Source organism: Triticum urartu, chromosome 2A, assembly GCF_056163025.1.
Source record: "Triticum urartu cultivar PI428250 chromosome 2A, HENAU_Tu73, whole genome shotgun sequence".
In the NCBI taxonomy this organism is placed as follows: domain Eukaryota; kingdom Viridiplantae; phylum Streptophyta; class Magnoliopsida; order Poales; family Poaceae; genus Triticum; species Triticum urartu.
In genome coordinates this window covers 6,502,149-6,574,237 of record NC_141874.1, presented here as the reverse complement: position 1 = coordinate 6,574,237, position 72,089 = coordinate 6,502,149, and the positions used below count along the sequence as shown (strand labels likewise).

The 72,089-nt window shown below is 42.7% G+C and overlaps 1 protein-coding gene and 3 pseudogenes across 1 annotated transcript; 1 reads left to right on the top strand and 3 right to left on the bottom strand.

Moving 5' to 3' along the window:
- Positions 1-5,951: 5,951 nt before the first annotated feature.
- Positions 5,952-8,301, bottom strand: LOC125540571 (cytochrome P450 87A3-like). Its single transcript, XM_087542676.1, has 8 exons — positions 8,095-8,301; positions 7,805-7,951; positions 7,445-7,693; positions 7,033-7,122; positions 6,853-6,931; positions 6,544-6,650; positions 6,297-6,427; positions 5,952-6,129 (listed from the first exon to the last, which is right to left on the bottom strand). Exons 1-8 carry the CDS (start codon positions 8,299-8,301, stop codon positions 5,952-5,954), a joined length of 1,188 nt encoding a protein of 395 aa, XP_087398802.1.
- Positions 8,302-18,700: 10,399 nt separating this feature from the next.
- Positions 18,701-20,551, bottom strand: LOC147982760 (uncharacterized; annotated as a pseudogene).
- Positions 20,552-35,432: 14,881 nt separating this feature from the next.
- On the bottom strand, positions 35,433-68,811 carry LOC125534692 (bidirectional sugar transporter SWEET4-like; annotated as a pseudogene).
- Positions 68,812-71,439: 2,628 nt separating this feature from the next.
- Positions 71,440-72,089, top strand: part of LOC147982759 (uncharacterized) — an 8,745-nt pseudogene continuing 8,095 nt past the window's right edge.

Sequence of the window (72,089 nt, the reverse complement as noted above, 5' to 3'; positions counted from 1 at the left end):
AAACGTTCGGAGTTGTCATATGCTCGTACTTGATGTCTGGCACTTATCAGGCTGCTTTTGAAAACACATGATTATTTCTTTAAAATGTCACATACAATTTTTTAATGGAAGTAAGCATTCTTTTTTACATTGGGCAAACATTCTCTTTTACAACTTGCCATGTGTTGACGTCTGGCAGTGAAGTCATATATTAAGCTTTTCGATAAAGAGTGAATTTTATTTACTCAAAATGAAGTCACAAATTAAGTGAGGGGATATATTCACAACTCGGAGAAACAGACCAGGCTTCGTATTAAGGGCTTGGGTGCATGCTGCCTCGATGATACTATCTCTGTACTAGTTTCCCCAACTATAAGTATTTCGGTACAGAGAAAGTATATAGCACGAACCAGATTCAACATGACTTCACTGTGCGCCGGCAGTACCGACAGCTCCATCGTGACGACGGCGAGCTTGTCGTGTTTGAGGCGGCGATTGAGGAGAGCACCACCGGCACCAGGTATGAAGTCCAAGGCCGAAACAGGGGAGGTTGCCATTCGTACGTACGTGTTTGTGCTACGGTCTGGGATGCAGACACCGCGGCTGCGCCTTCAGGACAAGTGTCTGACGACCACGGGACATCAGTTTCTGAAGATGGGGTTTAGTCAACTGAAGAAGAAGCTGTCAAGTTCACTGACCTTACTGGACACCGCGACCTCATAAGGCCGAGACACCTGTAAAATCTCCCCATCAGCGGTGCGAAGCTTCCGAGAGCGGCTGGACTTTGACCACGGAAGTTGGAGAATGAACTAATTATTTCTCCTTTTTTCCCCAAAAAGGAAGACACCCCGGCCTCTTCATCCATTGGGACAATGGATATAACCATATATATTATGAACAAAGCAAAATCTAGCAGCCGAACAATATCGACCCAAAATAAAGCGAAAAGAAAACCCGATGCCGCATGCCCATCAGATAACCACTAACCCTATGTTACAAACCGACATCAAAACATAAAAAACATAAACCCTAGGCTACGCCGTCAAGAAGGAATCACTGTACGTGCGCCGATGATGGCGAGTCCAACACAAGGTAGAACTCTGGATTCTCATCACCGAAGCTAAACTTCAATCCAGCACTGTCAGCAAGGTCGCGACACTGGCACGCGTCGATCAGAGATCTTGTGTTTCCACCGGAGTGCATAGACTTGTTGTTGAAGCCGTCTGTACCATCATCCTTTATCCGGCTACCAACGTCTAGATAACCGGATACCTCTGAAGAAGACACCGGAAGACAAAGAGGTCACATACCGCCTTCCTCCTGTCACAGTCAAACCACCTTCGACGCAGCAACAACAGATTAAACATGACACCTCCACCAGAGCCACCGTGCATACCAGTAACAGGCATGACTTGACGCCTCCACATGAGACGTCGTGCGTAGCATCTGCCGGCGGTACATTCGCCCGCGGCTTCACCTGCCGGCGACATGCATTGCTCGACGTATCCACAAGAGACACATATGTCACCTGCGGAACTGCATCAAACCTGGTCTGTTGATGGAGGGGACGCCCCATACTGCCCCCAGCATCAGAAAGACTGTCACCACCTAAAAATCCATTAGTCGAGTGGCCCGTACGACCATAGAGTCCGGCACCGTCAAAGAAGAGGGGCCGCCGCCCGATTTCAGACGCTATAGGGAACACCCACCGCCGTGCCAGCCACTGACATCACCCACAGGCACGGCAACCGCCGCTGCGACTGTTAGATCTGGGCACTAGGGTCCAAATCCCTCGCGTGCTGCCCTAGTGAGCTGCCTCGACCTCCCCTCGCGTTGACAAGCCGGCCACCACCAGATCCGCCACCCGCAACCGTCGTCCCGGCATAAGCTGCCGCATCGCCAGCAGGCCACGCCGGCCAGGGGGAGTAACTACCGTTGCCCACACCGCACGCCGTCGTCCGCATCAAATCCGAGTGGATCTGTGGCTGGCCGCGAAGCACGTCACCACCCCTGCCAAGGCCCGATCTGGACGAAGCTCTGCCCAAGCCTGGCCAGACCTGCCACCGCGTTGTTCCCACCACGTCCCAAGGCCGTAGTACGCTGCCACCCGACGAGGCCTGACTCGCTCAGCATCAGATTCAGCCAGCAACAGCCGCCCACCCCGCTACTGCTGCCAAACAAAGAAGGCCTGCACCGCCCCTACCTGCCATGCGGGCTTCGCACCCCAACGTCCTCCGGTGGCGACGCAGGGAGATCAGGAGGAGGGAGGGCTCTCGCTGGCGGAGGCTAGGTTAGCCGCCTAGCAGAGCGACGCAGGGGCGTTTCCGTTTTTCCCGCATCGACCAGATGCAAAAGCAATGTTATTTATCCCATGGAGGCTGGACTTCCGAATCTCATGCTTACTTAAACAGTGCTACAATCATTTTATGTATATTTCAAACATTAAAAAACATATAGCTAGGTAGGTTTATTGGATAATTTGAACACTCTAGTAATTATAGGGCGCTATAGTCATGCATATAGTTCAAACATAAAACACATATAGCTATGTTCATTAGATAGTTTAAACACACTAGTAATTAAACGATGCTACAATCATGCATAATATAGTTCAAACATAAAACATTCCTATAAAGTTAGACAGTACTTACGAAAAACTAAAGATAACAACTAATTAATTAAACTAGCTACAAAAACCAACGCTCTCCACCTAGCAAGTGGCAATGACACTCTTGCAGTCCGCCTAGTCAGAGTCGTCACTCCCCACACTGGAGGGCCGGTCCCATGGTTGTCCCTGGTAGACCTACCCCCACGTGCCTGATGAGTGGCTGGCTCTATGGGATTCTCCTTTGTCTTCTTCCTTGCATCGTACATCATAGACACCATCTTGTTCTGCTTCACGACTTGAGGATCTGTAGTCAGACGCCTCACGTCGGTCGAAGAACTACATATCAACCCGGAGGTGCTCCTTATACTAAGACTTGGAGCATATCCTCATTTTCTTCGGCATGAGAAACTGCGCGTACTCTCGTTCCTCATGGAAGTTAAGACATGCCTTAGCCTTAAAGAGCTCCACCGCCTTGGCATTGTAGGCGTGCGCCGCGAGCTCCGGGGTATTCCAATAGCCAAGGTGGTGCGTCACACAATCCTTGGTAATATCCGCATACCATTTATTGCCTTCCTATCTCAAAACATGATACTTCGGCGCCATCTGTGATGCTGACAATACCTAACAAGGTAATAAATAATTGCATTCTAAAATTGCCGAAAAAATTCGCCATGACCTTGCCTACAAATTGGACATACTGAGCGCTAAAAATTTGACGAAATGTGTATTAATCAACATCACACCAAAAACATGGCACTCATTTTGAATACCTGCAAAATTTAATTAGAATATCGAAACACACTATTGACCAAAACTAACTACACTAACTAAACTTTCTAAAGTACATAAGCAAGTTACAATATCCAAACGAATTATCTAAATTCTAAGGCGAAAATCTTTTTCTGAGCCCGGGCTCATCTGCACCCGTGTTGAATAAAAAATTCAAAACAAATACTAGAAAACTTCAAAAGATTCCACATTTTTCCCCATGGTAGACAATTTTGGTGCATGAGGTTTGACCCAATTTTCATATGATTTGGACAACTGAGCAACATTGGCAAAAAAGACAAATTCGGGGTCTATAAAACAGTTTACTGTTCACGTACTGTTTTTACCAGATTTGTCTTTTTTGCTGAGTGTTACTCAGATGTCCAAATGAGCTAATATTTGGAGCGAACCTCGCGCAATAAATTTTTTACCATAGGAAAAAAATTGGAATTTTCTGAATTTTTTTATTTTTTTATTTTTTTTCTAATCGGGTGCAGATGAGGCTGGGCACCGAATCGCTGCACTCATTCTAAGGTACCTACACTATCTAAATAATCTACACTATAATGTACCTAAACTATTTAAAATACCTAAATTACCTAAGCTAGCTAAATAATCTATACTATAATGCACCTGAAATATCTAAATAGTCTACACTATAATTTACAAAACAAAAACGATAGCAGCAACCGGGGCTCATTGTGGGCAGGCGGCGCTGCAGCGATGGAGATGGGGGAGGTGGCAACAGCGACGACGTGAAAGTGCAACGGCACTGGGCGCATGGAGAAGGAAGAGGTGGGCAGAGAGTGAGAGAAAGGGAGAGTTAGGATGGGGTGGGGTTAGAGCCGCCCGATGCTGGTGGCGTGGGCTATTCCAACCCACGTCACTGGTATGCTTTCTAGGTTTATTTGGTTTATTTTACCTATTTTATTTTTAATTTGGTTAATTTTTTGTCTTGGTTAATGTTTAATTTATCTTTTAATATAGAATTTTCTTATTTATTTTTTATATGAGTTAATTTCATATATACATTTTATTAGGTTATTTTAAATTTCAGTTTTATTTTGGTTATTTTTATTTAGGTTTTATTAAGATTAATGATTAATTACATTTAAATCATTTGGAATTAGAAATAACTTTGTATATGAAAACATAGTGCATTTTCATCAGCTTTCCAACGCCATATCATTTGCATCAGTCGGATGAAGCTTTTTTTAAAAATATAAAATACGATCTCCGTTGTTTGGTTTCAAAATTCATCATTTTTAAAGTTCTCTGAATTGTACGGAAATTGAGAAACATTTCTATATAAAAATGAGCACATCTGCAACAGCTTTCCAACGATCATATCATCTGTCTTGTTTTGTTGAACCATTTAAAAATGAGCTCAAAAATACTATTCATGTTTTGGTGTAATAAACATGGTTTTCAAAATGCTTTTAAACCATGGACATTCGAAAAATTTTCAACGTAGATTATGGTCGCCATGTCCATAAATTTCCCATGATATATCACAAGCCCCATTTGAACAATTTTGCAAAAGTTCAAACTATTCATATAATGCAGTTCAACTACTGCTTCCATGGAGGAGGGGAGGGCCGCCACCTTCCTTGCATGTCTAATTACACCGATGGATTAGTACCAAATGGCAATTGTCCAACCCTATAACTAGAAATACCTCTAGCCTAGACTTGTCTACACTATTATCTAAGGCCTAGCTATTTTCTTACTATGCATAAATATCTAACTCTAGAGCTTTCCATAATTCTAGAAGTCTTCCTAAATATTTTGACAATAATTATCCATGAAGTTTAAGAACCTTCTTCTCAAATATCTTTGTTGCTCATGAAATACTCCTCCCATACTCTAGAAGCTTCTCACTTTAGCATGAAGCACTTTCTTCAGTATATTCCACGACAAAATATCTTGGTCTTCAGGAGATCTCAAGAACCTTCTCGAATGAAAAATGAACCTTGTTGTTTTAGTGATCTTCAATAATGGAAAAATGTTGTTAAACACATCATCTCAAGGTTCTATGGAAAGTCGTGACATGGTTGCAAGATGGCATAGGGTCACACTTTGAGGGAGGGTATGCAACAAAAAACTGATGATGATGGTGAGATATAGCGGGATTGATGGGGTGATACACCCTTTGAAAGAATTTCGAGGTAGATTAGCTTGATAAGTTTAGGCTCTCAGGAAGAGCACCATCGTAGCAAACCAGATCACTCTAATGTACTCTGGTCCAAGAGCACAAGTTGAGTGTGATTCCAAGCTTTGTTCCAATAAATACCTTTGGACTTTGGCTACAATTTATTTCAACATTTGAATGATACATCGAAGCTAATGCGGTGATAAATAGACTTGAACGATTATTTTTGTTGAATATGGGAGATTTTTATTTTCTTGTTGTCGTATCAAAGGTAGTTCAACAGAGTACAAATGCACACCATGGAAAAAAATAACCAGGCAAACTCACTTAAATACCAGATTCATAGTCATAGGATATATGATGGCACTTTTATTCAATGGTAAACAGAATGACGATTGGTAACACCGTCCAAATAGATGTGAAAATAATAATGCAAAATCCAGTTCACATGAAAGCCCCAAGTAACAGGGGTATAATGCTTAGTAGTCCATAGAAACATTCGGGTTCATAACCATGACATTTAGATACTGTGGTAGAATTGAGAAGTCTCATAGGCTTAGTTTCCTGTTGGTATATGTATGCATCAGTTATCGTCTTGGGGTTGAAGTCGAATGTGGTAGCCCTGCGGGAACATAACATCTCCACTTCTGAATACATTTGTTTGTTTCATTTCTTCCCATCTGTGTAGGAACTAGGAAGTTAAAATTGCATATTGCATATCCCATCCATGCATGAACAATCTAACGAAAGCAAGCAACATATATGCTTTGGGGAGTGAAAGGCACTCACCTATACTCGGTCACCAAGACATGGAGGGTAAGTGTTACGAGCAGCTTGACAAACTCTGCGGCAGGACAAACCCTGATGCCTGCTCCGAATGGCATGAAATTCTTCAACATTGTGCTGCGCTTTGACTCATCCTATGTTTTTCGATTTGTCCAATTTATTTACACCCAGCGTTGGTCCCAACCAAATTTCTTAATTAAATTGGGTAGAAAACAAGGAGTAGAATCGAAAGAATTAATTCTGCACTAACCATCCACCTCCATGGGTCAAATTTGAGTGGATCTTCAAACAATTCTCCGTTCAGATGAATTGCCATGGGGTTGACTATGACCAGCCATCCAGCAGGAATTGTATAACCTGCAGGAAGAGGGAATCAACACATACATTAAGCAACAACCACCTTGGAGGTTATTGGTATATAGAACTCTACTGGTTTGTTTGCTAGTGCAACAAATTGCTACTCCCTCCGTTGTATAATTCTCGTCGTGGTTTTAGTGAACTAATACCATGAATTATGTAACGGAGGGAGTAGTATATTGTAATGTTTCTGAGTGTTTACCATTGACTTGTGCATCTATAAGAGCTTTTCTAAATACTACAAGTGCAGCATTGCTTATTCGAATAATCTCATTGGTCACCTTCATTAAAAGTCAAACGGAAACTTTTGTCAAATTTACAAAGCTACAACGAAAAATATGAATATACCCAGTTGTAATCAATGTTTTTAAAAAGCATGTACCTGATTAGTGAATGTCAACGACTTGTACTCCTCCCATGTGAGCCCGGAGCACCCACCCTTTCGACCATTGAGCATAGCTCGGTTTTCCTTCTGTGTAAAGTGCAGGTTTAATTTTTAGGATGCTATTAATTGTTTTGCATGCAGCTGTCAGGATCTTTCTACTCCCTTCATTTTATTACATATGCCATCAGTATACCATGAATATGACTGGAACAGTATTACTGCCTATATATAGTATTTCCTCCATCTGTGTTTATTAATCCCTTATGTATTTTACATCAAATATTTTGATCATAAATTTCACTAATAAAATATATTTCGTATGCTAAAAAATTACACTACTGAAAATACAGACGGGTTAATACATACTGTACTAGCTAGCAGAGAAAGATCATCCATCCTACCAACCAACCTGGAGCTCCTGGACAACGTCCGGGTTGTCATGGAGTGACTTGAATGCTACAGCGATGGTTCCTGACAGCGTGAAGACGCTGGCGAACAACAAGGTGGAGAGCATATCAATAGCAAAATCCTCACTTATTGATGGCTCTTCACCCTGCAGCTCCTCGACGATTACGTCCAGGAGGTCGCCATGTTTCTTCCCTGCAGGTGCACTTAACCTCTCTGCCAACGTATCCCGCAGTGTCTTGTGAATATTTTTCTTGCCTGCACGCGCACCGGCCGTAAGGAGATTATGTAGCCAGCTTTTGATTGAAGGAAAACCAAAAAGAAAGTTCATTATTACTGTACTTAGCTAGTATAGTTTATATACCTGCATGCATCGGTAAAATGGTGTCCCAGGGAAATATATCGGGAAGGAGAAGAGCCCTGAGAAAAGCGTGTCGAACTTGATCCTCAGCTCCCTGGACTTTGTCCAATCGAAACCCAGGCATTTCCTGGTCACCAGCTCGAACATAATCTGAAACGTCGACGACAGTAGCTATAGCTAGCACTTGCACGTATACTACTATACATACACTAAAAGTCTGAAATGAATGAATATTGCAGGAACGGGATGGAGCAACAAGGCAAGGCACTTACATCGGGCGCACCGCCACGTACGTCGACGCTGGGCATGGCGGCCCACGCGGCGAGGCGCTCCCTCACGGCGGCCTCCATCTCAGGGAGGAGCGTCGCCTTGAGGGTCTGGAGGCCGAACAACATGTAGGCGCATCTACGGATGAACTTGTGGATGGTGCCATGGAAGGCCTCGATGCTCTTCTCGCCGAATATCTTGGTGAGTGCCCGAGGGTACCCAAGAATGAACATGGTGCCTTCCTGCTGAAGGATAAACCGGTTGGCCTCCGCGTCGGTGGAGATCACCGCTGGCTGCCCCAGCAAGCTCGTCTTGAAAACCGGACCATACCTGCCCAAACATGCATGTGATAATCAGTACGTGTGATTACTTGCAATTAATGGAGAGTGACACTACACCTACTAACATTGTATATACCTCTTCATCCTTAGTTTGAAGTAGTCTGGGATGTCCAAGGAAGGGCTTGCCTTGAGGAAGGCCAAGGTCTCACCAATAATGGGGAGCCCCATGGAGCCGGGAGGAAGAACCCCGTTGCAGAAAGGGTTAATCCATCTATATACCCAGTGTACGAGCCATCCACTCACAAGGGTAACCCCACAGAGAGCTACGCATCGAGCGACAGAGATGTCCATCTCCAAGTGCAACTAGTAAGGGAATGAAATGAGGGGTTTGGTTTAGTTGTGTGCGGATTGTTGATATAGGTCTTTAGATGCTTATATAGGAAAGTGCTTCCAGAATAAGACATACTTATATATAGACAAGTGTTAAGATGATTCCTAGGTGACGTGTGACTTCTATTACTTTAGGCTAGGTGTCTGGCTGGTATCGATACATAATTTGGTTTGTCAGGGCAGGTAATGGAAATGGAATATTGTGAGTTTTTGCAAAAAGACTGAAGATGCCAGTACGTGAGTTTGCTGCCTAGCTTCTCCATCGGTGTTTGTCTTGTTTTGGTTGCGTGGTCTGGTGCACTATGGGCAGTCTTTCTTTCTCTTTTGTTCTTGTATTTGTTTTACTTCTTTTTATTTAATTACAATAGTCATCTATCTTATCTTGTATTTACTAATTGGAAGCACCTTTCGAAGCCTAAAACTAATCCATTGGGTATATACCTTAGCCTTTGTTTCGATGGCACATTCAAAGACTCTGAATTGCATTTGCTCCAATATCAAATCTCTCCAGGACAATGATACTGACATTCAACCCAAATTCTGATGTTTGGATGTTCATGAGGCTAAAAGTAATCTGTCTGCTATATCTTAGGATCTGTTTGCATGGCATATTCAAAGACCCTAAATTGCATTGGCTCCAATATCACATATCAAATTGCTCCACGACACTGATACGGACATTCATCCCGGATTATGGTGTTTGGATGTTCATGCATCTGGCACATGGAATTCAAGGGGAGAGAGACCAACAACTCCTGTTTGGATGGTCAAGAGGTTGAATTGCACATTGATACCCGGGGCGTGAAGATGAAGTACTTCGTTCATTGTACCAGCACCATACAGACATTGTACCGGCATTAATTGTAGCAGCCTGGCTCCGCCCCTGCAAATACCCGAGGTGAGATTAAATGGCATCTCAGTGAATCAACATCTTGTTCACTATGCCAGTTTCCTCATTACCGGTTTTGTCTCGTTCCCGCGTTCTGGCATCCCCGTGATCAAATCGCGTTGTGTCTGACCAGCCGATGATGGATACCGTAACACCAAGAGGGCCTAAAGAATATCTCTCCATCGCCGGAGGAGAAAATCTCAATCTTCAGCTATCTAGTCCCTTGTCAGACTTTTCCGTTAACCCAAAAGCCGCCGTAATAGCCGTCCTGTTACGGATGACGTTTAACTAACCCCAAAGTTCATGAAGCAAGTACGAAGGAACTCGATACACTCATGGTCTAAGGAATTATGCAAACACTAACTTTCGTTATGTTATTAATCATTAACTTGTGATGAATATATCTATAGCACAACATCAATTTGGGTCGATTCAACACAAGTGTTCTTCTAATATTGTGTCCTCACAATTGTTGGCATAGTCATGCCCATGATCATGAAAACGTGACCATCATGCAACACTTGAGCTAGTCTTAGATGCATGACTGGAAATACATTCTACCGCTTATAATTCCACACGTGCATATGAGTTTCCCTCTTAGACTTTATTGATATACAAACTCAAGGGCCATTGCAGTTATAACAACTTAGTCACGAACTTCAAGCTAAACAATAGCTGTTATTATTGCCTCTAGGGCATATCTCCTACACCTCGCAGGGGCATTCCGAGGACTATATTGCCACACACAATTTTAGGGGTCCATACTCTTCGATTAAACCAAATCATCAGTGATATTTACTTGTTTATACATACAAAAATGTTAGCTCTTAACATTTTTTTAATCATCCAAAATAGTAGGGGGACACTATAAGCACTTACAAAAGTAATTACTTAAAAATACACCACAAACTTAGCCTTTCCATAATTTGATTAGCCAACAAAAAACATCTGTTAAAATTCAGTTGGCGAGGATCATCTTCGTCGAGCACCTTTCTAAGTGGTGGATTGGCCATCTTCGATTCGAGAAGACTCTCTTGCGGATGGACAAGGAGAATATATAGTATGAACAAGGACGAGGCCAACTTCGAGGATCAGGCTGGAAGGAGGAGAAATAGGTTTTGGGGAGATGTCGGTTGGAAAATGGGGAGGATCTAAGGTGCCCAGCGGCAACAGCTCGGACGGCACGACGTGAGATGGGAGCTTTTTTTTGAGACAATTCAGATGGGAGATTTGTCTCGCTTATTGCGAGATGTAGCTTTTCCCCGCCAGTCCCGCTGAGTGTGCCCTCGCCTTAGTGGGCCAGCCCATCAAAGCGGTTTTGAGAAGGTTCTGTAGACATGTATGGACCGGTTCTAGAACATTCCATGCAGGTTTTTTTCCTTTTTTGTTTTTCTATGTTTCGTTATCGGGTTTTTATTTTAGTTTTTCCTTTCGTGTTTTTCTCCGTCTCCTTTTTTCCCATTTTTATTTTTCATTTTTAATCTTTACAAATACATGCCTACTTATTTTATACAAGTTTTATATTTTTTTATACACGGGGAACATTTCTTTGATACACGTTGAAGATTTTTTTTGATACATCACAAATAATTTTTTCAAATACATGTTTGAACATTTTTTATAATACGCATTGTACATTTTATTGAATGTTACAAAACACGTTTTTCCAAAATTACCCGAACTACTATTATATATATATATATATATATATATTTGAAAAATTCAGTAACATATTTTTGAAACGTGGGAATGTTTTTTAAATGTCACCTGCAATTTTGAAATAGTATTAAACATTATTTTCACATTACATGGGCATTTTTTACATTATATTTTTTAAATGTCACAGACATTTTTTTTGAAAAGCATGAATATCTATAAATGTTATGAACATTTTTTTGATTGGTATGATTTTTTAATGGTAAAAGGATCTTTTATTGGTCAATGATTTAAAAAAGTATAAGAAAGTAATTTTGAAATATCTATGTTCAAAATTTTCGGAAAATATATTAAAAAAAGAGAAGATAGAAAAACCGAAACCACGACTCCTCTGCGAGGAAGAAGATGCAAGACACATAAGAATTAGGTTGTCCTCATAAATCAAAATGCAGGGCGAATAAACATACAATAGAAAGAGGAACCACCATTCTAGGGGACCGGACCATGTACATGTTTTTACTGTGAAACCATATTACACATATTTATAGGCGAAATGCTATGAATCGCTAATAGGGGCGTGGCTATGTGCCGCCAGCGGCGACGCCTATGAACGGCTAGCTACATGGAGCGGGAACTTATTTCAATGTTGGTTCTGAAACTGGAATTTGATCTCATTCGATGGTTTGTTTAATGAAATCGGAGGGAAACTCCCGCTTTTGTTCAAAAAAAAACAGGGAGCGGGAACTGAGCCGACCCAGTAACCAGCTGCCGCACCGTGTTGATGTCATGACGAAGTCATGCACGTTTTTTTCTTTTTACTTCACATTTTTTACTTTTTTGTTTTTTAACATTTATTTACATTTCGTATTATTTTAAATATATATAATCCGAAGAGCACTTTACATAAATATATACATAAGGTAATCATGCATTGTAAAATGTTAAACGTGTAAAAAATGTAAATGATTGATACATTAAAAATGTCACGTGTTTAAAACATCTATGTTCCGTTGAAAAAACTGTCTATACAATATACATAAAAATATTTGCATAATTAAAAATAACTTCATACATTCAAAATTAATGTACATTTGAAAAAAAGTTTCACGAGTTTCCAAAAAGTTTTTTTCTCATTGTCACACAAACTGTATGCAATGTAAAAAAAGTTTCATACTGTATAAAAAATGTTCCGTACCTTCGCCAATAATTATATGAATTTCTCAAGAAAAATTGTAGCGATTAAAAAAATCCTTGTCACATTAAAACAAGCTTATATAATGGAACAAATCTGTTCCAGTAGGTTAAAAATAATTATTTCCGTTAAAAATGTTCAACTTGTGTTTGGAAAAAATTGCTACTATATTTTTAAAAAGGTGCTCAACACATTTATTTCTAAAAAATTACATTATGCATCTGAAAAATCTCCTAAGTCTACTATAAAAATGTTTTACGTTTGCTCTAAAACTGTACATTGGGTAAAACAAGACATGTGTGAAGAAAAATACAATAAAAACCTACAAAGAAATGAAAAAAGAAAAACCCAACGAAAAGAAAGAAAAACAAGAAAGAAAGAAAGAAACAAACGAACAAACAAAAGGAAAGTATAACAAAGAAAAATAACCAATGAGAAACAAATGCAAATTAAAAAAGGGAAACCAATGAAAATAGGTGGAGAAAAAATATAAACGAAAGAAAAAGTAAACTAAAAAAGATTTAATGAAAACTGTAGAAAATCGGATCCTCATACCCACAGCCCGTAGCGTTGGAACCTCATTACCTGGCCCGCCTGCTAAATGTCGCTCGTAGCCGAGCCCCAGGCCACAGCGTCATACTTTTTTCTATTAATTTTTCGTGTTTTCTGTCTCTATTTATTTTCTTATTTTCTTAAATTCACTAATTTCAAACATTAATTTATTTTTAGAAAACATTCAGGTTTTCAAAAAATGTTTGTGTTTTCCTGAAATAGACCAGAATTTCAAAATTTGATCACAATTTCCAATAATGTGCACAAAGTGAAAAAACAATTCTCATTTTTCCAAATTTGCTTGTGTTAATGGTCGCATTGGGCAGGGGCGCCGGCGAGCGGCGCTCCACCTTGACGATCGAGGGCGGCGGCAAGATCCGCTCCTCCTTCACGCGGCGCTCGATTTGGATGCCGCGGTTGCGCGGCAGAGTGCACGGAGGGGACGCGGGCTCTGGCTTCAACGGGAGGAGCATCCTCGGTGGTGGCACTGGGCCATTCAGGTGGAGGACGGAGCGATGGAGCATCATTTGCATCTGCTACTCATACTTCTCGTCCATGGTGGCTTAAAGCGCGCCCTGGGTCGCCGGCGCGGACTGCTGTTATGACAGCTAGTCCTCGTCGTCAGAGGAGGAGGAGATAACGATCTCCTCCTTCGTCGAGAAGCCACCCACCAATGACGACGAAGGCCCCAGAGTTCGAGGGTGGCGGCGCCATGATCCTCCGAAGCCCATCCAGGAGTCGTCGCCTTCCCACGCCGGCCCACGACTTGCCCACCATCGGAATTGTGGAGGAAGAGGGGAGAGGAGGAGGATGAGCGGAGCAATGCAGAGAGTGCACGGCGCCGGGGCACGGCTTATAATGCCTTGGCCAGGCCATACGAAAGGGCGGTCAGCCAATTCAGGCACAGTGGCCGAAGTTGGTCAGGATGTTGCGTCCGCGTTGAAGACGCGGCTCCCTAGAGGTCGTATCGGTCTGCGTTGCCCTCCCGTCCGGTCACATCAGGTGGCATCAATGCAGGCTGCTATGTGCTCTGGGCCAGCATTGATGTTGTGCAGGAAGCGGTGCGTGCAACCAGTTAGAGATATGGTACGTCCGATCTTCTGTTCGATGGAGGATATATTCTCGCGGTTGGGAGGTCCTAAAATCCTAACTACGGGAATCTGCATAGACGATTTTCGCCAACTCTTCTTCCGCTGCTGCTATGAGTTGGTAATGATCAGATCAAACCGTGCATGCATCTTCTTCGGCATGTACACAGTATGGATTTTTTTTGTTTTCTACTACGTTTCTCTATAATTTCAAAAACAATGTACGTGACAATTAAAAAATGTTCATACAATGTAGGAGAATAAATTGTGAAACTGAAACAGAATGTTACTTACTTTCAAAATGGCGTATGTCACATTAAAAAAAATCTTACCAAGATTCAAAAATGTGGTAATGAGATTTTCAAAAAATGTTTATACAATGTATAAAAATATTTACATTGTTTGAAAAAATGATTTTCTAATTTTAAAAAACATTGAACATGTATTCAAAAAAATGTTTCACATATATATTAAAAATAGATTCATAACATGTTTTTGAAAAACAATGTTAAATATGCATTTGAAAAAATGACAAATATACATAAAAGTATTTTACAGGTATACAAAAAATGTACGTAGACATGTGTTGGGAAAGGAAAAAAAGTAGAGATGTTTAAGAACGAAAAATGAAAGAAAACCAACCAACAAAAGCGAAGTAATAAAAATAGCAAGAAAGAAAAAATGAAATCAATGTATAAAGAAGAAGAAAAAATCGAAAAAAACTGAAAATAACGAAGAAAAAACTGTAGAAAACCAGAAAAAAAACCGGGAGAAACCAGACTGCACCGACAAAACAAAAACCCGGAGCAACTAGTTAACGAGCGCTCCTTCGGAAGCCTCGCAACGATCAGCGCCACTTGGCGCGCTCTCAGCCATTCGCCACGTGTCGCGCTCTGGATGCTCCCTTCAGATTTTGTTTTTTTATTTTTCCACACGCGTTTTCGGATTTTTAAACGGTTTTTTCCGGTTTTTTCGACGTTTTGGTTTTCCCCCGGTATTTCTTAGCTTTTCGAACAAAAAAAATTCAAAAAAAAATTCGCGCAAAAACGTGTTTTTTTTCCTTTCGCAAAAGTCACGGTTTTTCTTCCGCGAGAGGCACGGTTGTGCTTTATTAAGAGTCACGGCCGTGCCTTTAGGAAACGAAAAAAAACGCGATTTCTGTATTTTTTTCTTTCGCTAGAGTCACGGTTTTTCTTCCGCGAGAGGCATGGTTGTGCTTTCGCGAGAGTCACGGCCGTGCCTCTCGGAAAGGGAAAAACAAAACGCGTTTTCTATTTTTTTTCTTTCGTAAAAGTCACGGTTTTGCTTCCGCGACAGGCACGGTTGTGCTTACGCGAAAGTCACGGCCATGCCTCTCGGCAAGGGAAAAAATACGCGTTTACTGTTTTTTTTTTCTTTCGCAAGAGTCACGGTTTTGCTTTCGCGAGAGACACGGTTGTGCTTTCGCGAGAGTCACGGCCGTGCCTCTCGGAAATGTAAAAAAAACACGTTTTCTATTTTTTTCCTTACACGAGAGTCACGGTTTTGCTTTCGCCAGAGGCACGATTGTGATTTCGCGAGAGGCACGGGCTTGCCTCTTTCGGAAAGGAAAAAAAACCATGCTCCTGGTTCGGTTTTTTCGCCCGGTTTTTTTTGTCCGGTTTTTTCGTGAAAAAAAAAGTTCGTCAAAATCTATCAACATGGGATCTAGTTTTGAAGATCTCGACGCGAGGAATCCAATGATGAAAACGGTTCAAGATTTGAACGCACAGTTTAAGAGATAAAACATTTTGAATAAACGGATCTACGAAAAAAGGGAAAACTATCAGGTTGCGACAAGTGGCGTGCTGCATGTGCGCCACTTGTCGTGACCTGAGAAAGTGGAGTGTTTTTGCAATGTGTATTCATTAATTAGTGATTTTGATAAAACCAGACGCGAGATGACCGAAGGCTTTGCGCGATGACAGCTAATGGCCGGCCCGCCTATAGGCGATTCCTATTAGGAATCGGTTTGGGCGAGACATAACCCTGGCGCATAGGATGGCCGAGGAAAATACAAAGGAAAAAAGAAGGACCAAGGAACCGTGCTATGCAAAACTCATGAAGGAATTGATCGCTGGAATTTCCTAACGGACGCTCGCTGCGTCGAGTTCTCGAGGCTTCGCACAGAGGCGAGCGACTAGCGATCAAGATGGGCCGGCCCAGTTAGGAGATAGCGCAGGCGCTACCGTGTCCGGTTTTGGGAACCTTCCGGAGGGTTCCTGAACGGTTTTGGGAACCTTCTAGAAGGTTCTTGAACCGGGTTTTCACTGGTTTTTTCTGTTTTGCTTTTTCTTTGTTGTTTTTTATGTTTTTCTTTTCTTTTCATTATTCGCTTTTCTTTTTCTTAATTTCATCTATCAATTCCTTTTTCTTCTCTTTTTATTTTCTTTTTGTTCACTTTTGAAATTATGTTTGGGAGTTTCAAAAATGTTCCCATTTCAAAAGTTGTTCACCAAATTCAAACAAATGTTCATGTTTTCAAATTTTGTTCCGAGTTTCCATAAATGTTTCCATTTAAGGAATTGTTCGCAAATTGCAAAAAATGTTCATGCTTCAATTTTTGTTCCCGAGTTTCAAAAAATGTATGCAAGTTTTAAAAACTGTTCTTGTGTTCAAGTTTTGTTCGGGAGTTTCAAAAGATGTTCCCAGTTTTCAAATATGTTCGAGTATCCAAAATTTGTTTTCGAATTTGAAAAATGTTCGAGTTTTCAAAAAAAACCTCCACGTTTTATATTTTTGGGAGATTTTACAAAAATGTTCCCATTTCGAAAAACTGTTTGCATTTCTCAAATTGTTGAGTTTTTACAAATCTTATTCATAATTTCTAAAAGTGTTCGCTGTTTCATATATCCTTCACGATTTGTTTCTAAAAAATAGTGTTTCTCAAAAATGTTCATGCTTCCAAATTTGTTCATAATTTTTTGAAATTGTTCACCGTTTCAAAATATGTTCTCAAGAATAAAACATTGTTCGCGCTTACAAATTTGTTCAGGATTTTTCAAAATTGTTCTTCATTTCAAATTTTGTTCTCAAGATTCAAAAAATGTTCGTGCTTCAAAAAATAGTCTGCGCTTCCAAATTTGTTCTCAAGATTAAAAAGTCGTTCGTGCTTTAAAAAATGTTCACAAATTCAAAAAATGTTCAAGTTTCCAAAAAATGTTTGGGAAATTCTAAATTTGTTAGTTTTCATAAAATTTGTTCACATATTCAAAAAATGTTCATGTCTCAATTTGTTCACAAATTCAAAAAATTGTCCACATGTTTAATTTTTTTCACATATTCAAAAAATTGTTCCTGTTTCCAAAATTTGTTCACATATTTCAAAAACTACTGCAGTTTCGGAAATTTATTCACAATTTTTTTAAAATCACGTTTTCAAAATCCATGTCCTTAATACCAAAATTGATCCATTTTTGTAAAAATAGTTTAATTTTGAAAAATGTTCAGTTTTCCAATTTTGTTATTGTTTTCAAAATATGTTTTGCTTTTATGAAAAGTAGTTCATAATTTATATATATTCACGTATTCAATTTTTTTGTTTCTGTTTGCTTTTAAAAAATTTGAGTCCCGTAATAATGTTTTCGTTTGAAAAAAAGTTTCTTTTTAAAAAACTATGCTTCAAATTTTAAAACAAGTTTTAATGTGCCGCAGATTATAGTTCATATACTCCGGGCTGCCATTGTACATACTAAACCTCAGTTACTACAGCGGTTACGTACTCGCTTCTCTGGCGGGAGGACTTGAGTAGGATCTCTTTCCCGCTAGTTTTATTTTTTGGAATTTGGCGGACTGGTTTTTATTTTTTGCCGCTGCTGGTAGTTTCTTTAAGTGTGGTGCTGCCAATGCTACAGAGTAATTTGCTTGACGTGGTGGCTAGCACGTAGCGTGTATATGTCGCAAGTCGCCGGTTCGAGTCCTATCGGTAGCGCGATCATTTTCTTGTGCACGAGACAGCGAATGAATCCAGACTCCTACTAGAAGAACGCCCGTGCGTTGTAACGGGGCCACATTAATTTTAAAAGTTCAATATTAATCATGCTAATATTACATTTAATATTCTCATACATATCAAGTGACACGGAAAGGGATGGACGAAGAATAATAATGGTAAGGTGATTAGATGACAATACTAAGGATCGATCACTCTCTTTAAACAACAAAGAACAAAATGGGAAATCTGAAGGAGAACAGGCTCAGTTTATCCAATGCAGGCAGAATGATGAACTGTCGAAGCCTATGACCAGTGTCAAAAGCAATTAACAAGGAAGGCTAGTATATCAAGCTGTAACCTAGATACTCAAATTGTGATCTTTGTCGTCCAGACATCAGCATTAACTTTCTAAAACAGAGTTTTGCATATCTTTACAAAAAATTATGAATAAGTATCCTAGGTGAGTGACTAATCATGCTAAAATATAAAAGATGACAGAAATTGCAACACATGATTGGACCACTGAAAATTCTAGTGTTTATAAGTAGCTGACAGTTCTGAACAAGCACAAATTGCAAGCATACTGCATAAATGATTAGATAAGCAAACCATCAGGATTCAGGAAGCAAGAACTAACCGGTGGTCGGAGTCACCCAGGCGCACCGGCTCCTCCCTTGGACGGCCTCCGGCGTCACCGGAGAGGCAACCTCCGCGACATCGGCGTGCTTCTCCACCACCTTAGACGCAACATTCCCACGCTTGGGCGCGGCCGGCCGGGACCAGCCCCTCTCCGTCCTTCCGCCTGGGGCCCGACCACGGAGCGACTCCACGGAGGCCTCCGAGGAGCAGGACGCGTTGAGGTTCATCGCCGCGCATCTTGCAGCTTCCTTGGCGACGGCAATGGGGACGAGTTCCCCTTCCTAGCGCCGTCGTCGCCAACAGCAATGGCGGCCCCCGCGTCCTTCTTCGCCCCTGCACCTCAACCTCTTTGGCCGGGTCAGCGGCCGGAGGCTTCTCCGGCGCCTTCCGCATCGGCTTGGGAGAGGGTTTCCGCGCAGCCGCCGGGGCCTTTGTTGCCCCCCGGCACCAGCACCGGCCTCGCGTCCGCCTCCGACGCCGCGATGTTGAGGGACCTGACCCAAGGTTAGAGGGAGGAGCCGCCGCCGCCGCCGAGATCCAGATCGAGCAGGGTGGCATTGCACGTTGTGCGTGTAGTATCTGTGTCGGAAAAAGACCATTGGTGCGGGGCAAAAGAACCGAAGAAAATAATGTGTGGGAGGGGTGGTGGTAGTGGGAGGTCAGAAAAAACCAGAAGAAAAAAAACAACTAAAAAAACCAGCAAAGGTGGGGGTGGGAGGGAGGACGAAAAAAATCAGAAAAGGTGGGACGAAAATTAACCACGGAGACTACCAACTAAGACATTAGAAATAGAGATAACAGCGCCGCCCTACTGCTAAAAAATAAAAAACAATGCCGCTCTCCGATTCCAAGGTCGCGGCCGGGATACCTACGGCTTAAATTCACTCCACGACAGGCTCTCCTTCCTTTTCTCAACGATCTGGTCTTTCCCCATCAATTGAAGTTGGAGAGACCAAGATGGTAATCTCGTACCTCAATTCAAAGATCCATTCAAGTGAGTGTTCAAGTAGTACAGTACATCCTTTTAGGGAAAGGTCGAAAGACTTCGTTGCCCTCGCTACTGTGTCGCTCCCTGATGACACCGGGGTGTCAACCCTAGCCGCCAAAAGGAGGGCCGAGATTGCGCCCACCCGCCGCCGTTGTCGCATGTCACAATGGCGGCAGACCCCTACACCTAAGATGGTGAGGGCACCCATGCGCTGCTCCTAGCGGCGGTTATGGGGTTTGGGCGACAGCCCCAGATCCAATCGCGTTGAACCTCTGGATGGTGTGGCTGTGGGTGGGCGATGGCTCCTGCTGGTTGCGAGGGCGGTGATGGTGTTATTGGTGCTAGGTGTCATTGCTACGACGGTGGGAGGTGCGGCTCTGTGAGATTCGGGTGCGGTCCTCTCTCCTCAAGTGGGGTCGGCCTGTTGACGCAGACGGCGCGCGTGCCTAGGCTCCGATAGCGCGGCGGCTGCTGGCCTGGTGGTTGCGTGGGGCGACCTTAGTGGGGGTGGCGCCGGTGAGTGGATCCTCTTGGCACTCTGTGGTGTTGTCTAGGCGGTGGCTTGTGGTTGACCGGTACAGAAGGTGGTGGTCGAGCATCTCCAGGACAACTCCTATGTCCGACCTGGCCGGACCCAGCGACAGTGGCGCCCGTGGACGTTGTGCTCTTTGTTCAAAGTGTTGCGTCTATGAGCCCCCCTTCCTTCAGCCTTGGCTCCAGAGGGAAACCTCAGATCCATAGGACCGGGTGATGAAGGAGTCTTCTTCCTCCTTGGGGGCATCATCTCAGAGCCGGCTATGACCTGGAGACTGGTTGATGGCAGCATCTTGGCCGCGTGGTTTGCTAAGGTGGCCATTTAGGGGTGTTGATTGCTGTTTGGCAACAATAATGGCGTCGAGAGGAGCTTGGGTTGCGGCTCGGGCTCAGGCAGTCAATTCTTTCCGATTTGTCAAAGGTGCTCTTCTGTGGGTTGCTTGGTCGAGGTGGTGATGATGATTGGCAATCGGCGGTCGTTTGCGGTGGGCATGGTCATTGAAAGTCTACCATATTTCCCTTGCAATGCTCGTTGTTAAAGTCGGAGTTGTCAGTTGTTCACGCATGTGGTCATCTGGTGGCATGTGGCATCATGGTTTCAATGCAGCTATTTGTGGGTTGACTTCAATGATGGAGCTTTGTGGTGAAGTCCGAGTCACTTGTTCGGACAAACGGTGATGGCAATGACGCTCGCGACTCCTAGATAGATGTATTTTCCTCGTTGCAGCTTTGTGTATAATGTCGGTGGCCAGGGTGGCCCTTGGTGCCCATTTTTGTGGGCTGGGTTGTATCGCTTTTTGCTCAATTTTCCGCAAATTAACCAGGCAACTCTTACTCTTCTTAATCAACTAGTCAATGTGTACATGCAATGCATGTTAATTTGGAAATATATTAAGTGCATGCGGATATTAAGTAGGATATTATTTGCGTGTTATTATGTGATTATCACTATTTTTGGCATGAAATTAACTGCATGCTAAACGTGTTGAGCGCTCGACATTGAAGCAGTCTAGGTCGTTAGATTGACATGATTTGATGGCCAAGATTAATTGGATCTGCCATTTTGAGTCTTTTTATATTGATATGGATATAGATGAAAATGGCAAGTCTTCTACCTCGTTTCAAAAAAAAATTCTCTTAATAGCCCTGCCCTTCGTCACTCACAATTCCGCAGCGCACATCAGCCACATCCGCATAGGTCTTCTCTCCTCTTCACTGGATCCAAATATGAGAGTACTCAGGCAGGAGCTTAGAAGAAGGGAAACAATTTATGGAAGAGGTTTTGGAGCACTCGGGTACTCCACCCCCCCTCCCCTATATGAGTACTAAATTCAAAAAACAAAGTAGGAAAATTCAAAAAATCCTGAATTTTGGGGATATCAAACCTGGGTGCCCCATCTACTCCCATGTGAAAGTTTCATACAAAAATACCAGGAAATGTATTCTCAGTAAAAATGACAACAAATTTCTATGTATGAAAAAAAGCTCTATAGATGGATCGTAGGTCAGACTGTATTTTCTTCGCCACGGATATATTTTCTGGTATTTTTTCACAAAACTTCACACAGGAGTAGACCGGGCACCTAGGTTTGATATCGCAAAAATCCAGGGTTTTTTAATTTTCCTGATATTTTTTTAATTTTATATTCATATAGGGAGTGGAGTGGAGCACCCAGGTGCTCCTGTGTATTTCCACCTTCACTTCATGGCGTGTATTCTTGTTTGTGCTGCCTTTGGCTGCAGCCGCCTGCGGATCAAGCCACCTATATATTTTTTTTTTGCGGGAAAAAGGATTTCATTCATCAGGAAATGTAATTACAATCAGCGGCAACAATGCTCGCAATCTCGTCCGGGGGAGAACGCAACCAGCAAGCAGTACGCTGTTGTGTACGTCCCATATGAGCGAGAGTGTGACTAGCTACATTAACATTCCGCTTGATCTTCATAATTTGAATCCTTCTTTCTTGAGACAGTATTGATCTGATCTCCATTACTTTGTGAGTGTGTGCTGAACGGTCTTTTCCGGCTGCCGAAATTAGTTGCACCGCATCAGCGCTGTCAGTCTCCACAAGGATATCTAGTTCAGTCCAATTAAGAGACAGAGTAATTCCTTCATGGATTGCTGCCAACTCGGCTTCCAGGGCGTCCGCACAATTCCCAAGCCCTCTTATCGCTGCCAGCATTACAGCCCCCAGGTGGTCACGTAGGATCATCCCCGCTCCGGCCGTGCCGTCAGTTGGCTGGAAGGAACCGTCGACATTGAGTTTCACACAGCCAGCCACCGGAGGTGTCCAATGTTCCACATGACATATGGGGTTCTGCTTCCGCACAGGCTCGCCGAAGTAGTCGACCACCTGTTTACCTTTGATGGGGTCTGCGTCTGGGTGCTGTTGTAGCGACAACAGGGACATGGCATAGCTAGCGAGGAACCGTCGAGAGACCTCGATTGGAACCGCCGGTTTCTCGTGTGTAACTTCATTTCTCACATGCCACGCTCGCCAGAGAATCATCAAAACCATCATTCGCTGTGTCTCGTTCAGTTTCTCAAGGAGATGAAAGATCCACTCCGACTCCGTATCATGCATTTCTTCCTCGCCTGGAATGTCCCAGATTTCTCTCATGGAGTTCCATAGTCCAGCAGCATGGGGGCAGCGGACAAGGGCGTGATGGGCGTCCTCTGTAACATGTCCACAGATGGTGCATGCTTGCTCATTCTGCATGTGTTTAGATTTTTTGGTCGCTTCAGTAGCCAGGGCTTCATGTGCCAATTTCCATGCAAAGATGTGTACCTTAGGTGGAGCTGGATTCCTCCAGATTAAATCCCACGCAGGTCGTCGGCCATCCGGACGGACACTGGAGGCACCAAGGCCACTTGCACTTATTTTCTCCTGTAAGGCAAGGGAGTACGCACTCTTCACAGAAAAGGAGCCACGTTTGTCCGGGAACCATGCTACACAGTCTGAGACGAGCCGCTGCGACGGTTTGATTTTCACAATTTCCTCCATGTCAGCTTGGTGATAAAATTGTTGTAGTAGTCCCAATTTCCATGTTCCGTAAGTATGTAGCAATTCGGCAACCCATCTGAGGCGGCACCGACCTCTAGGAGTGATGAGTCGACAGGAAGGACCACGGGGAATCCATGGGTCTCTCCATATCCGGACATTTGCTCCATTGCCAATGCGCCAAATAATCCCTTTCTTGAGCAGTTCGAGACCATACTCAATGGCTTTCCAGGTTGACGAAGCGTTGCCTGTGAATACCGTGTCTACCAACAACCCATTAGGATAGTATTTAGCCTTGAGTACTTGGGCACAAAGGCTATTGGGGTATTCAATTAACCTCCATGCCTGCTTAGCAAGCAAAGTTTGATTGAAAAGTTGCAAGTCTCGGAATCCCATTCCCCCACGGTTTTTTGGTCTGATCATACAATCCCATGAGATCCAGTGTGTGCGTCGCTGATCCACCTATATATTGACATCAATGCGTTTCCAGGTGCTTTTGTTCCCTGTATTAACTATTTTTATGTGGCTTGTTTAATGACATGGCCCCAAAAAGTATTAGCCTGGTAGTGATAAAAGGAAGAGAAAAAAAAGGATAGATGAACTGGTAGAATCGCAAAAAGGATCAATTGCTAAGTTTTTCAAAACTAGTCATTCTTCTAGGGATTCCTTGCGATAGGCCATAGTAAATGTCAAAGAGAAAACATTTGAGAGTGTTGATGCTGCTGCTGATGATATCATTATATCAATGTGGGTGATAATAATTCTAGTGAGCATGAAAGTCTAGCTCATTCGCCATATTCAGAAATACTTTGTGTCGATGGACAAGAACCATTCATTGTTTATATTTTTTATGCACGAAATTCGGACAGTCTGCTTCTTTTTCTTTTGAGGTGTGGACAGTCTGCTAGATGATAAGGCTAGGGATATTTAAGTTGAGAAGGGTCCTGTAAGAGAAAAGAATATTGTGTTTTGATCCAGGAACAAATGTAAGTTCATGCATTCACTTTATATCTCATGGTAACACAGAAGTTTTCCGTAGCAACCAGTTTTCCCAAGGTTATCTATTCTGGAGCTATATTGTTTCATCAATCAACATATAATATGTGCTCAATATTTACTTTGCTTTTGAAAAAAAATAGCTTTTGCGTGTTAAGAAGCGGGAGCGCTATATCTCGCGTTCAGCGAAGTGGAAGGATCTCTCGCTGAAGCGCTGCAGCAATTAGGCCGGCCCTTTCACGCGCACCTAAAAGAGAAAATAGAGAAGAAAAAGGGGAGCGGTCATCCAAAGATATCCTGGTTGATAAATTCGACGGCGTGATCTACTTGAAAGGAAAAGAGCCGGTATTTCATAGATTTTCCCAGATTTTTTCTTTTGTTTATTCAGTTTTATTAGTTTTTTTCCTTTTCTTTTGTTTCTTTTCTTTTTTTCTCTGCTTTTTATTTTATTATTTTTTTCTTTGGTTTTATTTTCCTTTTCTTTTATCTTTGGATTATTTTGTTTCTTTCTCGATTTTCATTTTTTTGTTTTCTTTGTTTCTTTTGGTTTCATTCTACATTTTTTATATGTCAACAAGATTGTTGTAATACATGTTTAACAACTTACCAATACATATTTAAACTTTTTATAATATATGGCCAACTTTTTTCTGTAGATATTTTTTTAACATTTTTCAAATACAAGATTAATTTTTTAATACATGTTCAATATTTTTCTGTACATTTTTACATTTTTTAAATGCTTGATTAACAGTTTTCAAATAAAAAGAATGATATTTTTTTGAATACATGGTCAATATCTTTTCTATACACATTAAATATTTTCCAAACACTTGTTCAAAAAAATTGAAATGCTTGATTAACATTTATATACATGTTCAAAAAAATTATCATTTTTTAATACACGATCAAAAAATTTCTAGACACGTTCAACATTTTTCATATAGTTGATTAACATTTTTCAATTTTTTGCTCAACTCCAACATTTTTCAAATGTTTTCTAGAGTGCCTTTTGTAACAAATGTTTACTACCACAGTGGTAGTTACCATCATTTTTTAGGTAGTATGCATCATATTTTCAGTATGCTCCTTTTTACATACAAAATATATACGTATTTCACAAATATAATAAAAATGATGGACCAACTTGCAATTTTTTCATGTAATTCACTTTGAAATATGTTATATATAATATATGAACATACTTATAATGATAAAGTAGTATACGTAATATCACAAGGTAGTATATGAGACATGTGGGGTAATTATATATAGAGAAAATACATCCTACCACCCGGTGGTAGTTACCCTACATGTCTCATATACTATCATGTAGTAGTATATATACTACTTTATCATTCTAAATATATTCATATACTATATCTAAGATATTTCAAAGCAAGTTACACGAGAAAATTGCATATGAGATCATCATTTTTATTATATTTGTGAAATATGTTCATATTTGTACGTAAAAAAGAGCATGCTAAAAATATGGTACATACTACCTATAAAGTAGTGTATATATACTACCTAAACATTGTTATATACTACATACTACACATACGTACTCTCAATTTTAAGAGATACTACATACACATACAAAAACGCAAGTGATGATAATATTTTAAAGTATAAACAAAAGTACAAAAAGCAAAAAAAGAAAATTAAAACGTAAAAACGAGCTTGTGGCCTCCCGGCGTGCGGGCCCATCTCGCTCGCCCCTTCAGCGAGTTGGAAGTTAGACTCGCTGAATGCGAGATATAGGGGCGCCCGTCAAGAAGGGCCCCATTTTCTTGTCTACCCCTGGGCCTCGTATATCTATGGGCCGGTGCTAACCAACAAAAGGGAAGAATGACTACTCCCTCTGCCGCCCGCCGCCGGTGATCACCGGGGCTCAACCCTAGCCACTCCTCTGCCCCACCTCCTCTTCTCCCCTACCTCTCTATGTCTGCCACCTGGCCGTGCTACACGATGCCGCCGGGCCAGTGGCTGCCTCGAGATGCGCTCGACCATACGTGATGGAGCACCCAGGTGACTCCCCATGGCGCATGACAGCAACCCCAAGGCGGCTCCCCATGGTGCCCGGCGATGACCCATAGCACCTCCACTGGCGCGTGCCGGCGACTCCAAGCAACGGCTCCAACGTCGCATGGCCTGGACCCAAGACGACGTCCCATGGCACGCGGTGACTACTCTAAGTGGCTCCCCATGGTGAGCGCAGGCGACCCCAGGCGACGACCATGACCGGAGGATAGCCGAGGAAGGAGGCGTTGCAGATGGCCAACATCTCCCGGGATTTACAAGGCCCAATTGCCTTTTGAAAATGTTTGCAGGGACCAATTGCTTTTCAAAAACATTTTTGGGGATTATTTTGTTAAAAAAGAGGGTATATTTGTAAATTTGTAAAAGAAATGGGGGATTGAAGAAACTTCTTACAAGAGATTTTTTTATAATATGAGGAAGACACATGTGGGCCCCATATGTAAGTTAACGGTCAAACAAACGGTTCTCTTACATGCGAAACCCAACTGTCATAAACCTGGTCAAATGTTAACCAGTTGGTCCTTTGGATTTTTGAAACAACAAACCACTGATATGGTCGGTATCTACGATAAACAAAAATACAGTAGTTTTTGAAACACTAAGCCGAAAAGTGGTAGTTTTATGCTATTCACTCTGATGTATGACATATCATAGTCTGATGTCGAGCTAGCCACCATTCACCACTGTGCACCGACGCCTTCTCGCATGATCCGGCCAGACTGGGCCACCGATAGACTAGATGACCTTAGCAGTGAGATCGGTATTATGTCTGACTAACCGCCGGTTACATGCTGTTTGAGTTGGTGCAGAGCTGGCATGATTATTTCCGATTTTTCTTGGTCGTGCTGGCATCACATGCGTCCCTCGCTCCAATTAGAGCCGTTCCTATCTTCTATGATTGGAGTGAAGTCAACGTTGTTTGCTTATATCAATATAGGTTTGCAACCAACAAGCCGTTTACCAGGCAACAACCTCGGCCAGGATGCATCTAAAGCTAGGCAAGGTTGCTGCTGCTCATCGCCGAAGAGCAAACACCTCCGTCGACTTCCTTCGATCTTTCTCCAGGTTAGAGGTACATGCGCAATCTTGCTTATTTACTTACACTTTGCACAACGTAAATCATTCATGGGGATGATGGACGGAAAATATAGTTAGTCGTTACTGTTGAAACGAGCTTTCAATCAGATGCATGTGGTTGGCGTATATAGTTTCAATCTTTGCTCTTTCCTCTTTTCATTGATAAGTTCGTGTAAACAAAGGTTCCACGGCAATTGATGCACACTCAAGAACTTCTCGGATCGGCCGGGTGGCCATCAAGATGGATTACAACAGTATGTATTCTAGATTCTTCCTCCTTTTTGAAAAAAAAGTATTCAGATTTGAGAAAATGATAGACATTTTTCCGAAGGATAAAAAGTTGGTAGTGGCACATATGAAGATGTATACATGGCACAACTAATATTTGTAGAATTGTTTCTTTAGTTTTTAAATTGATGAGACCAGCGTTAGCTAAAATCTAGACAGTGGCATTATCCCTTGATTTGAAGCGTTTTGGTGCTTCAGGGTTTGTGGGGTCGTTACAGGCCTGTTTGTACGTGTATGTTGTTTAGTTTTATTCTCTTTCTCTTTTTACTTTTTATTTTCGTTTCACATTTTAATTCATTAGCTCTTATTAAAATTTGTGAACGTTAAAACATGACCAGTATCAAAAATTTCACATTTTTAAATTCATTAGTTTATTAAATTCAAGGTATTTTTGCATTTCATTTTCACTTTTAATGTTTGTGAATATTTTCTAAAAGTGAAACATTATTTAATATGTGAATATTTTGTTGAAATCCATGAATATATCTTAAGTTCATGAAAATTTTCTAAAATTCTTAGTTTTAAAATTTGATTTTAAAAATCCTTGAACGTCTTTTAACTCGACTAAAATTTTCAAATTAAAAAATATCCGATTTTTTTCTGAGCTAGCAGTGATGTGAGCGGAAAAAACATTAAACAAGCATGAGGAGAGAGAGCCAAGCTGAGCGAAGGAGAGCTTTGTGTGCCGTCCCATGTTAGCATTATACCAGCAATTCTATTGTTTTAGCAAAGGAGAGTGATTTCAACATAGTACATGAGTGCATAATGGGGAAGAGATTGCTGTGAATGGGTTTCATTGTGTACGCTTGATTTATTTATTTATTTTTGAGAAATTTTCTGAAGCAAGGATTATGAGGACTTAATTATAAGAAGTTTGACAACTGAGACGAATGGGCCTAGATCTTCCTTAGGACTGAGAAGAGGAGATGATTTTCAGCTTCTGAGTATGCAGGGCCAACGGCTCGAGAAACATATTACAACTAAAGATTCCCGTTTTGAAATGTAAGGCGTGTTTAGTTTTCTGTAAGAGAAAATTTTGACAAAGAATTACTCTAGTAATACCTTAGTTTATGTGATATAAATTTTAAGTTTTTTTTAGAGGAAAACTTGTGATCTATTCGTCTTTAATCATGTCAGTACAACAAACACCGGAAATAGTAAGCATTACATTCAAATCCATAGACCATGTAGCAACGAATACATGCATTGAAGCGAGTTGAAGGCGCGCCACCATCATCGCCCCTTCCTTGCTGGATCCGGGAGAAACTTGTTGTAGTAGACAGTCAGAAAGTCACCGTGCTAAGGCCCCAAAGGACCAGTGCACCAGAACAACAACTGTCGCCAATGAAGAGTAGCGTAGATCAGAAGGATCCAACCTGAAGACACACGAACGTAGAAGAACAACGACCAGATCCAAGCAAATCCACCAAGGACAGGTCCGCCAGAGAAACACGTCCACACGCCCATCGGCGATGCTAGACACACCACCGAGACAGTGGGGAGGCTGGGAGAACCTTATTCTTTCAGGAGCCGCCGCCGTCTCATCTCCTTGAGCAGGACACAAACCCTAATAAAACTCGAAAAAATATCTAAAAACGGAGCCCTCCCGATGGCAAGGGCCATGATCCATCGCATCCACATGGCCCTAAGGACATAGGAGATGAGGTGGATGGGAGGCGCCACCGGTGGGAGGAAGAGGAATCATAAGATTTTATTTTTGAAGAGGAGGCGACTCCATAGGATGCAGTTCGTCACACGATATAAAATTAAGTTCATCAGTAAATACCGAAACAAATCTAGTGATACCAATTTCGTGTCATATAAACCACATAATAACACACTAATTTCCTGCAAAAATAAAATAAAAATATGAACAAAATTTTATTTGGTTAAAGTCATCTCTTCAGGAAATCCATTAGACCTATATCTTGAAATAGAGGAAGTACTAGAAATGAATTTTACTCTCCCGAGAAAAGGATTTGCACATACACATTTTTTTAGAATGAAGGCTCACGAAGAGCCCCACTTTGAATTAACAAAGCCATCAACCAACCAGGATCACAACCCCAAAACAAGAAAATAAAAACAGCAAGATGGTAAGATACAAAGGAGCCCGGAAGCAGCTCACATGCCTCACATAAAACAAAGTAAAGAAAATCGACATGGAGCACATAGCTTGGAGATGACAAGGACGTCTTGCTTGCATGAAGCCTAGGAGAAGGAGAATGCGGGCGAATGAGAGGAAGATCACGTGCCACCTAAAAGCATGCCACCGCCACAACACCAGGGAGGACGTCACCGGCACTGGAGATACGTTGTCACCGCCAACACCTGACGCACACCTACATCAAAGTTGAACAACCAACCTTGTTCCCTAAATAGTGCCTTCAAGAAGGTTACGATGCCAAGAGTGTCACCGGAGCCTACTAGCATTGGGGTTTTCACCCGGGAAGCAAAGGGGAAGGAGACGGGATAAATTTACTAGATAGGCGCCTCTATGAAGGTGAGCGGCTCCCACGGGCGTCACTACCGTCGAAGCCAACAAGGCTGGCTTGAGATTCCTCGTGATCTAACATTCCCGTCACCAGAACTCATCCATCAAAGGACCGGTGTTCAGGACGGAGCAGACCAGTGTTTGGGGGGGGGGGGACCCACCGCCGCGCCCTGGCCTGCATCCTCCGGAGAGCTCGCCATCAAACACGGCCGAGAACACATGCCTGTCTAGCGCCACCTTGCGCCCCTCCACTACCTTCATCAGCAGCGCCTCAGGCTTGGCCGACGACTACCTCAAGCAGCAGCGTTGGGAGACCGGGGGGGGGGGGGGGGAGGAGGGAGGCAACGGTGCATCTAGGTTTTAGTCCCAAACAAGTTGGGGTAGGCTAGAGGTGAAACCCATAAGATCTCGCGACCAACTCATGGCTCCGGCACATGGATAGCAAGCTTCCACGCACCCCTGTCCATAGCTAGTTCCTTGGTGATGCTCCAATCCTTCAGGTCTCTCTTAACGAACGCCTCCGATGTCAAATTTGGTCTACCCCGACCTCTCTTGACATTCTCCGCACGCTTTAACTATCCACTATGCACTGGAGCTTTTGGAGGCCTGCACTGAATATGCTTAAACCATCTCAGACAATGTTGGACAAGCTTCTCTTCAATTACTGCTACCCCAAGTCTATCTCGTATATCATCATTTCGGACTCTATCCTTCTTCATGCGGCCACACATCCATCTCAACATACGCATCTCCGCCACACCTAACTGTTGAACATGTCACCTCTTAACCGAGAGGGCAACACGATGGGGAGATTTTTTGCACATACACATTTTAAATTAACATAAGGCTATGATTAGGAGATATAATCCCAGTAGACTGTGTTGTGCCAATGTAGCATACAACCCTACGGGAACGGGTCTGGCTCAACATGTTTTCATTTTTCGTTTCTACCCTTTTTCCATGCAGTTAAAAAACAAATTCTCTCCATTTTGTTCATTTCATATTTTACATTTTGTTGCCTCATTTATTTTTTGAATTTGAATTTATACTCTAATTCCAAACTTTATTAATTTACCTTTTTAGTTATATATATATATATTATTTTTATTGTATTTTCTTATGTACATTAATATTTTCTATAAATAATTTTTTTATTCAATATAGGCCCATTTGTTTTGTAATAGAAAAAATATTTTTACCACTTAAGTAAGACATAAGTTATTTGCCATTTATCTATTCTGTGATTTCACAAATATATGTTCCATGCAGGGATTAACTATTCGTCACCCTGGGTGAAGAATAGTTATTCTTCACCCCCCTTTTATTTTAACATCAATGCATCATAATTTTACATTCCGTAAATTTTTTCTTATTTCAGACGTAAAACTAGAATGAAAGAAAATATATGGTCGCTGTACAAAATATTTTATGTTATGTAAAATTGCAAATATAAAAATATAATGTAAAGTGTACATAAAATGCAATATTTTTGGTCTTACAACCTATATTTTTTTTCTTATGCCAAATTTTAGGCAGTGAATCAATATGAATATAACTATTTCTATTTCAAATGTAATTTATTTATGAAATGATTGTAAGATTATCTCGCGTGAAGAATAACTTATTCTGCTGCCTGGGTGATGAATAGGCTTTCATATAATCAATATTATTTTATGAAATAAGAGTACATTTCCGTTGAGAATATCTACATTTGCTCAGAAATACTTGTTCATTTCTAATTTTCTTTCCACTTTATTTTCCTATTTATTCATTATATTTATATTTCTTATTTTTTTCCTTTCATTTCATTGTTTGCAAGAGTCACGGACATTAGATTTCATGCATATGCTCAAACATGCATGGACGTTTCTTATCTAATACGTGAAAATCATTTGTGGCATGAGTTATTCTTTTACTTTAATTTTTCTTCTCCATTTTCATGACTTCTTTTAGTTTTTACTGGTTGGCAAAACATGACTCGTGTTTATTGTCAAAACATAGGAACATTCTTATTTTTTATACATGAATAAATGTCAAAAAATATATGAACATGGCTAAAGTACATAAACTTATAATTAAATTTTAAATGGGAAAGTTAACATGAAAATAACAGATTAGAAAAAAAGATACACAAGGTTAAAGCACCCCACAATTTTAAAACTTTATTTCAATAATAAGAATATAATATGCACAAGGTTACTAGAAGTAACCAAAGAAAGGGGGGAAATGTACAAAATAAAGAAAGGTTACAACTCGGGGGGGGGGGGGGGGGGGGGGGGAGGGACCACCTAACAAGCTCATCCTTAATCCTACCTCTCCGTCTTTTAATGCTTGGTCTATGTTGCTTAAAAACCTTAGCATTACTAATGAACGAGACGTTCCAGCAAGCAACGAAAACCACCTCGGCACAAAAAACTGCTTTCCTAGTTAACCAGGTATCCTTTTTATTTTGTGCCAAGTACATCAGTTTTTCATTTTTTATCTCTTTTTAACTTCTACATGGACATCTTGAGCAAAATACAACAATTTTATAAAAAACATGGATATTCATTCTTTAATATGTGAACATTTTGTAAGTGAATTGTGCTTTCATAAATGTGGAAACACTACTTTTTAAGTATTTTATTGCAAGTATTATTTTTTGACACAAGAGTACTTGATATACTTTTTGCTCTCTACTTTTGTGACTTACATTTTTTCTAAGTATCTCTTTTCTTTGTATTATTGCTAGTTTCTCAGCGCGCTGTGTTTAACAACTGAAACCATGTTGTACGTGTATGTGTCAAATAGAACATGAATGCATGGTTGGGCTAACTTTGCTAAAAAGAAAGTGTTTATGCACCAGTAAAAATATATTTATGCTTATACGTAATAATTTTTAGGAATTTACATGAAGAAACTAATAATGTTGAAGCATAAAAGACTTTGGTGGTGTTTTGTTAGGCTTAAATTTGTCTTTTTGAGTTTGGCTTATAAGTATGAAAAAAACACCTATATTTGTGTTTTCAGCTTTGCCTTTTAGCTTTGGACTGGATATCTTTACATTAAGGTATAAGTTAAAGCCAACGCTGGAAGCACAAACTAGGTTCCTTTTTGGCTTATAAGCAAAAATCCAAAATCCAAATTTTAATTCTGAGTAGGGCTACTTTTTTTTGGATACTTAACTATTAGAAAATTCATCGTCTAGTTTCCAAAAAGAAAACAAATATGTGTATAGAAATGGGCCAGCTTTTTTTGCTTCGGTTTTCGGGCCGGAATTTTTTCTTCGTGCGTAGACTATGAATCGTCAAACACTTTATGGACAAATAAGAAACATCGTTATTGTGTCCATGCAAAAAATTTGAATAGCATTTTTTCTCATTATACAAAACGCCTCACGCATAGATATTGTCATAAGTCAAGCTTTGTATTTGTTGGGTCAAGTTTATAATGCAAAATATCAACATCAACAATATACACGCAAGTGCTTACTTGATACTTCAAAGTTTATGGAGAAAAAATATATATGATGTTTTACCAACTTTATAAGTATCTTTCTAGAGGAGCTTAATTAACATTTCAATATCATAAGCAGGTAACTGAAAACTTGATGAAAAGATTGCATGCAATGTGCATGTACTTATCACAGGAAATGAGCATTTGACGAGTGTGTACATGTGTTGAGATTGCATTGACATGTTTGTACACTTATCCCAAAAATATGGCATGTATACAAAATATATGTTGTCCATTAACTGAAGAAACTATACACTAAGGTACGTGCCTACACCTCATTGTCATAAGAATTCAAATCATATAGTGACAGTGCAAGCATGTGCAACTTATGATCATTATCTTCCTATGTACAAATTTATTGTATCCTTTGTTGTCTACATCATATTATGGTATATTAGTTCATGAATGGCCCTGCTTGCGATGTTGCTTCTAGTAGTTGTGGGAGCCATCTTATTTGAAGTATTGTGTGGTGGTTGTGTGTGTTTAGTTTGGTCTTAGTTTGCAATGCAGGAACATACAAGCACAAAAATAGTAAAATCATCAGAACTAAGATGCCATGTATATGAATTCTTACAAGAAGCAAAATCACATGACTAGTTTAATGGTTCCTTTGATTTATAGGATAGGGCAAACTGAGGAGTGCCATGCCTTCCGATCTAAATACTGTTGAATACGGACAAATCTGTGTTTGTTGGAGGTGTACAAACTTTTCCAAGAGATTAAAGGAGCCCTAAACATGATTTTGGATATAAACTGCAGAAGATAAGTGCAAGAACTCGAGACACAAATAGAAAACATGAGGTAAAAGTAAACCCACATGTTTTGGTAATTTGTGTTTGCACCTGATGAATAGTAGATTAAAAAACAAATAGTGAAAAATTCAAAAAATTATAATATTTTTTGACATCGAAGATGCTTAGGTGTCCAAGGAGCATGTAAAGTTTCACAAAGTTTGGACATTCTAGGACCTCGAGGCAAAAAAAATCATGTCCAAACTATGTTCCTTTTCTAAGTTTTGTTTCACATCCAATTCTTATTTTTACCACGACCTCCTTGAATGTCCGAACACCAAAAAACTTTGCACATACATCAAGCATTCGAGCATCTTGGATGCCAAAGAAATTTAGAACTTTTTGATTTTTACTAGTTTGTTTAAATTGACTATTCACGTCGAGCTACAGATGCACCTGGGCACCAAATCGCTGCACTCCACATCTTTATTTTCTTCAAATTACTGTGCGAATTCCATAGGATCCGAAATGATTTAGGCTTGGGTCCAAATGGAGTCTTGCAAATTTTTCCTATAGAAATTCGACCCTATAAAATCCTACGCTTTTCCTTGTTCTGAGCCAGGCCTCTACTTGAGCGCAAACTAAGAACTTCACTAGTAACAAACCTTGACACCACAATGGAGACCTCGTGAACATAGGTTGTGAGTAATGACGGTTGTTTATGCTGATAATATCAACCAATTTTGAGATGCATAATATCCAACCTGCTGATCCACCGGAACAACGTGAACAATTCAAACATAATAATAACATGCATGAACTCATATAAAGGGATAATTCCTCATATTTGTCTTTTAGAAGTCATGAAATGAATAGATTACATTTTTTATCTCAAAATTGTGTTTCATATTTTCTTTTAAAAAGACGGGCTCTTCGTGGAGCCTATAATCGATCCATCAAGTTTCCACAGACAGACCAATCATTCACGGAAAAAAAATCTCACAACTATAGTTCAAATTAAGTCTCTATTTGCCTCGTAGTCAACAAACAAAGTTTTGATGTGCCTCCACAGACTTATACTGGTGGTGGAGATGACGCGAAGAGCTTTCCCATCTCGTAGCTGTAGTCAGTTACATCATCGGTTTGGACGGAGTGGATGCAGGTCATGTTGTATATCAGGTAGGAGTATACAACGATTTGCATAGCCGCGGATAGAATGCCCATGAAATTCGGTACCTACACACACAAAATGACAGTAATGAACCTAAACTCTCCAACAACAGAAGTCTAGTTTTTTGCTTTCCGCAAGAGCAAATGTAGCATGCCTACATTGGAGATATTACTACACTTAGTACACCACAAAATAAGTCCATTCATAGAAATGTCATTTGTGCAATGGAACTCAAAATAAGAATGCAACATGGAGAAAAACAAACTAGTTATCATGTGTGGCGCATATGCATTGAGGAACAGATTGGTCACACCAGGAGACAACTATAATACATACCACAATGTATAGGTTCATGGGGACGGATATGAATCCGTAGGCAGTCCAAGTAGATGCACTAAACAGGGAGATGAGTGACATGATCATTGGGTTCATGTTGTTGATTTTCTTGCTCATCATCACCATCACCTGCATTACAAGCTCAATCGGTTTCAAATCATCTATGAATGAACAATAGATTACACTTCACTAGCCATAGCTTGCACTCACCAGGTCATATACAGGAACAATATGTGTAGATGCTCCAGATGTTGAAGCAATGACATTGACGGAAGTACTACTCCACCTATGCGTTAGCACCATAGAGGGTACTATTACTATCATTATCACAGAGACCATGCTGACTGTGAATAGAAGGACAAGGGCTTCCATGCGCTTCTTCCCTTTTGCAAACTTGATGTAGAAGTTGATGTAGAAAAAATGAGCGATGATGCCCATTCCACTGATGATGAAGAGCAAGAGCTTGTTGGGGAGATCCGTCGAGGCATACAAAATGACCACATCACACTATTGAAGAACGCGAAGAGGTGTGCATATACCATCCGATCTCCTATGGACCCTTCCTTCAATATAGGATTCACGAATGTGTACCTGCATGAAAAAGACACATGGATGGCCACCACTTAGGTAAAAACATGAAAATATTTTCCACGAGTACGTGAGTCCAACACCTATCCAAAGGTCCACATGATTCCAAGATTCGTACATGAGAGTGTTGCAGTTTACTCCCCTCGCATATTATAATATTGTGTGCATATATAGAACACAAAATATGCTATATGTGTCCCTCTTGACTCTCATATATATTAAATTCAAAATTCCCTCCCCCATATGGTGTAATGTAGTATTGTTTAGCTTGACATAAAACCTTTGTGAAGATTTATTAACCTTGATCCTATGGAACATCATAGCGTAAGCACCAATCCCAACATTCTCGTCACAACATATACTTTTCCTTACTTGTAATTCCTTGGGAATGTGCGTGTAGCGACCAGACCTCAAACAGTCTGATCTCTGTGGTCCGGTGTCATCCCTGGATCAGTAATGCTGACACCACACACAGTACTTCGAAGGATTTATAGCAGAGTGACAATCACACACTTATTACAACGATGTCTCAAAGAGAACTTATTACAATAAATATGGCTTAAGGCCATCTAGTGTCGATAACAGCGGAAGACTCGGAAGATAAATGGGTCCATCAACTCCAACGGCATCACTGAGTATAGGACCACGACCTAAAAGCACCTTACTCGTCGTCTGAAAAGTTTGCAACATGAAAAGTTGCAGCCCGAAAACGGGTCAGCACATGGAATATGCTGGCAATGTAACACATAGAGAGTAATGGAATGAAACAGCTATACTATATGCATATTTGGCTGGTGGAAAGCTCTATGGTTACTGTTTTTGCGTAAAGCCAATTTTTCCCTACTGCAAAGGAATAAATTTATTTAACTATCATGGTGGTTGTTAAACATCGAGAATGGTTGACGGCATTCCGATCCCAATTAAGTGAACAATTTAAACCCATCAATATTAATTAGAGTAACATGTTGAGATTCACATGATATTCAAGTACTAGATACTCAAGTTGTCCATAACCGGGGACACGGCTAATCATGATTAGTTTGTACACTCTGCAGAGGTTTGCGCACTTTTCCCCACAAGACTCGATCGCCTCCGTTGGATTTCTCGCACTACATGGTGTTTGAGAAACGGATGACCGAGACACAGTCTTTCAGAAGCGCTAGCACCTTACGTTTGGATAGACCGGTACACCTACTTTCCCCTACATCTGCTAGTCTACCCTGTAAGAGTTCGCACGACTTAGTCAACTATGCGAGAGCCCATAATGGCATGTGGCTGCACACGGAAGTATTTAGCATGAAAGATCTTATGATCCCTTTGAGCCTGGGTGGCGGTCCGAAAAAAAAAACAGGCAAGTCCCGATAGACATCAGGTGCCTCAATCCACCCAGATGTGTGTTTAAGTTGCCACCTTAGATAAACCATTAAATTATCAGTCTCACATCTGTCATGGATATCACTCACCCAATCCACGTCTACTAGCATAGCATGGCATAATAAGCAAACGTAGAAGTAACTCCCAAAGGTTTCATAATAATACAGGTAATAGGTACTACCTCATCTACTTCCCATCCCACAATTTAATTAGATCCTAATCATGCAATGTGTGAGGAGTGATCTAATGCAATAAAACATGGGTTGTAGAAAAGCTATGATCAAAGTGTTACTTGCCTTGCTGATGATCCGCGAGTCCTAGGGTTTCGAAGTAACAAGCGGCGCAATCCGGGTGATCTAACACAGACAAACAACAATCACACAATAAGTACTCATCTAAAGCACAGGTAAAACTCGAACGAGAGAATGAACCAGAAAGTTCAACTTAAGAACTCCGGTTGCAAAGAAAGAACGAACCGAACAAACGACGGAAAACGACGGCGGAAGAAAACAACTCGGTTCTAGCAAGTTGAAACTACGTCAAATTTTACTGTAGCAACAGCTTGTTCAAGTTGATTAGATGGAACGGCGGTTTCGAGACGAAACTCCAGGCGCTTGAATCACCTGATTCCGATAAATGAGCGAGAAGATAAACTAGAACGAAGATCGGATCTGAGATCACGATCGCGGAATAAATCCGACGAAAAGAAAAAGAAGAACGATTAAACGAACGGGCGTCGTTAACCGGGGATAATCGGTGATCACGTTCGTTGAGACGAACGGTCCGAAAGAAGAACGAAAACCGATCTAGGGTTTTTGAAGAAAAAGGCCGGAAAGAAACGGAAAACCGATCTAGGGTTTCGGAAGAAAACCGAAACAAAAACTGGAAAGAAAATGAAAGGAATCGGAAAAAAAAAGAGAAGAACCGGAACAGTTTCTAGAAGAAAAACCGAACCGAGGAATAGAAAGGGGCGGCGCGGCTACCTCGGGAGGCGGCGGCGGCTAAGGCGGCGGCGGCGGGTGAGGGACGCGGGGTGGGGCGCGGCTTGGGGAGGAGAGGGGCTTGGGGTTTTGGTGTGAGGAGAGGGGGGGGGGGGTTGTGGGGGTATTTATATAGGTGGGGGAGAGGAGACTTGGGGTAGGGGACAAGAAATAGAGTAGGAAAAGGAAAACGAAACAAAGGAAAGGGGGCTAAGAATCCTACTAGGATTCGGCCTAGAAGGATTCCTCCTGGGAATCGGTAGTGGAGGCGGCGGCTGGCGCCTGCCTAGCGCTGGCGCTCGCGACGGGGAGGCTGGGGCCTGGCCGGCTGGCCTGCTGGATTTTTTTTTAAATTGGTTTCGCGCGCAGAAAAAACACAGAAAAGAAAATCTAAACGGGCTCCAAAATTACTAAAGTAAATTTTCCTCGACTCCTAAAAATGAGTCGAACAAAATGAACTTTTCTCCGGGCCTAAAATGCAATTTTTGAAAACGCGCATTTTTCCCTATCCAAACAAAAAGCAAACAAACTCCGGAAAACAAAATTTGATCTATTCATTAAATCTTCATTTTTCCTAACTTTTGGGAAAGTCATATTATTCCCTCTCATATTTTGACATCGGAAAAATAATTGAAGATAAAATAAATAAATCAAATGATCCTCTTTTCCAATTCGAGAAAACTCTCAAATAAGAAAATAACGAAATCTCCAACTCTCTCCGAAGGTCCTTGAGTTGCGTGAAATTTCTAGGATCAACCAAAATGCAAGAAAATATGATATGCATGATGATCTATGTATAACATTCCAAATTGCAAAATTTGGGATGTTACAAACCTACCCCCTTAAGATGAATCTCACCCTCGAGATTCGGGTTGGCTAGAAAATAGGTGAGGGTGGTCCTTGAGCAAATCTTCTTCTCTCTCCCAGGTGGCTTCATCCTATGAGTGGTAGTTCCACTGAACTTTGCAAAACTTGATAACCTTGCTGCGAGTGACTCTGCTGGCAAAATCGAGAATCTTGACTGGCTTCTCCTCATAGGTTAAGTCGTCCTTTAACTGAATCGCTTCAAGCGGCACTGTATCTCTTAGCGGTATCTCCGCCATCTCGGCGTGACATTTCTTCAGCTGAGAAACATGGAATACATCATGAACTCCTGACAGTCCTTCTGGTAATTCCAACTTATAAGCGACTTCTCCCATACGTTGCAAGATCTTATATGGTCCAATGTAGCGCGGTGCTAACTTTCCCTTAACTCCAAAGCGCTTAACTCCTCGAAGTGGGGATACTCGAAGATAAACTCTGTCTCCGGTTTCGTAAACTGTCTCCTTGTGTTTAGAATCTGCGTAGCTCTTCTGCCTGGACTGGGCTACCTTGAGCCTATCGCGAATCAACTTAACTTTCCGTTCAGACTCCTTAATCAAATCTGGTCCAAAGAATTGACGGTCTCCAACTTCGTCCCATGACAACGGTGTCCTGCACCTCCTTCCGTATAAAGCTTCGAAAGGTGCCATCTTCAAACTAGTTTGGTAACTGTTGTTATAGGAAAACTCCGCATACGGCAAGTTATCGTCCCAGCTAGATCCATAATCTAGTGCACAAGCTCTCAGCATATCTTCCAAAATCTGATTGACTCTCTTGGTCTGTCCATCTGTCTGTGGGTGAAAAGCTGTGCTGAACTCTAGTCTGGTTCCCAAAGTTTCATGCAACTGATTCCAAAACTTTGAGGTAAACTGGGTTCCTCTATCTGATACGATACTCCTCGGAACTCCATGCAAACAAATGATTCTAGTCATGTATATCTTCGCCAACTTAACACTGGTGTAAGTGGTCTTAACTGGAATGAAATGTGCTACCTTCGTCAAACGATCCACTACTACCCATATCGAGTCATATCCTGCTTTTGTCCTGGGTAGTCCTGTGATAAAATCCATGCCTATCTTATCCCACTTCCATTCGGGTATCGGCAGTGGTTGTAACAATCCTGCTGGCTTCTGATGCTCTGCCTTTACTCTCTGACATACGTCACAAACTGCTACATATGCTGCAATATCCTTCTTCATTCCGGTCCACCAGAATGTTTCCTTCGAATCCAAATACATCTTGGTATTCCCTGGGTGAATCGAATACGGTGAATCATGTGCCTCTTGCAAAATCAACTTCCTGATCTCTGGGTCATTTGGCACATAAACACGGTCCTCAAACCATAGGGTATCATGCTCATCCTCACGAAATCCCTTTGCTTTTCCTTCGCTCAATTTCTCTTTTATAGCAGCAATCTCCTTGTCAGATTTCTGAGCTTCTCTGATTTTATCCATCAATGTTGACTGAATCTCCAATGCTTCTACATAGCCTCTCGGAACTATTTCCAAACATAGCTCACGAAGGTTTTCTACTAACTCTTTGGGTACTTCTCCCGTCATTAATGTATTGACATGGCTCTTACGGCTCAATGCGTCAGCTACTACATTAGCTTTCCCGGGATGGTAATGTAATCTCATATCATAATCCTTGATGAGCTCCAACCATCTCCTTTGTCTGAGGTTCACCTCCTTCTGCGTGAAAATGTACTTCAAACTCTTGTGATCCGTGGACACCTCACAATGATTTCCAATGAGGAAATGTCTCCACGTCTTCAATGCATGCACTACGGCTGCTAACTCCAAATCATGCGTGGCATAATTCAACTCATGAGGCTTCAGTTGTCGTGAAGCATACAAAACAACTCTTCCTTCCTGCATAAGCACTGCTCCAAGTCCTCGACGTGAAGCGTCGCAATACACCTCATAATCCTTGGTCTGATCTGGCAAAATCAATACTGGTGAGGTAACCAAGCGTTTCTTCAACTCCTGGAAACTAGCCTCACACTCCTCAGTCCATTTGAACTTAGTATCCTTCTTCAACAATTCAGTCATAGGCTTTGCAATCTTTGAAAAGTTCTCAATAAATCTCCGGTAGTATCCTGCGAGTCCAAGAAAACTCCGGATCTCTCCAACTGTCGTTGGTGCTTCCCATTCGGTTACGGTCTCAACTTTTGTGGGGTCAACTGCTATACCTTCTCCGGATATAACATGTCCAAGAAATCCAACTTCCTTTAACCAAAACTCACATTTGCTGAATTTGGCGTATAACTGATGTTCCCTTAGTTTCTCCAAAACCAAACGCAAATGTTCCTTATGCTCCTCTTCATCCTTTGAATAAACCAAAATGTCATCGATGAACACTACGACGAACTTATCCAAAAACTCCATAAACACTTTGTTCATCAGGTTCATAAAATAGGCAGGTGCGTTAGTCAATCCAAATGACATAACGGTATACTCATACAGTCCATATCTTGTGGTGAAAGCTGTCTTAGGTATGTCCTGCTCTCGAATCTTCAATTGATGGTACCCTGATCGTAAATCGATCTTGGAAAACACTTTAGCTCCTTGCAACCGATCAAACAGATCATTAATCATTGGCAGTGGGTACTTATTCTTGATGGTTACTTCATTCAATTCTCGGTAATCAACAACCATCCTTAATGATCCATCCTTCTTTTCCACTAGAAGTACGGGTGATCCCCAAGGTGAAGAACTTGGGCGAATGTACCCTTTATCCAATAACTCCTTAATCTGATTCTTAATTTCCACCAAATCCTTTACTGGCATCCGGTACGGTCGCTTCAATATTGGGCCTGTACCTGGCAACAACTCAATCAAAAACTCAATGTCTCTATCCGGTGGCATGCCTGGCAATTCCTCAGGAAATACATCAGGAAAATCCTTCACTACTGGTACTTCCTCTTGCACAACTCCTTTTAGGCAGTTTACTTGTGTCCTGTTTGGCACATGCCGGGATACATACTTGATCCTTCTTCCTTCGGGTGTGGTAAGCAAAATTGACTTACTAGCGCAATCGATGTTTCCTCCATTCCCATTACCATTCTTGTGGCCATTATGGTTGTGCGAGCTACCTCCTCCATGGGTATGCCGAAACTGAAATCCCGATTTAGGTGTAAAACGGGGCTTCTGCTGGGCTCCAGAGTTATACTTCCCTTGTCCATACTTCCTCTTGCGGTTCTCAATCTGATGTTGCTTCCCTTCAATCATGATGGCACGATCTACCAACTCCTGGTAGTTGTTGAAACTTGCTACCATCAACTGCATGCTTAGTTCATCATTCAGTCCTTCCAGAAACTTCTCCTGCTTAGCTGCATCCGTAGCAACGTCATCTGGGGCATAACGTGCTAACTTACTAAAGTCGTCAACGTACTGGCCAACTGTCCTTCCTCCTTGGCGTAAGTTGCAAAACTCACGCTTCTTTATGGCCATAGCTCCTGTTGAAACATGGGCAGTGCGGAAAGCTTGCTGAAACTGATCCCATGTGACAGTGTCAACTGGGTAAGTGGCTGTGAAATTCTCCCACCATGCTGCCGCGGGTCCGTCAAGCTGGTGTGCGGCAAACTTCACTTTCCACCATCTGTTCATCCTGCAGTGATCAACTCCCTTCCTATCTTGCGGAGCCAATCGTCTGATACTATCGGCTCGGTGCTACTGGAAAACACCGGTGGATTTAGCCTAAGGAAACGGGCTAAGTGGTCCACAGGTGGTTCTGGTGGGTTGTTGTTGTTGTTCTGCTGGTTCTGAACTAACATCTGCATCAATTGATTCTGCTGCTGAATCAACTGAGTGAGCTCCGGTGGGAATCCATTGTCACGTCTTGGAGGCATCTGAGGGTTTAGAAAAGACGAGAGTTGAGAATAGAATGAGGTCTAAAGGGAAAACACTACCCCAATGCACATGAGCAAATGCACACAAAATCACTTCATTCAATCAAACAAGGGCTTACAAACGGTCTAACTATCGCAAAAGTGCTCGAACTATAATGATTACAGGGGGGGAATGCTACTACTATCTGGTGGTCATCTAGAAATTTGAACCGGTGGAAGACTCCATGATATCTGCTCCAGCTTCGTCTTCAAAGTCGGGTTCACTTGGATCCGAATCGGTGTCGTCGATGATGATGTAGTTGTCCGGACATGCGACGTACTCGTCTTCCTCCTTGGATGCTAACTTTGTTGGAAATATGCCCTAGAGGCAATAATAAATTGGTTATTATTATATTTCCCTGTTCATGATAATCGTTTATTATCCATGCTAGAATTGTATTGATAGGAAACTCAGATACATGTGTGGATACATAGACAACACCATGTCCCTAGTAAGCCTCTAGTTGACTAGCTCGTTGATCAATAGATGGTTATGGTTTCCTAACCATGGACATTGGATGTCGTTGATAACGGGATCACATCATTAGGAGAATGATGTGATGGACAAGACCCAATCCTAAGCCTAGCACAAAGATCGTGTAGTTCGTATGCTAAAGCTTTTCTAATGTCAAGTATCATTTCCTTAGACCATGAGATTGTGCAACTCCCGGATACCGTAGGAATGCTTTGGGTGTACCAAACGTCACAACGTAACTGGGTGACTATAAAGGTGCACTACAGGTATCTCCAAAAGTGTTTGTTGGGTTGGCACGAATCGAGACTGGGATTTGTCACTCCGTGTGACGGAGAGGTATCTCTGGGCCCACTCGGTAGGACATCATCATAATGTGCACAATGTGATCAAGGAGTTGATCACGGGATGATGTGTTACGGAATGAGTAAAGAGACTTGCCGGTAACGAGATTGAACAAGGTATCGGTATACCGACGATCGAATCTCGGGCAAGTACAATACCGCTAGACAAAGGGAATTGTATACGGGATTGATCAAGTCCTTGACATTGTGGTTCATCCGATGAGATCATCATGGAACATGTGGGAGCCAACATGGGTATCCAGATCCCGCTGTTGGTTATTGACCGGAGAACGTCTCGGTCATGTCTGCATGTCTCCCGAACCCGTAGGGTCTACACACTTAAGGTTCGATGACGCTAGGGTTGTAAAGGAAGTTTGTATGTGGTTACCGAATGTTGTTCGGAGTCCCGGATGAGATCCCGGACGTCACGAGGAGTTCCGGAATGGTCCAGAGGTAAAGATTTATATATGGGAAGTCCTGTTTTGGTCACCGGAAGAGTTTCGGGGTTTATCGGTAATGTACCGGGACCACCGGGAGGGTCCCGGGGGTCCACCAAGTGGGGCCACCAACCCCGGAGGCTTGCATGGGCCAAGAGTGGTGATGGACCAGCCCCTGAGTGGGCTGGTGCGCCTCCCACAAGGCCCAAGGGGCAGCTAGGAGGAAAAAAGGAGGAAACCCTAGGCTTAGATGGGCCTAAGGCCCACCCTAGGGGGCGCCTCCCTCTCTCCCCTCTTGGCCGCCCCTTGTTTCCCATCTAGGGCTGCCGCCCCCCCTAGTGGTGGGAACCCTAGAGGGGGCGCACCCTCCTCCCTCTCCCCTATATATAGTGAGGCCTAGGGCTGCCCATAACACGCGATTCGATCTCTCGTTGGTGCAGCCCTGCATCTCTTCTTCCTCCTCTTCTGTGGTGCTTGGCGAAGCCCTGCAGGATAGCCACGCTCCTCCACCACCACGCCGTTGTGCTGCTGCTGGATGGAGTCTTCCTCAACCTCTCCCTCTCTCCTTGCTGGATCAAGGCATGGGAGACGTCACCGGGCTGTACGTGTGTTGAGCGCGGAGGTGCCGTCCGTTCGGCACTTGGTCATCGGTGATTTGGATCACGACGAGTACGACTCCATCAACCCCGTTCTCTTGAACGCTTCCGCTTAGCGATCTACAAGGGTATGTAGATGCACTCTCCTTCCCTCTTTGCTGGTCTCTCCATAGATAGATCTTGGTGACACGTAGGAAAATTTTGAATTTCTGCTACGTTCCCCAACAGTGGCATCATGAACCAGGTTTATGCGTAGTTACTATGCACGAGTAGAACACAAAGTAGTTGTGGGCGTTGATTTTGTTCAATATGCTTGCCGTTACTAGTCTTATCTTGATTCGGTGGCATCGTGGGATGAAGCGGCCCGGACCGACCTTATACGTACTCTTACGTGAGACTGGTTCCACCGACTGACATGCACTAGTTGCATAAGGTGGCTAGCGGGTGTCTGTCTCTCCCACTTTAGTCGGATCGGATTCGATGAAAAGGGTCCTTATGAAGGGTAAATAGCAATTGGCATATCACGTTGTGGTTTTTGCGTAGGTAAGAAACGTTCTTGCTAGAAACCCGTAGCAGCCACGTAAAACATGCAAACAACAATTAGAGGACGTCTAACTTGTTTTTGCAGGGTATGCTATGTGATGTGATATGGCCAAAAGGATGTGATGAATGATATATGTGATGTATGAGATTGATCATGTTCTTGTAATAGGAATCACGACTTGCATGTCGATGAGTATGACAACCGGCAGGAGCCATAGGAGTTGTCTTTATTTATTGTATGACCTGCGTGTCATTGAATAACGCCATGTAATTACTTTACTTTATTGCTAACCAGTAGCCATAGTAGTAGAAGTAATAGTTGGCGAGCAACTTCATGGAGACACGATGATGGAGATCATGATGATGGAGATCATGGTGTCATGCCGGTGACGATGATGATCATGGAGCCCCGAAGATGGAGATCAAAAGGAGCAATATGATATTGGCCATATCATGTCACTATTTGATTGCATGTGATGTTTATCATGTTTATACATCTTATTTGCTTAGAACGACGGTAGTAAATAAGATGATCCCTTACAACAATTTCAAGAAGTGTTCTCCCCTAACTGTGCACCGTTGCTAAAGTTCGTCGTTTCGAAGCACCACGTGATGATCGGGTGTGATAGATCCTTACGTTCACATACAACGGGTGTAAGACAGTTTTACACATGCAAAACACTTAGGGTTAACTTGACGAGCCTAGCATGTACAGACATGGCCTCGGAACACAGCGACCGAAAGGTCGAGCATGAGTCGTATAGAAGATACGATCAACATGAAGATGTTCACCGATGATGACTAGTCCGTCTCACGTGATGGTCGGACACGGCCTAGTTGACTCGGATCATGTAATCGCTTAGATGACTAGAGGGATGTCTATCTGAGTGGGAGTTCATAAGATGAACTTAATTATCCTGAACATAGTCAAAAGGTCTTTGCAAATTATGTCGTAGCTCGCGCTTAAGTTCTACTATTTAGATATGTTCCTAGAGAAAAAATTAGTTGAAAGTTGATAGTAGCAATTGTGCGGACTAGGTCCGTAAACTGAGGATTGTCCTCATTGCTTCATAGAAGGCTTATGTCCTTAATGCACCGCTCAGTGTGCTGAACCTCGAACGTCGTCTGTGGATGTTGCGAACATCTGACATACACATTTTGATAACTACGTGATAGTTCAGTTAAACGGCTTAGAGTTGAGGCACCGAAGACATTTTTGAAACATCGCAGAACATATGAGATGTTCCAAGGACTGAAATTGGGATTTCAGGTTCATGCCCACGTCAAGAGGTATGAGACCTCCGACGATTTTCTTAGCCTGCAAACTAAGGGAGAAAAGCTCAATTGTTGAGCTTGTGCTCAGATTGTCTGAGTACAACAATCATTTGAATCGAGTGGGAGTTGATCTTCCAGATGAGATAGTGATGTTTCTCCGAAGTCATTACCACCAAGCTGCTAGAGCTTCGTGATGAACTATAATATATCAGGGACATATATGATGATCCTTGAGATATTCGCGATGTTTTGACACCACAAAAGTAGAGATCAAGAAGGAGCATCAATTGTTGATGGTTAGTGAAACCACTAGTTTCAAGAAGGGCAAGGGCAAGAAGGGCAAGGGCAAGAAGGGATACTTCATGAAACGGCAATTCAGCTGCTGCTCTAGTGAAGAAACCCAAGGTTGAACCCAAACCCGAGACTAAGTGCTTCTGTAATAAGGGGAACAGCCACTGGAGCAGATTTACCCTAGATACTTGGTAGATGAGAAGGCTGGCAAGGTCGATAGAAGTATATTGGATATACATTATGTTAATGTGTACTTTACTAGTACTCCTAGTAGCACCAGGGTATTAGATACCGGTTCGATTGCTAAGTGTTAGTAACTCGAAATAAAAGCTACGGAATAAACGGAGACTAGCTAAAGGTGAGCTGACGATATGTGTTGGAAGTGTTTCCAATGTTGATATGATCAAGCATCGCACGCTCCCTCTACCATCGAGATTGGTGTTAAACCTAAATAATTGTTATTTGGTGTTTGCGTTGAGCATAGACATGATTGGATTATGTCTATCGCAATACGGTTATTCATTTAAGGAGAATAATGGTTACTCTGTTTATTTGAATAATACCTTCAATGGTCTTACACCTAAAATGAATGGTTTATTGAATCTCGATCGTAGTGATACACATGTTCATGCCAAAAGATATAAGATAGTACCACCTACTTGTGGCACTGCCACGTAAGTCATATCGGTATAAAACGCATGAAGAAGCTCCATGTTGATGGATCTTTTGGCTCACTCATTTTTGAAAGGTTTGAGACATGCGAACCATGTCTATTGGTGTATATGCATGAAGAAACTCCATGCAAATGGACCGTTTGGACTCACTTGATTTTGAATCACTTGAGACATGCAAATCATACCACATGGGCAAGATGACTGAAAGCCTCGTTTTCAGTAAAATGGAACTAGAAAGCAACTTGTTGGAAGTAATACATTTTGATGTGTGCAGTCCAATGAGTGCTGAGGCATGTAGTGGATATTGTTATGTTCTTACTTCACAGATGATTTGAGTAGATGTTGAGTACATTTACTTGATGAATCACGAGTCTGAATTATTGAAAGGTTCAAGTAATTTCAGGGTGAAGTTGAAAGATCGTCGTGACAAGAGGATAAAATATCTATGATATGATCATAGAGATGAATATCTGAATTACGAGTTTGGCACAGAATTAAGACATTGTGGAAATTGTTTCACAACTAATACAGCCTGGAACACCATAGTGTGATGGTGTGTCCGAACATCATAACTGCACCCTATTGGATATGATGCATACCATGATGTCTCTTATCGAATTACCACGATAGTTTATGGGTTAGGCATTAGAGACAACCACATTCACTTTAAAAGGGGCACCACGTAATTCCGATGAGATGACACCGTATGAACTATGGTTTAGAGAAACCTAAGCTGTCATTTCTTGAAAGTTTGGGGCTGCGACGCTTATGTGAAAAAGTTTCAGGCTGATAAGCTCGAACCCAAAGCGGATAAATGCATCTTCATAGGACATCCAAAATAGTTGGGTATACCTCCTATCTCAGATTCGAAAGCAATAAGGGATTGTTTCTAGAATCGGGTCCTTTCTCGAGGAAAAGTTTCTCTCGAAAGAATTGAGTGGGAGGATGGGGGAGACTTGATGAGGTTATTGAACCGTCTCTTCAACTAGTGTACAGCAGGGCACAAAGAGTTGTTCCTGTGGCACCTACACCAATTGAAGTGGAAGCTTATGATAGTGATCATGAAACTTCAGATCAAGTCACTAACAAACCTCGTGGGATGACAAGGATGCGTACTACTTCAGAGTGGTACGTAATCCTGTCTTGGAAGTCATGTTGCTAGACAACAATGAACCTATGAGCTATGGAGAAGCGATGGTGGGCCCGGATTCCGATAAATGGCTCGAGGCCATAGAATCCAAGAGAGGATCCATGTATGAAAACAAAGTGTAGACTTTGGAAGAACTACTTGATGGTCGTAAGGCTGTTAGGTACATATGGATTTTAAAAGGAAGACGGACAATGATGGTAAATGTCACCATTAAGAAAGCTCGACTTGTCGTTAAGATGTTTTCTGACAAGTTCAAGGAGTTGACTACGATGAGACTTTCTCACTCGTAGCGATGCTAAGAGTCTGTTAGAATTATGTTAGCAATTACTGCATCATTTATGAAATCTTGCAGATAGGATGTCAAAACATTGTTTCCTCGACGATTTTCTTGAGGAAAGGTTGTATGTGATACAACCAGAAGGTTTTGTCAATCCTGAAAGATGCTAATAAGTATGCAAAGCTCCAGCAATCCTTCTGAGGACTGGAGTAAGCATCTCGGAGTTGGAATGTATGCTTTGATGATCAAAGATTTTGGTGTATACAAAGTTTATGAGAAACTTGTATTTCCAAAGAAGTGAGTGGGAGCACTATAGAATTTCTGATGAATATATGTTGTCGACATATCATAGATCAGAAATGACGTACAATTTCTGGAAAGCATATAGGGTTATTTGGAAAATGTTTTTCAATGAAAGCCTGGATTAAGCTACTTGAACATTGAGCATCAAGATCTATAAGGATAGATCAAAACGCTTAATAGTACTTTCAAATGAGCACATACCTTGACATGATCTTGAAGGTGTTCAAGATGGATCAGTCAAAGAAGGAGTTCTTGCCTGAGTTATAAGGTATGAAGTTAAGACTTAAAGGCTCGATCATGGTAGAATAGAGAGAAAGGACGAAGGTCGTCCCCTATGCTTAAGACGTAGGCTCTACAGTATGCTATGCTGTGTACCGCACCTGAAGTGTGCCTTGCCATGAGTCAGTCAAGGGGTACAAGAGTGATCCAAGAATGGATCACAGGACAGCGGTCAAAGTTATCCTTAGTAACTAGTGGACTAAGGAATTTTTCTCGATTATGGAGGTGGTAAAAGAGTTCGTCGTAAAGGGTTACGTCGATGCAAGCTTAACACCTATCCGAATAGCTCTGAGTAGAGATACCGGATACGTATAATGGAGCAACAATTTAGAATAGCTCCAAGTAGAACAGTTATTTGGAACAGCTCCAAATAGAACGTGGTAGCTACATCTAGGAGATGACATAGAGATTTGTAAAGCACACACGGATCTGAAAGGTTCAGACCCGTTGACTAAAACCTCTCTCACAAGCAACATGATCAAACCCAGAACTCATTGAGTGCTAATCACATAGTGATGTGAACTAGATTATTGACTCTAGTAAACTCTTTGGATGTTGGTTACATGGCGATGTGACCTGTGAGTGTTAATCACATGGCGATGTGAACTAGATTATTGACTCTAGTGCAAGTGGGAGACTGTTGGAAATATGCCCTAGAGGCAATAATAAATTGGTTATTATTATATTTCCCTGTTCATGATAATCGTTTATTATCCATGCTAGAATTGTATTGATAGGAAACTCAGATACATGTGTGGATACATAGACAACACCATGTCCCTAGTAAGCCTCTAGTTGACTAGCTCGTTGATCAATAGATGGTTACGGTTTCCTAACCATGGACATTGGATGTCGTTGATAACGGGATCACATCATTAGGAGAATGATGTGATGGACAAGACCCAATCCTAATCCTAGCACAAAGATCGTGTAGTTCGTATGCTAAAGCTTTTCTAATGTCAAGTATCATTTCCTTAAACCATGAGATTGTGCAACTCCCGGATACCGTAGGAATGCTTTGGGTGTACCAAACGTCACAACGTAACTGGGTGACTATAAAGGTGCACTACAGGTATCTCCAAAAGTGTCTGTTGGGTTGGCACGAATCGAGACTGGGATTTGTCACTCCGTGTGACGGAGAGGTATCTCTGGGCCCACTCGGTAGGACATCATCATAATGTGCACAATGTGATCAAGGAGTTGATCACGGGATGATGTGTTACGGAACGAGTAAAGAGACTTGCCAGTAACGAGATTGAACAAGGTATCGGTATACCGACGATCGAATCTCGGGCAAGTACAATACCGCTAGACAAAGGGAATTGTATACGGGATTGATCAAGTCCTTGACATCGTGGTTCATCCGATGAGATCATCGTGGAACATGTGGGAGCCAACATGGGTATCCAGATCTCGCTGTTGGTTATTGACCGGAGAATGTCTCGGTCATGTCTGCATGTCTCCCGAACCCGTAGGGTCTACACACTTAAGGTTCGATGACGCTAGGGTTGTAAAGGAAGTTTGTATGTGGTTACCGAATGTTGTTCGGAGTCCCGGATGAGATCCCGGACGTCACGAGGAGTTACGGAATGGTCCGGAGGTAAAGATTTATATATGGGAAGTCCTGTTTTGGTCACCGGAAGAGTTTCGGGGTTTATCGGTAATGTACCGGGACCACCGGGAGGGTCCCGGGGGTCCACCAAGTGGGGCCACCAACCCCGGAGGCTTGCATGGGCCAAGAGTGGTGATGGACCAGCCCCTGAGTGGCCTGGTGCGCCTCCCACAAGGCCCAAGGGGCAGCTAGGAGGAAAAAAGGAGGAAACCCTAGGCTTAGATGGGCCTAAGGCCCACCCTAGGGGGCGCCTCCCTCTCTCCCCTCTTGGCCGCCCCTTGTTTCCCATCTAGGGCTGCCGCCCCCCTAGGGGTGGGAACCCTAGAGGGGGCGCACCCTCCTCCCTCTCCCCTATATATAGTGAGGCCTAGGGCTGCCCATAACACGCGATTCGATCTCTCGTTGGTGCAGCCCTGCATCTCTTCTTCCGTGGTGCTTGGCGAAGCCCTGCAGGATAGCCACGCTCCTCCACCACCACGCCGTTGTGCTGCTGCTGGATGGAGTCTTCCTCAACCTCTCCCTCTCTCCTTGCTGGATCAAGGCATGGGAGACGTCACCGGGCTGTACGTGTGTTGAACGCGGAGGTGTCGTCCGTTCGGCACTTGGTCATCGGTGATTTGGATCACGACGAGTACGACTCCATCAACCCCGTTCTCTTGAACGCTTCCGCTTAGCGATCTACAAGGGTATGTAGATGCACTCTCCTTCCCTCGTTGCTGGTCTCTCCATAGATAGATCTTGGTGACACGTAGGAAAATTTTGAATTTCTGCTACGTTCCCCAACAAACTTCCTCTTGAGTTCTTCAATCTCCTGCTTAAGATCGCCATTGTGCCTTGCTAGAGCTATGATCTCGTCCATGTAGTCCTTGCGTGTAGACTTCAGTTCTCCTTCTAGCTCGATGATCCTTGCCTTCGCATTCTTCAATTCTATCATATTATTGCACATCTGGTTCTCGTGGCGTCGAATGTCCTGGTTTAACTCCTGGATGAAAGATGCAATGGATCTATCCTTCTTGGTGCTAACTAACTCCCATTGTTCATCTCGGCATCCGCAAATCTGGTAGATAGTGTCCTTGAGGTCTTCTTGATAAACTTCTCCAATGCGTCCTATGGTGATATGGGCTGCCATGCTCCTTCCTAGACTCCAGGTTGGTGCATTGAAAACACTATCTATGGGCTTTGTGGCTGGCGCGAATGTTCTTCCCGGAACGTGAGCTTGAATCTTCCAGCGCTCCTCTTCAGGCAGAGTGGCGTTGAATGTGCCGGTGAAGCTTGGTAGTCCAATGTTCAGGTACTTGGTGACTTCCTTCAAGTGAAATCCAAAAGGTGTGCCTTCATCCGGTTGAGCATACTTAATCTTCGCGTTTGTCATCCTAAAAGAGTAGAAAAGATGAGGAGTTAGAAAATGAGAAGAGAATGGTGATCTATGGCTTTAACTTAGTGGTCGTGTCCTATAGTCAGCGTGTGCTTTGATACCATCTCTGTAGCGACCAGACCTCAAACAGTCTGATCTCTGTGCTCCGGTGTCATCCCTGGATCAGTAATGCTGACACCACACACAGTACTTCGAAGGATTTATAGCAGAGTGGCAATCACACACTTATTACAACGATGTCTCAAAGAGAACTTATTACAATAAATATGGCTTAAGGCCATCTAGTGTCGATAACAGCGGAAGACTCGGAAGATAAATGGGTCCATCAACTCCAACGGCATCACTGAGTATAGGACCACGACCTAAAAGCACCTTACTCGTCGTCTGAAAAGTCTGCAACATGAAAAGTTGCAGCCCGAAAACGGGTCAGCACATGGAATATGCTGGCAATGTAACACATAGAGAGTAATGGAATGAAACAGCTATACTATATGCATATTTGGCTGGTGGAAAGCTCTACGGTTACTGTTTTTGCGTAAAGCCAATTTTTCCCTACTGCAAAGGAATAAATTTATTTAACTATCATGGTGGTTGTTAAACATCGAGAATGGTTGACAGCATTCCGATCCCAATTAAGTGAACAATTAAAACCCATCAATATTAATTAGAGTACCATGTTGAGATTCACATGATATTCAAGTACTAGATACTCAAGTTGTCCATAACCGGGGACACGGCTAATCATGATTAGTTTGTACACTCTGCAGAGGTTTGCGCACTTTTCCCCACAAGACTCAATCGCCTCCGTTGGATTTCTCGCACTACATGGTGTTTGAGAAACGGATGACCGAGACACAGTCTTTCAGAAGCGCTAGCACCTTACGTTTGGATAGACCGGTACACCTACTTTCCCCTACATCTACTAGTCTACCCTGTAAGAGTTCGCATGACTTAGTCAACTATGCCAGAGCCCATAATGGCATGTGGCTGCACACGGAAGTATTTAGCATGAAAGATCTTATGATCCCTTTGAGCCTGGGTGGCGGTCCGAAAAAAAACAGGCAAGTCCCGATAGACATCAGGTGCCTCAATCCACCCAGATGTGTGTTTAAGTTGCCACCTTAGATAAACCATTAAATTATCAATCTCACATCTGTCATGGATATCACTCACCCAATCCACGTCTACTAGCATAGCATGGCATAATAAGCAAACGTAGAAGTAACTCCCAAAGGTTTCATAATAATACAGGTAATAGGTACTACCTCATCTACTTCCCATCCCACAATTTAATTAGATCCTAATCATGCAATGTGTGAGGAGTGATCTAATGCAATAAAACATGGGTTGTAGAAAAGGTATGATCAAAGTGTTACTTTCCTTGCTGATGATCCGCGAGTCCTAGGGTTTCGAAGTAACAAGCGGCGCAATCCGGGTGATCTAACGCAGACAAACAACAAGCACACAATAAGTACTCATCTAAAGCACAGGTAAAACTTGAACGAGAGAATGAACCAGAAAGTTCAACTTAAGAACTCCGGTTGCAAAGAAAGAACGAACCGAACAAACGACGGAAAACGACGGCGGAAGAAAACAACTCGGTTCTAGCAAGTTGAAACTAGGTCAAATTTTACTGTAGCAATAGCTTGTTAAAGTTGATTAGACGGAACGGCGGTTTCGAGACGAAACTCCAGGCGCTTGAATCACCTGATTCCGATAAACGAGCGAGAAGATAAACTAGAACGAAGATCGGATCTGAGATCACGATCGCGGAATAAATCCGACGAAAAGAAAAAGAAGAACGATTAAACGAACGGGCGTCGTTAACCGGGGATAATCGGGGATCACGTTCGTTGAGACGAACGGTCCGAAAGAAGAACGAAAACCGATCTAGGGTTTTCGGAGAAGAAGACCGGAAAGAACCGGAAAACCGATCTAGGGTTTCGGAAGAAAACCGAAACAAAAACCGGAAAGAAAACGAAAGGAATCGGAAGAAAAAGAGAAGAACCGGAACAGTTTCTAGAAGAAAAGCCGAACCGAGGAATAGAAAGGGGCGGCGCGGCTACCTCGGGAGGCGGCGGCGGCTAAGGCGGCGGCGGCGGGTGAGGGGCGCGGGGTGGGGCGCGGCTTGGGGAGGAGAGGGGCTTGGGGTTTTGGTGTGAGGAGAGGGGGGGGGGTTGTGGGGGTATTTATATAGGTGGGGGAGAGGAGACTTGGGGTAGGGGACAAGAAATAGAGTAGGAAAAGGAAAACGAAACAAAGGAAAGGGGGCTAAGAATCCTACTAGGATTCGGCCTAGAAGGATTCCTCCTGGGAATCGGTAGTGGAGGCGGCGGCTGGCGCCTGCCTAGCGCTGGCGCGCACGACAGGGAGGCTGGGGCCTGGCCGGCTGGCTGGGCCTTGGCCCGGCTGGCCTGCTGGATTTTTTTAAATCGGTTTCGCGCGCAGAAAAAAACACAGAAAAGAAAATCTAAACGGGCTCCAAAATTACTAAAGTAAATTTTCCCTGACTCCTAAAAATGAGTCGAACAAAATGAACTTTTCTCCGGACCTAAAATGCAATTTTTGAAAACGCGCATTTTTCCCTATCCAAACAAAAAGCAAACAAACTCCGGAAAACAAAATTTGATCTATTCATTAAATCTTCATTTTTCCTAACTTTTGGGAAAGTCATATTATTCCCTCTCATATTTTGACATCGGAAAAATAATTGAAGATAAAATAAATAAATCAAATGATCCTCTTTTCCAATTCGAGAAAACTCTCAAATAAGAAAATAACGAAATCTCCAACTCTCTCCGAAGGTCCTTGAGTTGCGTGAAATTTCTAGGATCAACCAAAATGCAAGAAAATATGATATGCATGATGATCTATGTATAACATTCCAAATTGCAAAATTTGGGATGTTACAAACCTACCCCCCTTAAGATGAATCTCGCCCTCGAGATTCGGGTTGGCTAGAAAATAGGTGAGGGTGGTCCTTGAGCAAATCTTCTTCTCTCTCCCAGGTGGCTTCATCCTCTGAGTGGTAGTTCCACTGAACTTTGCAAAACTTGATAACCTTGCTGCGAGTGACTCTGCTGGCAAAATCGAGAATCTTGACTGGCTTCTCCTCATAGGTTAAGTCGTCCTTTAACTGAATCGCTTCAAGAGGCACTGTATCTCTTAGCGGTATCTCCGCCATCTCGGCGTGACATTTCTTCAGCTGAGAAACATGGAATACATCATGAACTCCTGACAGTCCTTCTGGTAATTCCAACTTATAAGCGACTTCTCCCATACGTTGCAAGATCTTATATGGTCCAATGTAGCGCGGTGCTAACTTTCCCTTAACTCCAAAGCGCTTAACTCCTCGAAGTGGGGATACTCGAAGATAAACTCTGTCTCCGGTTTCGTAAACTGTCTCCTTGCGTTTAGAATCTGCGTAGCTCTTCTGCCTGGACTGGGCTACCTTGAGCCTATCGCGAATCAACTTAACTTTCCGTTCAGACTCCTTAATCAAATCTGGTCCAAAGAATTGACGGTCTCCAACTTCGTCCCATGACAACGGTGTCCTGCACCTCCTTCCGTATAAAGCTTCGAAAGGTGCCATCTTCAAACTGGTTTGGTAACTGTTGTTATAGGAAAACTCCGCATACGGCAAGTTATCGTCCCAGCTAGATCCGTAATCTAGTGCACAAGCTCTCAGCATATCTTCCAAAATCTGATTGACTCTCTCGGTCTGTCCATCTGTCTGTGGGTGAAAAGCTGTGCTGAACTCTAGTCTGGTTCCCAAAGTTTCATGCAACTGATTCCAAAACTTTGAGGTAAACTGGGTTCCTCTATCTGATATGATACTCCTCGGAACTCCATGCAAAAAAATGATTCTAGTCATGTATATCTTCACCAACTTAACACTGGTGTAAGTGGTCTTAACTGGAATGAAATGTGCTACCTTCGTCAAATGATCCACTACTACCCATATCGAGTCATATCCTGCTTTTGTCCTGGGTAGTCCTATGATAAAATCCATGCCTATCTTATCCCACTTCCATTCGGGTATCGGCAGTGGTTGTAACAATCCTGCTGGCTTCTGATGCTCTGCCTTTACTCTCTGACATACGTCACAAACTGCTACATATGCTGCAATATCCTTCTTCATTCCGGTCCACCAGAATGTTTCCTTCAAATCCAAATACATATTGGTATTCCCTGGGTGAATCGAATACGGTGAATCATGTGCCTCTTGCAAAATCAACTTCCTGATCTCCGGGTCATTTGGCACATAAACACGGTCCTCAAACCATAGGGTATCGTGCTCATCCTCACGAAATCCCTTTGCTTTTCCTTCGCTCAATTTCTCTTTTATAGCAGCAATCTCCTTGTCAGATTTCTGAGCTTCTCTGATTTTATCCATCAATGTTGACTGAATCTCCAATGCTGCTACATAGCCTCTCGGAACTATTTCCAAACATAGCTCACGAAGGTTTTCTACTAACTCTTTGGGTACTTCTCCCGTCATTAATGTATTGACATGGCTCTTACGGCTCAATGCGTCAGCTACTACATTAGCTTTCCCGGTATGGTAATGCAATCTCATATCATAATCCTTGATGTGCTCCAACCATCTCCTTTGTCTGAGGTTCAACTCCTTCTGCGTGAAAATGTACTTCAAACTCTTGTGATCCGTGTACACCTCACAATGATTTCCAATGAGGAAATGTCTCCACGTCTTCAATGCATGCACTACGGCTGCTAACTCCAAATCATGCGTGGCATAATTCAACTCATGAGGCTTCAGTTGTCGTGAAGCATACGAAACAACTCTTCCTTCCTGCATAAGCACTGCTCCAAGTCCTCGACGTGAAGCGTCGCAATACACCTCATAATCCTTGGTCTGATCTGGCAAAATCAATACTGGTGAGGTAACCAAGCGTTTCTTCAACTCCTGGAAACTAGCCTCACACTCCTCAGTCCATTTGAACTTAGTATCCTTCTTCAACAATTCAGTCATAGGCTTTGCAATCTTTGAAAATTTCTCAATAAATCTCCGGTAGTATCCTGCGAGTCCAAGAAAACTCCGGATCTCTCCAACTGTCGTTGGTGCTTCCCATTTGGTTACGGTCTCAACTTTTGTGGGGTCAACTGCTATACCTTCTCCGGATATAACATGTCCAAGAAATCCAACTTCCTTTAACCAAAACTCACATTTGCCGAATTTGGCGTATAACTGATGTTCCCTTAGTTTCTCCAAAACCAAACGCAAATGTTCCTTATGCTCCTCTTCATCCTTTGAATAAACCAAAATGTCATCGATGAACACTACGACGAACTTATCCAAAAACTCCATAAACACTTTGTTCATCAGGTTCATAAAATAGGCAGGTGTGTTAATCAATCCAAATGACATAACGGTATACTCATACAGTCCATATCTTGTGGTGAAAGCTGTCTTAGGTATGTCCTGCTCTCGAATCTTCAATTGATGGTACCCTGATCGTAAATCGATCTTGGAAAACACTTTAGCTCCTTGCAACCGATCAAACAGATCATTAATCATTGGCAGTGGGTACTTATTCTTGATGGTTACTTCATTCAATCCTCGGTAATCAACAACCATCCTTAATGATCCATCCTTATTTTCCACTAGAAGTACGGGTGATCCCCAAGGTGAAGAACTTGGGTGAATGTACCCTTTATCCAACAACTCCTTAATCTGATTCTTAATTTCCACCAAATCCTTTACTGGCATCCGGTACGGTCGCTTCGATATTGGGCCTGTACCTGGCAACAACTCAATCAAAAACTCAATGTCTCTATCCAGTGGCATGCCTGGCAATTTCTCAGGAAATACATCAGGAAAATCCTTCACTACTGATACTTCCTCTTGCACAACTCCTTTTAGGAAGTTTACTTATGTCCTGTTTGGCACATGCCGGGATACATACTTGATCCTTCTTCCTTCGGGTGTGGTAAGCAAAATTGACTTACTAGCGCAATCGATGTTTCCTCCATTCCCATTACCATTCTTGTGGCCATTATGGTTGTGCGAGCTACCTCCTCCATGGGTATGCCGAAACTGAAATCCCGATTTAGGTGTAAAACGGGGCTTCTGCTGGGCTCCAGAGTTATACTTCCCTTGTCCATACTTCCTCTTGCGGTTCTCAATCTGATGTTGCTTCCCTTCAATCATGATGGCACGATCTACCAACTCCTGGTAGTTGTTGAAACTTGCTACCATCAACTGCATGCTTAGTTCATCATTCAGTCCTTCCAGAAACTTCTCCTGCTTAGCTGCATCCGTAGCAACGTCATCTGGGGCATAACGTGCTAACTTACTGAAGTCGTCAATGTACTGGCCAACTGTCCTTCCTCCTTGGCGTAAGTTTCGAAACTCACGCTTCTTTATGGCCATAGCTCCTGTTGAAACATGGGCAGTGCGGAAAGCTTGCTGAAACTGATCCCATGTGACAGTGTCAACTGGGTAAGTGGCTGTGAAATTCTCCCACCATGCTGCCGCGGGTCCGTCAAGCTGGTGTGCAGCAAACTTCACTTTCTCACCATCTGTGCATCCTGCAGTGATCAACTCCCTTCCTATCTTGCGGAGCCAATCGTCTGCTACTATCGGCTCGGTGCTACTGGAAAACACCGGCGGATTTAGCCTAAGGAAACGGGCTAAGTGGTCAACAGGTGGTGGTGGTGGGTTGTTGTTGTTGTTCTGCTGGTTCTGAACTAACATCTGCATCAATTGATTCTGCTGCTGAATCAACTGAGTGAGCTCCGGTGGGAATCCATTGTCATGTCTCGGAGGCATCTGAGGGTTTAGAAAAGACGAGAGTTGAGAATAGAATGAGGTCTAAAGGGAAAACACTACCCCAATGCACATGAGCAAATGCACACAAAATCACTTCATTCAATCAAACAAGGGCTTACAAACGGTCTAACTATCGCAAAAGTGCTCGAACTATAATGATTACAGGGGGGGATGCTACTACTATCTGGTGGTCATCTAGAAATTTGAACCGGTGGAAGACTCCATGATATCTGCTCCAGCTTCGTCTTCAAAGTCGGGTTCACTTGGATCCGAATCGGTGTCGTCGATGATGATGTAGTTGTCCGGACATGCGACGTACTCGTCTTCCTCCTTGGATGCTAAATTTGTTGGAAATATGCCCTAGAGGCAATAATAAATTGGTTATTATTATATTTCCCTGTTCATGATAATCGTTTATTATCCATGCTAGAATTGTATTGATAGGAAACTCAGATACATGTGTGGATACATAGACAACACCATGTCCCTAGTAAGCCTCTAGTTGACTAGCTCGTTGATCAATAGATGGTTACGGTTTCCTAACCATGGACATTGGATGTCGTTGATAACGGGATCACATCATTAGGAGAATGATGTGATGGACAAGACCCAATCCTAATCCTAGCACAAAGATCGTGTAGTTCGTATGCTAAAGCTTTTCTAATGTCAAGTATCATTTCCTTAGACCATGAGATTGTGCAACTCCCGGATACCGTAGGAATGCTTTGGGTGTACCAAACGTCACAACGTAACTGGGTGACTATAAAGGTGCACTACAGGTATCTCCAAAAGTGTCTGTTGGGTTGGCACGAATCGAGACTGGGATTTGTCACTCCGTGTGACGGAGAGGTATCTCTGGGCCCACTCGGTAGGACATCATCATAATGTGCACAATGTGATCAAGGAGTTGATCACGGGATGATGTGTTACGGAACGAGTAAAGAGACTTGCCGGTAACGAGATTGAACAAGGTATCGGTATACCGACGATCGAATCTCGGGCAAGTACAATACCGCTAGACAAAGGGAATTGTATACGGGATTGATCAAGTCCTTGACATCGTGGTTCATCCGATGAGATCATCGTGGAACATGTGGGAGCCAACATGGGTATCCAGATCCCGCTGTTGGTTATTGACCGGAGAACGTCTCGGTCATGTCTGCATGTCTCCCGAACCCGTAGGGTCTACACACTTAAGGTTCGATGACGCTAGGGTTGTAAAGGAAGTTTGTATGTGGTTACCGAATGTTGTTCGGAGTCCCGGATGAGATCCCGGACGTCACGAGGAGTTACGGAATGGTCCGGAGGTAAAGATTTATATATGGGAAGTCCTGTTTTGGTCACCGGAAGAGTTTCGGGGTTTATCGGTAATGTACCGGGACCACCGGGAGGGTCCCGGGGGTCCACCAAGTGGGGCCACCAACCCCGGACGCTTGCATGGGCCAAGAGTGGTGATGGACCAGCCCCTGAGTGGGCTGGTGCGCCTCCCACAAGGCCCAAGGGGCAGCTAGGAGGAAAAAAAGGAGGAAACCCTAGGCTTAGATGGGCCTAAGGCCCACCCTAGGGGGCGCCTCCCTCTCTCCCCTCTTGGCCGCCCCTTGTTTCCCATCTAGGGCTGCCGCCCCCCTAGGGGTGGGAACCCTAGAGGGGGCGCACCCTCCTCCCTCTCCCCTATATATAGTGAGGCCTAGGGCTGCCCATAACACGCGATTCGATCTCTCGTTGGTGCAGCCCTGCATCTCTTCTTCCTCCTCTTCTGTGGTGCTTGGCGAAGCCCTGCAGGATAGCCACGCTCCTCCACCACCACGCCGTTGTGCTGCTGCTGGATGGAGTCTTCCTCAACCTCTCCCTCTCTCCTTGCTGGATCAAGGCATGGGAGACGTCACCGGGCTGTACGTGTGTTGAACGCGGAGGTGCCGTCTGTTCGGCACTTGGTCATCGGTGATTTGGATCACGACGAGTACGACTCCATCAACCCCGTTCTCTTGAACGCTTCCGCTTAGCGATCTACAAGGGTATGTAGATGCACTCTCTTTCCCTCGTTGCTGGTCTCTCCATAGATAGATCTTGGTGACACGTAGGAAAATTTTGAATTTCTGCTACGTTCCCCAACAAACTTCCTCTTGAGTTCTTCAATCTCCTTCTTAAGATCGCCATTGTGCCTTGCTAGAGCTACGATCTCGTCCATGTAGGCCTTGCGTGTAGACTTCAGTTCTCCTTCTAGCTCGATGATCCTTGCCTTCGCATTCTTCAATTCTATCATATTATTGCACATCTGGTTCTCGTGGCGTCGAATGTGCTGGTTTAACTCCTGGATGAAAGATGCAATGGATCTATCCTTCTTGGTGCTGACTAACTCCCATTGTTCATCTCGGCGTCCGCAAATCTGGTAGATAGTGTCCTTGAGGTCTTCTTGATAAACTTCTCCAATGCGTCCTATGGTGATATGGGCTGCCATGCTCCTTCCTAGACTCCAGGTTGGTGCATTGAAAACACTATCTATGGGCTTTGTGGCTGGCGCGAATGTTCTTCCCGGAACGTGAGCTTGAATCTTCCAGCGCTCCTCTTCAGGCAGAGTGGCGTTGAATGTGCCGGTGAAGCTTGGTAGTCCAATGTTCAGGTACTTGGTGACTTCCTTCAAGTGAAATCCAAAAGGTGTGCCTTCATCCGGTTGAGCGTACTTAATCTTCGCGTTTGTCATCCTAAAAGAGTAGAAAAGATGAGGAGTTAGAAAATGAGAAGAGAATGGTGATCTATGGCTTTAACTTAGTGGTCGTGTCCTATAGTCAGCGTGTGCTTTGATACCATCTCTGTAGCGACCAGACCTCAAACAGTCTGATCTCTGTGCTCCGGTGTCATCCCTGGATCAGTAATGCTGACACCACACACAGTACTTCGAAGGATTTATAGCAGAGTGGCAATCACACACTTATTACAACGATGTCTCAAAGAGAACTTATTACAATAAATATGGCTTAAGGCCATCTAGTGTCGATAACAGCGGAAGACTCGGAAGATAAATGGGTCCATCAACTCCAACGGCATCACTGAGTATAGGACCACGACCTAAAAGCACCTTACTCGTCGTCTGAAAAGTCTGCAACATGAAAAGTTGCAGCCCGAAAACGGGTCAGCACATGGAATATGCTGGCAATGTAACACATAGAGAGTAATGGAATGAAACAGCTATACTATATGCATATTTGGCTGGTGGAAAGCTCTATGGTTACTATTTTTGCGTAAAGCCAATTTTTCCCTACTGCAAAGGAATAAATTTATTTAACTATCATGGTGGTTGTTAAACATCGAGAATGGTTGACAGCATTCCGATCCCAATTAAGTGAACAATTAAAACCCATCAATATTAATTAGAGTAACATGTTGAGATTCACATGATATTCAAGTACTAGATACTCAAGTTGTCCATAACCGGGGACACGGCTAATCATGATTAGTTTGTACACTCTGCAGAGGTTTGCGCACTTTTCCCCACAAGACTCGATCGCCTCCGTTGGATTTCTCGCACTACATGGTGTTTGAGAAACGGATGACCGAGACACAGTCTTTCAGAAGCGCTAGCACCTTACGTTTGGATAGACCGGTACACCTACTTTCCCCTACATCTGCTAGTCTACCCTGTAAGAGTTCGCACGACTTAGTCAACTATGCCAGAGCCCATAATGGCATGTGGCTGCACACGGAAGTATTTAGCATGAAAGATCTTATGATCCCTTTGAGCCTGGGTGGCGGTCCGAAAAAAAACAGGCAAGTCCCGATAGACATCAGGTGCCTCAATCCACCCAGATGTGTGTTTAAGTTGCCACCTTAGATAAACCATTAAATTATCAATCTCACATCTGTCATGGATATCACTCACCCAATCCACGTCTACTAGCATAGCATGGCATAATAAGCAAACGTAGAAGTAACTCCCAAAGGTTTCATAATAATACAGGTAATAGGTACTACCTCATCTACTTCCCATCCCACAATTTAATTAGATCCTAATCATGCAATGTGTGAGGAGTGATCTAATGCAATAAAACATGGGTTGTAGAAAAGGTATGATCAAAGTGTTACTTTCCTTGCTGATGATCCGCGAGTCCTAGGGTTTCGAAGTAACAAGCGGCGCAATCCGGGTGATCTAACGCAGACAAACAACAAGCACACAATAAGTACTCATCTAAAGCACAGGTAAAACTTGAACGAGAGAATGAACCAGAAAGTTCAACTTAAGAACTCCGGTTGCAAAGAAAGAACGAACCGAACAAACGACGGAAAACGACGGCGGAAGAAAACAACTTGGTTCTAGCAAGTTGAAACTAGGTCAAATTTTACTGTAGCAATAGCTTGTTAAAGTTGATTAGACGGAACGGCGGTTTCGAGACGAAACTCCAGGCGCTTGAATCACCTGATTCCGATAAACGAGCGAGAAGATAAACTAGAACGAAGATCGGATCTGAGATCACGATCGCGGAATAAATCCGACGAAAAGAAAAAGAAGAACGATTAAACGAACGGGCGTCGTTAACCGGGGATAATCGGTGATCACGTTCGTTGAGACGAACGGTCCGAAAGAAGAACGAAAACCGATCTAGGGTTTTCGGAGAAGAAGACCGGAAAGAACCGGAAAACCGATCTAGGGTTTCGGAAGAAAACCGAAACAAAAACCGGAAAGAAAACGAAAGGAATCGGAAGAAAAAGAGAAGAACCGGAACAGTTTCTAGAAGAAAAACCGAACCGAGGAATAGAAAGGGGCGGCGCGGCTACCTCGGGAGGCGGCGGCGGCTAAGGCGGCGGCGGCGGGTGAGGGGCGCGGGGTGGGGCGCGGCTTGGGGAGGAGAGGGGCTTGGGGTTTTGGTGTGAGGAGAGGGGGGGGTTGTGGGGGTATTTATATAGGTGGGGGAGAGGAGACTTGGGGTAGGGGACAAGAAATAGAGTAGGAAAAGGAAAACGAAACAAAGGAAAGGGGGCTAAGAATCCTACTAGGATTCGGCCTAGAAGGATTCCTCCTGGGAATCGGTAGTGGAGGCGGCGGCTGGCGCCTGCCTAGCGCTGGCGCGCGCGACGGGGAGGCTGGGGCCTGGCCGGCTGGCTGGGCCTTGGCCCGGCTGGCCTGCTGGATTTTTTTTTAAATCGGTTTCGCGCGCAGAAAAAAACACGGAAAAGAAAATCTAAACGGGCTCCAAAATTACTAAAGTAAATTTTCCCCGACTCCTAAAAATGAGTCGAACAAAATGAACTTTTCTCCGGACCTAAAATGCAATTTTTGAAAATGCGCATTTTTCCCTATCCAAACAAAAAGCAAACAAACTCCGGAAAACAAAATTTGATCTATTCATTAAATCTTCATTTTTCCTAACTTTTGGGAAAGTCATATTATTCCCTCTCATATTTTGACATCAGAAAAATAATTGAAGATAAAATAAATAAATCAAATGATCCTCTTTTCCAATTCGAGAAAACTCTCAAATAAGAAAATAACGAAATCTCCAACTCTCTCCGAAGGTCCTTGAGTTGCGTGAAATTTCTAGGATCAACCAAAATGCAAGAAAATATGATATGCATGATGATCTATGTATAACATTCCAAATTGCAAAATTTGGGATGTTACAGTGCGTGGCAAACTTTGTCGGGAGGAAGGTTGCTTTTAATATCCCCTTTTGGCATATCAATCATAGCACATTCCATTCTTAAGAAAGATCTTTCCAAAATAATAGGAGTAATAGCGCAGCACAACACCAATTCTTTTTGCTAAATGGTAGATTAGCTATATAAGTTATAATTATTTTTTGCTTCGGGGCTAAAATATGATCAAATGTTCTAAGAAACCGGATCTACCGTTCCCGTTGAGCACAACTAACACATAAACCATACGGTTTTCTCTACAACATAGTAACATGACATTGCTTCTAAAGTTGATAGAAACTTGTTGCCTTTTTCTTTATTTCTTGTGATGCATTCTGTAATTTTTTATGTCTATTAGTTACTCTTTTTTAACTGTTGTTGTATAATACTTTAATGCAAATTGCACTCGCTTTGCATACAGGGTACACCGAAATATGACAATGCAATCAGGGCACTGTCAATGAAGAATTGCAATCACCTTTCCCTTTCCGCAGTACTTTGGAGAGTTCTTAAGATTACTTATTTTCCAGCTAGTGCAAGATTTAATTTTCTAAAAACCTTCAAGAGTAGTGCTATTTTTGGCACATCATGGCCAAATAGAAAGTATTGCAGATTACAATGATCCAATCTATCAGCAGTGTGCAATATCACTAGGTTAAGATTTTCTATACCTGCAATTTTTAATTATATAGTGCCATTTATTTGCCTAAGGACGTTTCAATAAATTTTTGAATCTGCATTTGCTTGAGGCAAGCTATCTTTTGTAGGTTCATGTCTTAATCTTTATTAAAATAAATTTTGTTTAACCTTTATGTAGGGTGTTTTATTTATTTTCATCTTCACCTTTTCTGAGAGAAAGGAGATGGTGGCTTAATAAAAGATTTGAGCCAGGAATTTTTTTTCTTGAGTATATTATTATGATGAAGTAAGAGACTATTAGCACATGTATAAGTATAGTACTAGTGTGGGCGTGTGACTCTCTCATCCTCTTAAATATCATGGCTTCAGAGAGGTGTATTGTATAAAAAGGTGTGGTTTGATTCCGAGCATAAAATTCTTACCTAGACTTCTCAAAGCGGATGCTACCCAGTTTCTGCTTAAGAAAATCATATTTTACTACATTATTAGTATCTTCCTACGGTTCTTCAAGTGAAATTAAGTTATTTTGTTTTTTATATAGGCCAGCCCGCACAGTCCAAAGGGTACTAAATCCCATGTCAAGATAAAAGTTCGAGGGAGACGTGCACCATGTGATGCTTAATTAGCATTCAGCTGATCAGAAATTGCAATCAAAGTTAGACTTCTTGCACCAACACTACAGTGTAACTCTAGTATTTGTAGCATGCAGTGCTTTTACTTGGAGTGCCTTTTTCGTCATCTGGCTTGTCCAATTACACGTTATGACGATGTTTTTTAGTAAATGATCTGATTTATGAATCAATTAGACATAATACATCTGATGGAACAAACTGAAATAAATAGGAACAACAAATATCCATGATAAACTAAAAATTACACCAAGGATCTTCTATATCATTCCCTCTAGTTTCACATTTTGTATATTGAATTTCCAGCATGACTCAGGTGAAATAATTGCAGAGGACTAAATTTACGCAAGCTGGACTAACATCAAACTTTATGCAAAGCCGCTTAGCCACCTATACCCTAATAGGTGAGAACCTGGTATCGTTCAACGCACCGTGGTGAGTAACAGACCACTTGCCTGGTAAGTCCTCAAATGGCTGACTTGTCATCGTATTATCAAAGAATAAGACGAGGAGAACAAAAGATTGAAATGCGAAAACTACTTACAAAAATTAACTTTACACCATCACCCTGGCGGCCACCAGCATCAAGGAGAGCCGAAACACTAGACGACGACCAAAAGATTTGTGGTTGTCGATCAGCAGAAGGACCAGAATATTACAAGCACTCCAATGCTGGCCATGACCAGCCCAAACCAGGAGGGAAATAGGGTCATGGGACTTTTATTCTGGACGACGTGTCGTTACCGTTCCATTGAGATATCGTCCCAATAAGGATACAGAAAACTTAAACTGTACCAGTACCTCTGTTTCTAAATAGTTCTTATATTTAGAAATAGAGGGTGTAGAAACTAAAATTACACTTCAACACTCCTGCATGTGTTCCCCCATCTTCTACAGACACGTAATTATTTTTCGGAAAGGGTATAGGCACGTAACTGCGACACTAGATCTGAACCACCTAAATGTCGTGGTCAAAACGGAAGCCATTCGAGTTTTTTTTTGCGGGTGCACATGATAATAAAATACTTCCTTACACTTTTATATTATGAGACGGAGGGAGTATGATTTATTTATTTTCGGTTGGACGGCGAGTTGCCGAAATCAGACACCGTAGTCGTGACCAGGGATCCGCGAGGTGGACGGGAGATGACGCTGCAGGTGTTGCATGCGTTCCGCTGGGTAGCTGCGCGACCGGCCCGCGCGGACCGTTGTCATGGGCGGCCGGTGGGGTTCCGCGCGGACCAGCAGTCCCGGAACACTGACGCCGGGGAAGCAGGGGCCAGGGAGGGACGTAGCGGCAGGTGCCGCCGGGCCAGCGATGCTGGACACCGACGAACGCTGGCTGTGCTGTATGGGAGGGGAGGCCTGACGGCTGACGCCAATCCAGGATGAGGCGCTTGGCAGAAATACGCGTACGGTCACGGCAAGAGATGCGGACGGGGACGACGCAGCCTCGGCGCCATCCTCGTCGTGGGCAAATTTCCTGGGGAGGGAGGGGACGCCTGGTTCAATTCGCCAACTTCACCAGCAGCTCGGTGTGGTGTGGGCACGTACAGGCTCCAGGTGGGCACTGCGAGAAAAGGCTGAGGAGGACGAACGGGAGGCCATGAGCCCATGAGGCAGGGCCAGAGCGGCTTTGGAATGCAGCGGACGGGATCTACCCGCCGACGGCGGTGGCTAGCCGGCTAGGTACGTAGGGGTAACAAATTTTCCTTGTGCCTCCCCAGAAGAACTAGGATCTTGGCTCTCGATCTGAATTTATACGAGACAGAAACTTACGTAGGAGCATAGAGGAGTATGACGGCGATAATGCTGCCGGCGATGTTGATGACGGTGAGGGAGCGCGATGCAGCGGACCGCTCGCCGGCGACCTTGCTCGCGACGTGGACCACGCCCACAGAGTAGCCATCCACCATGGAGAACATGCGGGAGACCATCGCCTAAACCAACGCAAGAGCAGCTGTGCCAAGGAAAGCAGAAACAGGAGGAGGAGGAGGAGGAGGAGGAAGAATACGAATAAGAATAAGAAGAAGAGGAAGAGGAGAAGTCGGCGGACCTCGTTAGTGACGGAAAGAAGAGTTGGTGCACAGGCCACAGGGTGGTGGAAGAAGAAGATAATTGATAGATAGTCATATTGGCTGATAGAGAAAGAAAGGTTTATCTATTTGGGCGTGCAAACACCGCCTCTTGCACAGCTAGACTATTGAAGTCCTGGGTTACCGAATGGCAAGGCAACTATCCACAAGAAAGTAGATTTTCTTTACTTCGTGGACCTGGACCCGGCTTCCTTATGAGGGACCTCAACTCATCTTGTATTAAAAGAATTTTTTTTGGAAAAACTTATTTCCTTTTTTTTAAAAGACTAAAATCTATTACAAGAGTTCATGAGAAGTACAAAGCACCCCCAACATGATAAAAATTACATCGGGGTCTTTGGACCATCAAACGATCACCGCCGCCAAAACAAGCTGCCAACGGGCCGCTGCCGTCACTCTCATACCAAAGCCGGGATGATCTTGTCGTTGGCAGCCGGAAAGTCCTCATGCGCATGCCCCTAAGGACAATGCTGGCCTTGATGTATGGCCAGCGGGGTAACGTCTAATTGAGATGATTTTCATATTTTTCTCATGCCACCGAGATTTCAAACCCTGGTACAACCAAATTTCAAATTATTTTGAAAGGACATTTGTCGGGGTGACGTCTAGTACTGAAATATGAAGACACAATCAGAGATGCTGACAAAGAAATCAAGAACACGACGAAGAAGTGACTGAAAGAGGAGGTGTACTGAGGATGTGTTTCCCGACGAAAGTGGTCGACGCCGCATAAAGCATGTTACTATGGGCGACGACGACCATATCAATCGGCGGCCAAAGAAGGCGAGAATGAACGGAGGCATATATGGTACTGTGAAAGCTAAGTTTTTGGTTGGATCCATGTTCTTCAGAAAAATTGGGTTTGTTCCGAAGCCGACGTATGCATGAATCGGGGCTCGGGGCACGCGTTGTTCATTTGGCGAGTTGACCTAATACCGTTCCGCCTAACATGCGTTTGTTATTGAGGTTGGGCAAATTATACAATATCATGTCACTTCAGGTAACTTCTAACGGTGACTGTTCCCAGTGGATAAGCGCCGTGATTTGTGTCTCCTCTCTACCTTGTACTCCGTACCAATTATATATTCCTCAGATACTATGCGCTTCCATTTTATATGGTGCCCAGGCATTTTGAGTTTTAAATTTGTGCATCAATTTGACCAATGGTAATGATGAAGAGGCTGGGCTCAGGCCCCTTTGCCAAAAGAAAAAAAAAATCAGTTTAACCAATGAAAAATGGGTTGTGTGCCATAAAAATTATACCATTGAATCGTAATTAAATAGAACATTTGGATGCTATAGTTTTATTAGCAAGTCACTCGTTCGGATCAAAATCATGAAATACGATGCATCCATGTAAATCACGGGAGGTATTCAAGCTTTTACAATAAGTAGGCTCTCACCCAAAATTCGCAGGGTCATGCAGGTGCGGGGGCACGCGTCTGCGGAAACGTCTGCAACCGTCGATCTACGCTGTGATCCAAACAGGTGTTCCCACGGAGATTGGTTGAAAATGGATGAAAGATCTTCACCCTCTGAATACGAGACAATATGTATTTCTTTTGTACAAACAGTACTCGGGCCGTTGTTATATGTCTTTCTACCTGTGTGTATGCTACATCATCCTGTTACATATAGTTTTCAACGAGTTTTCTACACTGTTCATCTTTTTCTTCCTTCATTCCTGTCTTGTTCCGCTCTTTAGTCCTAGTACTGTTTCCTCCTCTTCCTTCTATATTTCTTTTCGTTCAGTGTAATTACTTTTCTTTACGTGATGTGGATTCGTCTGTTCATCCTGTTCTGCCCCTTCGCAAATTCATGTCATCGTTCTTCACTTCAAAAATTGCTACTCTTTGTTACCAACTTTTGATTTTATCTTCCCTCAAATATCCGTCCTTCGATTCTTCAACACTTGCAGGCTGGTGCTGTGAAATATTAATTTGTGGAAAGACTTTGATGCCTTCCTTATGAATTTTCCCCTACCAGATACCATTTCAATTTTGTTCTTCAAACTGCACTGATTTTTGTATGATTTGATTTCTTCAGTCCTAACATTTTCGGTCCCAAGTTATATTCTACGAGACTGACTTCCACTTTTTAGCAAACTTAACCAGCCAACAAGTCCTAAAATTTCTACCAAGTTTTGTACGTAGTAACTTGTGCCCATTCTGCTAATTAAATTTCTAATAATTTATTACTGTGCGCAGCCAACAAGTCGTGACGCCAAGTTGCCTAACATTTAGTTTTACGGTGTGCACTCCGCAGACGTCTCAACTTCTTTCTCGCTCCACTTTTCCCCTCGTCTTGTTCCTTTTTACTATCATTGTGTAGACCTGCTCTATTCACAACCCTACCGGATGTGGCTGCCACTGCTTGCCAGAAGTCGACGGTGACAATCCTCGAAAAGGATCACAGCTACTGCTGGTGGACGTCTCCCCTCGCAACTCGCGGTATGGAAGAAAACCCACAATGGACCTCAATGCAGTTCATGAAATGGAGGTAAATCACCATGTATCCTTCTTAATCTCGTCCAAATCAGGCCCAACTACTTCTTTTCTACTAAACTGGTTGGTAGTACTTTTCTAGCGCCCAATTTGTTATGATCACAAAGACTTTTGCGACGAGGACAATGTTCTGAAGAACAACTACTTCTCCCTCTTTTTCCACCAGATTGTAAAGAAAGAACAACAAGTTTCAAATAGTTATTCGAATCTTGTTCATTAGATGTCTAATTTATTTATTAGTTCATTATAGGTTTTTCATAACTAAGTTCTCCCTTATTGACTGAACAAGATGTAGATCCAACATTCTTTTAATTGTCTCTGATTATTTCATCGGGTTTCCAAAATATTGCCTATTAGTCCAACCCACATGTCCTTTTAATATATCCTGATTTCATACAGATTTCAACCTAGAACTCGTACCAATATTTTACGTACTGCTAGACCAATAGCTAAGGATACATAAGTTGTGTTTAGATACCAATTTCATATTCATGTCTACCTATCTGTAATTTTTCACATCTTGTAACATCACACTTCTTACATTTCAATATTAAGCTTGTTGGAAACAATGCCCTAGAGGCAATATTATATGTATTATTTATTTCCAAGTTTATA

Bases quoted from the DNA above. Each gene is read 5' to 3' on its own strand.
- LOC125540571 (XM_087542676.1), bottom strand. From the start codon at position 8,301: ATGTTCATTCTTGGGTACCCTCGGGCACTCACCAAGATATTCGGCGAG. The intron at 7,952-8,094 runs GTACGTGGCGGT...TCGACGTTTCAG, and splicing joins CCGCCATGCCCAGCGTCGAC to ATTATGTTCGAGCTGGTGAC. The intron at 7,694-7,804 runs GTATATAAACTA...CGTGCAGGCAAG, and splicing joins CATTTTACCGATGCATGCAG to AAAAATATTCACAAGACACT.